The 72,089-nt window shown below is 38.5% G+C and overlaps 1 protein-coding gene and 1 non-coding gene across 6 annotated transcripts; one reads left to right on the forward strand and one right to left on the reverse strand.

Annotated features, from left to right (window-relative positions):
• Nucleotides 1–9,311: 9,311 nt before the first annotated feature.
• VGLL3 (vestigial like family member 3) lies at nucleotides 9,312–57,414 on the reverse strand. 5 transcript variants are annotated; one of them, XM_066241026.1, is made up of 5 exons: nucleotides 57,282–57,414; nucleotides 41,889–42,006; nucleotides 32,168–32,714; nucleotides 24,140–24,276; nucleotides 9,312–10,945 (listed from the first exon to the last, which is right to left on the reverse strand). In XM_066241026.1, exons 1-5 carry the CDS (start codon nucleotides 57,405–57,407, stop codon nucleotides 10,902–10,904), a joined length of 972 nt encoding a protein of 323 aa, XP_066097123.1. In that variant the 5' UTR covers nucleotides 57,408–57,414; the 3' UTR covers nucleotides 9,312–10,901. The 5 variants fall into 5 exon arrangements, with proteins under 5 accessions (XP_066097123.1, XP_066097119.1, XP_066097118.1 ...); XM_066241022.1 differs by having other exon boundaries at nucleotides 41,889–42,168; nucleotides 57,282–57,407; XM_066241021.1 differs by having other exon boundaries at nucleotides 41,889–42,171; nucleotides 57,282–57,407.
• Nucleotides 24,835–24,910, forward strand: TRNAV-AAC (transfer RNA valine (anticodon AAC)). Its single transcript has one exon. It is a non-coding gene; the product is annotated as a tRNA-Val (tRNA).
• Nucleotides 57,415–72,089: the final 14,675 nt, after the last annotated feature.

The following is a 72,089-nucleotide window of genomic DNA, read 5'->3' on the forward strand; positions in this document are numbered from 1 at the left end:
GGCTAAGAAGATTAAAATCAAATCTTGCAGCATCTTAGCTTTTTGACAGAGACATGGTAACATACTGTATGGTTGTTGTTTTTTTTTGTTTTTTTTTTTTTTCTTTTTTTTACAGAGACAGAGTCAGAGAGAGGGATAGATAGACAGGGACAGACAGACAGGAACGAAGAGAGATGAGAGGCATCAATCATCAGTTTTTTGTTGCGAGACCTTAATTGTTCATTGATTGCTTTCTCATATGTGCCTTGACCGCGGGCCTTCAGCAGACCAAGTAACCCCTTGCTTGAGCCAGCAACTTTGGGTCCAAGCTGGTTAGCTTTTGCTCAAACCAGATGAGCCCGCGCTCAAGCTGGCGACCTCGAGGTCTCGAACCTGGGTCCTCTAGCATCCCAGCCCGATGCTCTATTCACTGCGCCACCACGTGGTCAGGCGAAAGATACTGTATTATTTTAAATGATTTCTTCTATCATTTTTCATCTTTCTCCAACACACATTCACAGTGTGTAAAATGAATATACTTTATATACATTATATATGATCTTGATTATAAAAATTGATTAGAATTAAAATGTAATCTTGATGTTTTTTTGCAGATAAAAACAAGGATTTATCACTAAAGATAATAGAAAGTTGACATTTTCAGATAAAAAAATAAGATGTCAAATCAAAAAGGTATTAGTTCTTCTAACCCATTAGTCATTATTTTAATGAGATTTGAAGTTGACCCAAGTAGAAGAATAAACATGATCCTTTAGATCAGAATATGTGGGATGAGTTTATTCTGTATCCACAAATTACAAAGAATATCTGCATCTGCAAAATATTCCATAGCTCGATTTGGCTCATATCAGCCACATTACTCCTGCTCATTCTTCTTTTATTCCGGTTGGCTAAGAAAGTATTAAAATACGTTCACAGAAAATACATTCAGATGAACAATAGCAAAAATTTTGTGGGGGCAGTGAAGTGTTCTAAAATTCTTTTTTTTTTTTTTTTTTTTTGTTAAATCTGTGTTTGAATCTTGACTCTGTGATTTGTAGATTAATGCCCTTGAGCAAGTGTCTAACTGATGATTTCCTCAATTTCTTAAATTACTAAAAAAAGAAAAGAGATTAATTTGAAAAACAATAGTATTTACTTAATGGTAACTGATTTATATATTTTAATTTCTCATAACAACTTTATGAAGTAGTTACTTTTCATATCCTCATTTCACAGGTGAACACACTGAGATTTTAATAGGTTAAGGAAATCATCCAAGGGAATCCAGGTTCTAAGTAGCATTGTAAAACTTGAATCTTCTTTTCTTGTCTTTTTTGTTGCTGCTAACAACCTCTCAAACAATGTTATCTATATATTTCTATTTGTAACATTTGCTTAACCCTCTGAGTAGTACGAACGTTCAAGTACATCCTCGTGACCCCTGACCATCCAGAGTATGGTTGTACATGTATGATGGCAACATTAAAAAAAAGGCAAATGTATGTTCTTCTTGTTTCCATAAATTGATTATCCAACAAACATGGTTTTAAGTTAATAAAACTATAACTGGAACTAATTTAATTTTTTGAGGAAAAACCTCACTCCCTGGGATCAGCAAGCATGAAAAAAACTCACTACTCAAAGGATTATGTTCATTGAATGTTTATAGTATATAGGACACTTTGAATAAATGTCAGCCCCTGTCTCTTTGTAACAATATAGTATAGTTTTCTCAAAGTAGTTTATCATTTCATTTGATATTTATCTGACAGGTATAGAAGCGGAGGAAATACTGAAACTGTATCAACACATTACCAGGGGAACTGGGCTGAAGACCCAGGGGTTTCTCTCTTCACATTTGCTACCTTCTCCTCTACAAACCTGTCAACATCCCGCAAGAAGAGACTTTCATTTTTCTCTTGGGTCCTCCCTTCCTTTTTGGCTCCAGGCAGAAAGGCATGTGTTTATTTTCATAAATGGCTAAGTGTCTTGATGTTACAGAACCTGATAACACACTTCAAATGCTTGCTCTGTGATCTTTGGGATCATCATGGCAGAAGGCCACACTCCGCTAGACTGTGGCTCCCTTGCAATGACAAGCCTTAATGGAATCTGGCCTGCAGAGTGTCAGAACACGTGCAAGCAAGTTCCCCGAAGAAGAGACTTCACGTGGTGTGACTCCAACATTCCTTCAAGACACCGCCCACCTTTTCCAGCGGGAATCTACTGAAATGATTCTCTTGAAGAAGGCAGTGTGGATGTTGGGGGAAGCGTGTGAAGTATGTGCTTTTGGAGGACATTGTGGATGGGGGAGTGGGTGGAGACGCAGGGGGTGAATGACAAGCGAGAATGGAAAAAATAACCACTACTGCCACCAAAATATTCTGCTCAAGGATGAGGGAGTACACCCTACAGCCGTTAGTGCTGCTCAGCATATTTTGCATATTTACGTATACCAAGTATTTCCAAACAGCCTTGTGTTTGTTTTAAAATCCCACACAGAGATGTCTGGTAAAGCCGTTCCAATGGAAAGCTTATTTTCTTGGTGATGTTTGCAAAGCTGTTTTAAAATTTTGTATATACATCATAAGTGGAGCAGAAGCATCCTTCACTAACCACATCACAGAGAAATCTGGATTAGTCCATCTATCCGCCAGACAACATTCAGAGAGAGCAAAATACCCATGTTCTAAGGCAAAGATGACACTTGGTTGGTTGAAGCCAATTTTTTACATTGGGATTTTTGGCTCCATACAAAATGAAACAGAGATAGTCATCCAGTGGTCCTTGATTAGTCCTGAAGCCATCAAAGTATGATTTTCTTAGTTGCTGTTGATTCCCATCTTTGATTTATAAGTTTTTTTTTGGCTTGTCTTGGTAAGAAAAAATTGTAACACTGGATAGATTTTTTTTTTTATATAGCCTTTTTCTTTTGGAAACATAAAACACCACAAAACCACACATAGCCCATTTGTAAAAGATTAGGAAACTTCCAGCAGAAGGAATGGGGTTGTTTAAAGTTATATTTTCCTTTTAGCAAGATCCACAAGAAAAGGATAGAGTGTCGTGCTTAAAGGGGAACAGATTTTTGTATTTTTTGGCAAGATCTTAAATCCTCTGTTGCTATATTTGGCTCCCTGCAAAGAGTCTCTTGTACAAGTGCAAAGCAAAGATCAATGCTGGTGTTCTTCATTCAGCCACGGCCAAACTTGGTATGGAAAGTGAAGCAGTTGTGCTTGAGTGTTGTTTTTAAGAGCGTCTAGCTCATTTATTGATCAACAGCATTTTAAGAGTATATGTACTTACTTTACACATTAAATGTATCAAAACATGTTTGCTTCCCATAACAATTTTTCCACTGCTTAACTGATAACAGATGCAATGATTCAATCGAGACAGAAATGCAAAAGCTTTACCACGTCAGTGTGGTCATATATATATAGATAGTTAGTCAATTGTGTATAAGCAAGTCAAATGAGATGCTTGGAGACTTAGAACATCACAGGACGGGCATATGTTCCCAAAAAAGGAAGCAAAAACAATTAAATGGTAGTGATTGTCCCCAAAGAAAACACACTTCAGCGAGGAAGAATCTGTACCAGATGTCCTGCTCTCCACCCCCCTGAGTGCCTGTCTGAAATAAATACCGCATAACCCTTTGGATCCCAAGACACTATAATAACCATGTGAAATGTTTAATGGGGTCACAGGAATTTCCTTCATACGCAATGATTTAAGTGAAGATGAATCTTACACAAATGACCATTGCAAACATGGAACAAACCTTGCTAGTTCCAGTGATACAGTAAATTCACCCAGATTGTAAGGCTGATAAAAAAGAAAAAAAATGGAAATATAATAGTAATTGTGGTAGGTAGATTGGCACCCTCAAAATGTTCACATCTTAATTCTCAGAACCTGTGAATATGTTGCCTAACATTTAAGGACTTCGCAGATATAATTAAGGACTTTGAGATGGGGAGATTATCCAGGTAAAGCCAATTACAATGTAATTACAAAGGTCCTTAAATACGTGAAAGGGAGGTAAAAGGGGGTCAGAGCAATGCTATGTGAGAAGGACTTGATCAGATATTTCAGGCATTAGAGATGGAGGGAGAGGCCCTACTAACCAAGGACTCTAAATTCTGAAAATGGCACAAAAACAGATTCTCTCTTGGAGTTCCAGAAGAATGCAGCTGACACTTTGATTTTAGCCCATTGAGATCAGAACCAAATGTCTGACCTATGAAGCCATAAGATAATAAATTTATGTTGTTTTAAGCCATTGAATTTGTGGTAATTCTTTACAGCACCCATAGAAAGCTTTTAACAATAGTCTAGTCTAAATATATGGACACTGTTCAAAAACCGGTGCAAAATTATTTCACCTGGAATGCCGGAGGGTCTACTGATTTAAATACTGATTTTCAGACTTTGTACTTTCACATTAAAAACTCATTTAATAAAAAAATAAAAAAAACCTATGGTAGGGAAACTCGAGCTTCCTTTTAAAATAAGGTCTTGGACTTCTTTCTAGGTGCATTTCTTCACTGTCAATAAATTGTTCGGAAAGTGTTGTTTCCTTGTCCAAACTACTTATAGCAAGTTATGTATCAACAAATGTAAAACACAAAGCAAAACAAAACACCAAAATATACCTCTCCCAAAGAGTTGACTGATAACGTAGAAGCATTGTATTACAAATTCATTAGCTTCCCACTGTTATGCAATATAGCCCATTTCTTTTGTTCTTCTATTATTATCACTTGCTTTAGATCTCATTTCTCAGTGTAACATATATTCCTTGGCTCTAAAAATTAACTTCATGAAAAAGAAAACTATGATGTTTAATTTTCAAAGATATTCATATTGTTTAATTAAATAGAAAAAACAGAGAGCTTTAGGTAATTATCAAGAAATGCAGACAAAACCAAAATGCTATATCAAATATAAACATTAAGTTCACATTAAATTTATTGAACAAATTGAAGATGACATCTGTTTTTGTTACAGTCCTCCATTATATTATATCATCAACATAGTTATGAGACCTGCATCCGAAAAGTAAATAGAAATATGAAAATGTCTTTCCCCAACCCCAAGAAAAACAGAAAAAAATATATGATTTTATAATTAACCTTAAAGCCAATAGTTTCATGAATTATGTGTTTTTGTTGTAAATTAAGAATATAACATAGCTAAGATTAATTAATTTGTCTTTCTGGAAATGTAAATTTAAGATAGCATAAAACTTTCATAAAACCAACAAATCTGAAATTTCACTGTATTTCAAGGTTGTAAGATATTTCTATCATTGTTTTTCAGTTTACTTAATCAAATGACAAATAGAAGTTTAACATAATATATATTTTTTATAAAAGTATATCTTCTTTTTTTGGATTTATATGATGAAAACAAATTGAATCTATGTCTTCTTTTTAATGATACAAAGAATTCATGTGTAAACCATTCCCTATACTATATGTCCAGAGGGGGAAAAATGTGTGGAATAGTATTTTTAAATCAGATATACTATCCAAGATTGTAAATATCTTAAGAAATTAAATCAAGTATGTAAATAATCATTATTATTTTTCCTTAGCCATAGCTTAGGAAAAAAGATGTACATCTGTATTAGTATAAAGAGATGCCATTTAAAAGTTCACATCTTATGCATATACAAAAAAAAATTAATTAAAGTACCTTGTATACTAAAAGAATTACACTTAGATCAAAATTAAATTGTCCAGAAATTATTCCAAAGGAAGCTAATTGGTGGTGACCTGTCCTTTCCTAGAAAGTATCATTGTACTTATACAACAGAATTGGCAAATTATACTTATTATTTCTCACCATTTTAAAAGGGGGTTCAAATAAATCTATTGGACTAAATCCGCTTGCAATCTCAAAGAGCTGGTTTGATCAATTATTTGAAATCAGAAAAATAGTTCTCACAAAAACAGAAACAAAAAAATGCACAAAGACAATAAAAGAAATAAGAAAATCAAGCTCTTTTAATAATAATGACTATTTCTGTACTTTGGAAAGGTGTATAGGCAATATTCCCAGAGAACACTGAAAGAAAGAAAAAAAAAACTACAGAAAATTTCTGAAAGTCAGTTTGCAATATCCATGACCAAGTTAGGAAAGTAATTAACATTTTTAAGCCATTGAGACTGTGATTTGCAGGCCCCACCCACACCCCAGTCTCCAGTCATCCCCTTTTGGGTAGTTTACCTATTCATCCTCAACATACAGTATTGAACTAGAACTTTAACCTGTTTTTTTCTAAAAACAACTTTAATAATAGCTTTAATGCTTTAATATTAGTTTAAAGGGCTCTTGGGTCATAATTTTAGGAAATAAATTTTAATTTCTCTCTCAAACAAGCCTTAGATTTTTCTAAAAGATTGTGTCCTCTATCCTGGATGAAAGAATAAAACAAAACTGCATCCTCGGGGTCCTGCATATTAAAATTGGCAGGCTGATTGCAATCCTGGTCTCAAACAATTTCTGCTTTCTGCTGTCCTTCTGTCTGTTGTGAAGGTGATCAATCACAGGAATTCTAACTGCCATCAATACCCCTCTGTAACTGCAATAGTTCAACTGAACTCTTTCCATGTTCAATAACTGACACAGTGTCCACATCTGCTTCTAATAAAATTGTTTCTTTTTTTCTCAAGCAGAGTAAATCTGCTGACTGAAATCGTAAAGGGTTCTGTTTTTTCTTTTTTTTTTATCCCCTTTACATGCGGATGATTTTTTTTCCACTATATTTTGCATTTTTTCTTCCAAGGCAAAAAGAAAAAAAAACTGAATAACTTCAAAAGTAATGTTTTTGCTCCAGGTGCTAAAGAAGCCCAAAACATAACTGAAAAATACAAACTTTGGTGACTTAATGGACCTGTTGCTTTCACTTTGGAAAAAAAAATAATCCTAGGGCCCTGGATAAATAAAGTTTTAGAATATGTATGAAAACTCAATGTTGAACCTATGTACCAGTAATAGGTTATTCTCCTTCATAAATGGCACACGAAAATATTGAGATAATTAAAAATTCACATTTTATCTTCAATACTTTGTAGAAGGCAAAGATTCTCTCACAATAATGTGTCATGGAAAAGCACAGTCATGTATCTACTGCTGCAGAAATGGGCATGGAAAGTAAAGAGGGACATTAGGGGGCTCAGCTTTATGACCTACTTCCTCAACTGATATACATTTGTGGCAGCTGTCATTTATTAAACATCGACTGTGAGTTGATGATTGAATAGATATATATCCAACCTTCACAGCCTTCCAGTAGGAATTATTACCCCACTTTACTCATGAAATAAATAAATGAAACCCCACGTCACACATATCTAATTGTGGCCATGCCACAATTCCGAGAATGACCCAATACCCAACTCTTGGCCATTAATTCATTCTACCTCTCTATTCATCCCCCCCGTCATAATTCTAACATAAATATTTTCTTTTTCCACCACTAATTCCACTGCTCTGTTGAGTTAATTCAGCAAAGATTATCTAACAAAGGAACACTCAGTAGGAAACAGAATGGGGTTTCTTAAAATATAGTTTCTGATTGCTCCTTTAAATTACAAATGTAACATTAAACCAGATGTTAAGTGTAAAAATTGGATTGATTCTGTCATATATTCTACAGGTTTTAGAGTAGAAATGGACAAATACTACTTGCAATAATGAATAGCAGTTCCTCAATGGTATATTTTATAATGCCTAGAATTTTTTTTTGATGTTTCATATAAAGAAATTAATTCTTCAATTATTTGTCATTCACTAGTTCTCAGTTGAAAAAATCAAAGCAATCCTGGGCGTTTTTGCTTAAAATAATATTGTAAGAAATTTTAAGAGGAATGAGAGAGAAGAAAGAATAGAGGGGGTGAGGAGTGAATAGTTAACCTTCTTAAGAAGAAATATTGATTTTTAGACATGTTTAGAACTTTTTAAAAATAAACCAGGAGAGACCCATAACCTGTTAAGTTTGAATTTCTCACTGTTGTCTTGTTCCTTAGCTCCTGAGATGTTGGGTCGAAGCATAGATTAGATGTCAAATAAGTCAGATAGTTTTCTAGGATCTAGTTCACAGATCTTTGGAAAGCTTGAATCATTTAAAGAATTGTCTAAGATAGAATGTTTCCACACAAAATTGAGGAAAGAAGTGGTAACCTTCACTAGAGCAATTTGGAAGACGCTAAGTTCAACGGTATCATTTTAATATGAAAAACAAAACAAAACAAAACAAACCAGACCCAGAGTGTGATAGTTAAAATAAAGAAAGTTCAGAATCTTATGCTAAATTACAACTCATCTTCTTTTATAACTTCTGCTGATAGTAATACTACAAACATGCCAAGGGGATGCCGGACAGTTACAGACATACACTCATTCACTTGTTACTTAGATTTGATCTACTCCTTGTACATTCAAGGATTCAACCCTTGCTATGCCAACAAAACTTAGGCCTGTTCTCACTTACAAAGCTTTCCTGTGTACAGCAGAATTTAGTTTCCCAACTCCTCTTGAGCCTCCAGAACCAAGGAATATTCCATCCTATGGTTGTCAGGAATGGCAAAGAACTCTCAATTCAGGGTGAAGCTATAGAATCATCTGCACTCTCTCCTTCAATTCAGTTCAGTGGATAATAAGACAAAGAACAAAGAGTAAAGAGTTTTCTTCTATTAATTAGGAAAATCCAGTTGAATGACCTAAATGAGTCAGAGTACAATACCCTTCTCAGAAAAATTGCAAAATTCAATAGGTCCTAAGGGAAGAAAAGTAAAAAATCCCCAGCAACTCATCCCACAGGTACTACCAAATACTTGTCATTGAAAACTTGGAGGACACAGGATGAAACAAATTTTATAAATTCATTCAACTCTGTGCTCCACAGATTCGGACAAATTATAAACAACTGTAATAAATCAAATTGTAAATCAAAATGTAGATAATTTAACCAAACCAGGTTCTAGAAATCTAAATTCATGTCATGAGTAAGTGGAAGATACCTTAAGTTTGGACCTCACATTAGGTAAAAACGTGCATATCATGCTAAGGAGAACCTAATTAATAAGAAGCAATGTATGGAATGATAAGAATACAACATGACGGTATAGATTTATAACTCATGAGGTGCATCGGGAAGGAAAACTAGTACACAAAATACAGCTAAGGAAAATATCTGAAAATCATCTGTAAGAACTCTGCCTAGCTAAGCAGAGGTTGTGTTGTTCTTATAGCTAAAATGTTCATATATATATAATATACAAGGTTTAAGATGAAAAGTGGTATTTTGCTACACACTGTATTTCACATGGGAGAGAACAGGAATGGGAAAATTTGAGAAATCTATTTCCTGACCAAAAGTTCTTTAGAGCATTAACTTTTCAAAATGACCCATCTTTAAAAAGAGTTGGAAAGAAAGAACGGACTTTGCATTAAAAGTCTGTAGAATATTATTAACTGCTACTTCATAATCTTTTCCTAGCAGGGTTTTAATGATCATTCCAACTTCCCTTATTTAGATTCTGAGGGCCACATCAACTTGAATCTGGGGTTTCAAATAATATATTTCAAATAACATATTGTCAACTTATTAACCCAATTTCAGTAATTGTGGTATAAATTCAAACCAAAGTTTTATTTTGCTCTACATTTTTTCTTATGAAGAATTAAATCACCTAAAACCGGATTTAAACAACAACAACAAAAACCTTGCAAAAAATCTATGTTAAAATATTCCATATACAATATATTAGTTTTCAATTCACAATGACAGGCAACATTATTAGAAACAGTCACTGAATTAAAGGCTTTGTAATGTGTCTAGTACCTTCCCGAGTATTACTCCTTCAATCTATCTCCAGGAAAAAAAAAAATCTACTTAAAATATGACCTTAAAAATTGCCATGAATGAATAATTAGGAACAAGAAAAATAAGTCACTGGCACTCAAAGGTAGCATGGTTCAATGTATTTTCTTCCCCAGTAGTTGGGTATACACTCTGGTTCCATTTATTAAAGTCAGATGGACTATAAAGAGAACTGCACACTCTATGCAAACTCTTCATCTGATCTCAAGTTTATGCAAACTTTTTAAATCAACCTGTAAGCACTCTTTTGGCGAAATCAAAATAATGAAATATTTTTTTTTCTTTAGTGTAGTCATTGAAACACTTCCTTTCAAGTTATACATATAATCCAAAGTTAAGTAAGCTGGCATGGAGTTAAATCTTCACTGTGATTTAATGTAATACAATACTATGGTGGCATAGCTATGGTGCTACTTTTGTAAAAAGGCAGAGATTTTCAAACACTTGAGGTAAACCTAGAAAGCCCAGAGCATATCACAGACATCTTAAAGATAAGCATTTTAAACATTTTCACCAGTGCTTCTCTGAGAGCAAGTTCTTTAAACAGAACTTAACAATTTTTACAATATTTAAAAAAAATACATCCCTCAAAAATAGCCCATCAATGCTAAATCAAACTTTCTGTATTTCTACAAAAATAGATGCACATAGAGCTATAAAATTGTATTCCTGAAAGAATGAGCATATTCATTTGTGGTTCATCTTTTCCTGACAAGATGGCTGGTTAAAATAAAAAATCAAAATAAAACAAACTTAAACTATGTATTGATAAAAGCAAGACAAAAAGAGAGAGTTGCACAGTTGGCAAAGGCTCAGATGAGGGGAAAAACAAACAAAAAAATCTTCAATGTCTAGGACCCACTCTGCTTTCTCAAGGAAAGGCTCCTCCAAACCAAAGTCAGCTGGCTGACACTTCTCCTTCCATGTCTATTTTGTCCCATTGCAGAATGGAAAGTCCAGGTAGCATCTTTCCCAGTGGGTGCGCAGATTCACGCTCCAATCCGACTTACTAATACTGTGTGTTTCAGTACCATGGTGATTCTTTGCTCTTGTCTTGGTGCTGTAGACCTAGGAAAAGTGACAAGGAGAGAAACAAAAAGCATTAACATGCATAACACTCAAAAAATGGGCATCATCTACAATGCTTTGAATACAGAAACCAAAAAGGCAACTGACGCTACTCTGAAGTATAACCTAAGGAATACCTGATCTTGAAGAAAATTTTGTGCTTGAGCTCTTAATTTTCAAAATGTCAACCAACAGGTGACACACACGCTAGATGAGGGTAGTGCTGTTTGTACAGTGGAAATTCTTTACTGTGGTTTTTATTTCCTTGGAGCATGAGTGAATAAAAAATTAAAAAATAGAAAAATTAATAAAATAAAATAAAACAAACCATTTTATTTCTAATTTCAAAAGGAGTGGATATTGAGGGAATACAATGCAACTAATCTTTGGGGCATTTAGGCTGAATTGTAGTTAATTCTTTTCAGTAACAAAAATGATACTATTTGGACTACAGTAGTGAATAAATTCTAGTGTATTTTGAAATGTATTCCACCGTGGAATTGTTATAAATTATGATGAGCAATTAGACATGATTAAAAAATGAATCTAGTGTCAGTAAAATATAGTTGGTTCAGAGTTAAGAGTACAAACTTATGAATTTACTTATTTCTTTTCACATCTTCCTCCAGAAAATATTTAAGATAGCTTACAAATATCCAAACTTCATAACAAGAAAATGAAATTTACAGGTAAAATTAAAAGAATAGTAAACAAAGGAAAATATGTATGGACTCTAATTCATAGCTAAAATGGTTAGGAAGTTTATCAAAGAGTAAACAAAACAGAAAATGTGACTGATTCGGCACTCATGTAGTCAATTGACTAATTTCTGATATAGACAATTAGCATAGCATAGCAAGCTCCTTACACCCGCTTGAAGTCACTTTCTTCAGTTTCTTTTTTGTTTTGTTTTGTTTGGTTTGGTTTGGTTTTTTGTCCAGAAGCACAGTTGTTTGGAAGAGTAAAAATTCAGAATAAGGGTTGCTCTTAATTTGTTTAAAACCAAATACCAAAACATGAAGGTAAGGCTATTAAATAAGTGGGTATATACAAAGCCTGACTCCTATTGTGTCCATCCTTGATCTAAAGCTGTTTAAGTCTGGGCTGGATGTCAGAAATAGAACAGTTAAATGAGCCAGTACTGTTTTCAACTGTACTTGTTACTAAAACAGCTGCAGTGATTTCATTTCTTGTCTTTCCAACTTGTCAAAGAATTTTAGAAAACAATGGGTATCAGTACAAAACAGACAGAATTAGTCAGTCGTTGATGGGAGACATTAAGATAATTTTTAAAAGTCTACTAAAGGAAAGGAGAACAAATGAGACAAAGAAACTCACAGAACTATAAGTCACTATCTGTGTTCTTTAGCATTAGCATCTTGGGAGAAAGAAACACTTCCTGAGGAAATATTAGTTCCACCTTAATATTTTTTCTTATGTGTACTAGTCTTATATTTAGATAGAGTAATTTTTTTTCTCTACATTTCAAATAAAGAGGAGGACCATAAAGAGGACAAAAGAGGGGGAGAAAAAAATAAGTTAAGGAATTTGGGGGTATATCAATTCATTCTAAGTTTTCTTTACTCATTTACAAAAGATTGTGCAGTTAGAATAATTTACAATCTACCATAATCGCTGTTGGGTGACTCTTATAATCTAAACCACCTTAACTGACAATCTGCTGACTGCATAAATATTTTTTTCATTATTAAAACGTCTCATCTTCTATATGACTCAGTATTTCCACACTTGAAGACTCCATCAATCTATAGAATGTCAGCACTGCAAGTCATGAATAGTGTTGGAATCATCAAGTGGTTTGAGTCTTTTTTTCCCTCTTAAATAAAGGCAATCCCTAGTTAGCTTTTCAAAGACATATGACTCCTTTAAAACCATGTTAGCCTTTTTCTGTAGACAAGAATTGAATTACTTAACATAGCCCTGAATTTTCCAATCAGAATAACAGAAGGTATTCTCTCATTATAACTTCATTTTATCTCTCTCTCTCTTTTTTAGTTTTCAAGTTTTTGCATTACTATAAAAAAATTCAATTCTATTCATCTGTGATTTGAAATGTATTAAATATCTAATGACGTCCTGTGTTTCAGCTTCTTGGTGAAGACACATAAGTCAAACCTTTGCTTTAATTACCAGGTATTCATACCTGTAAATTTTAAAACCAACATAAGTGAAGTACAAGAAAATGAACAATGACAAACAGACCCTACTACTAAGTTGCAACAGAGAAGCAGGGTTATCATTTTTCCTGCTATACAATCGGTGAGGGTAGATTAGGATATTAAGCCACCCGTATATTTAGTTTTCCCAGTAAGAGTTAAAGAGAACAAAATCATTAATCCATGAACTTTATGTGGTCTGCGGATATCATTAACACATGGTCCTTATGTGATCTACATATATCCAGGATTTCCCTAAATTTTCTTACCAGAACACAAAATGCCTCGCTATCATTTTGTTTCTATTCAGGCTTTTTGCTTTTTCATTTCCTTAACTTAACCCTATATAAAATAAGTTTATAACATATACTGAAAACTCCCCACTGGTTGTCTGAAATCACCCATATTTATCTTCTCGGTGTTTTTAACCCAGATTGGCTTAGCCATTTAATCAATAAGATTGTCAGTAGATAGGAAAATAGACATCATAAAAATTATGTTAATGAGCATATCCTTAAGACTAAATATAGCAGGCACTGTGTTAAGTGCTTTATATGAAATATCTCATTAAATGCCACCCACTGTGCTATATCATATCCACTTTACAAGTGGAAAAAAGTGAAACTAAGAAACGTTAGGCAACTATAAAACAGTAGAGCTAGGATTGCAAATCAGGTAGTCTGATGTCAGAGTCAATAGTCTTAACCGCACTGTATATGGCCTCTCTTATATGGGCTATACAGGCTATAGGCTGTGACACTAACCTATACTTCCCTAACTCCCCAAGTCAAAATTCTTTCATAAAATCAATTTAAGGAAATGTTAATGCATTTTTATATTCTTTTTTGATTGTTTAGAAACACTTCAATTTAACAGAACTGATATCAGAATTAACATAGTATCTGTCTTAGTGATCTTTTTAACTACACATCTGCAATGTTTTTCTTAAGACATAGCAAATGATTACACAGTAGTTCAGATGAAGACTACATACATTAGCTATACAAGAGGATATGTCATACTAACTGAAATGTTTTTTGAAATATCAATATAACCATTCTCCCCTTCCCTAAACTTCACCAGTGTGAACACTGAAGACATAAGGTAGACATTTGGCCTATGTGGTGGTTGTGGAAAATAGACTTGAAAACAAACACATCACATTGTTGGCTTTGGAGCTTTTAGAGTCTGGGATTCAGTTAGGAGAAAAAAACATAAAAAGAAATGTCATCCCAGAAACCCAGTTCTTCACTTCTATCACCACTATCATCTGACCACCAAAAGGAAAAGGAAAAAGAAATATCCAGACCCAGGAAGAACACAGAGGAAGTATAAACATAGAAAAGAAATTTAAGATAATTACGTGTGAGAGAGAAGTCTTGGGCAAGGAAGATCATAATATGATCTCCCTTAAAATGTGAAGAATCTGTTTAACAAGGCACCATAAATCATTTTCTAGCTGAGATTTTTAGGAGACATTAACTTCACAACCTCAACTTTTGCAAAAGATTCTGGGAATAAGGAAGTAGAAATAACAACAGGGTGTGTCCAGGCATGCAAAGCTTTGAGAATTCCATCTCTGTTGGTCCTAAATTTTCCATGAGCTCTCTGAGAATAATACAAACATTAGCTCAGAAAGAATTCTAGTTGAGCCCACTAGCATGTTCCAAAGCTATGATCTGGGTACCCTATGGCAGAAGAAATGGCATGGACCACACCACCTGAGCATCTTGAAGGATCACAAACACCAAGAAGCTGAACTCAGATTAAACAGGTTATTATGGGAGTGGGCACAAAACAGAGAATACACAGAGAGGCAGAACAGGGGAGGGAATATGCTTGGATACAAGACCAAGAATACCTCTTAACTGACAATCTTTGTAATATGACTAACCTTAACAGAGACACAATCCCAGGGAGAAAGTAAGGAAAGAATCTGAGAAGAGGTTTTATCTCTAAATAGGAAACTGTTTTAAACTAAACTCAATGGGATATCATTGGGTTGAACCAAGAATACTCAGAATTGATGTGATTAAGTTTTCTGCTATTGAGTAGAAATAAAAAATTTGGTTACTTAAAAAGCTCTACTCTGGCACACTTGAGTTTTAAAGACTGTCTAATAATTACATCCCCTGGAAAATCACACCCTACTTCTAATTCCTTTGACATAATCACTTGACAACACCATTGACTATAGCTCTTAAGTAAGTTGAATATGTTTCCAATTAATTTTATTGCTGGGGATAAAAAAGGTAATGTGGTCAACATACACTTCATAATATGTTGTATATATGAAGAGAAGACAAAGAGAAACATCAAACTTGAAAGTGGGGATAGAATATTTTATTTCATAGATAATAAGAATCTAGAAATCCTTTTGAATCAGAATGCTTACTATTAGACAATAAGCTGGTAGTTTATTCTTACATTAAAAAATAAATCCTTATTTTATTTCTGCTTTAATAAAGACATGTCATATTCATCATAAATATAAATATAAATATAAATATAAATATAGACAACACTGTATTGGATGCTCTATCAAAATATCTAACCTTCACCAACAACCTGACCTCTAACGTTGACACAGTGAGAGATGATCACAAAAGTGATGGCAGAGACAGTCATCTTATCTTCTCCCACTTTATAAAATTATCACTGGTAATGACCATACAACTGCATTTGTTTGTCTGAGTCCTGGGACAATCCGTTTAGTGCTAGTTAAGAATTTCTAAGTAAGATCTACATGGAAGTAGCACCTTAACACAAATATAGAGAAAAAAATATAAGAGCAAGAGTGACCCAATTTGGGAAGTAGGATTTCATTTTAGGTACATATCAAGATGAATCATGTTTAACCACCATGAAGAACCCCCATTATTCTTTTTTAAAATATACATATTTTTTAAATTTCAAAACATCTTAGGTTTCTTGTTTAAAAATCGAGTCATGGAGTATTTATAAAGTAAGATTTCTACAGAATATCCCATCATCAAACAATTTGCTCTGTGCACTCAATGTACACACATACTCACACGACTATTTATACTGTGCTTGCAATGTGCTTATTTCACAAGAGATATTATCTTGAAGAACCATTCCACATCACTATATATAGATAAACCCTTCGGAAGGCCTGCACAGTATCCATTGTACCCTATACTGTAAACTACACAATTCTCTATAGATCTACCGCATTTGAATACACAAGGACAAATATATAAATATATGTTATTTATGTAAATATTTTAGTAGATAAGATAAATTTCTAAAAAATTAAAACAATGCTTGCTGAGGCTTTGGCTGGTTGACTCAGTGGCTAGAGCATCAGCCCAGCTTGTGGACGATCCGAGTTTGTTCCCTGCTCAGGGCACACATGAGAAGCAACCATCTGTTTCTCTTCCCCCACCTTTTCCCCTTTCTCTCTCCCTTTTCCCTCCTTGCAGCCAGTGGCTTGGTTGGTCCAAGCATTGGATTCACTGGCTTCAGGCACTGAGGACAGCTCTGTTGATTCTAGCATTGGCCCTAGATGGGGATTGCTGGGTGGATTCTGGTCAGGCTAATGTGTGTGGGGGGGAGGGTGTCTCCCTACCGCTCTGCTTTTCACTTAAAAAATACATATATATGCTTTCTAAACCCAAGCACCTATGTATACTTACATTTACATATTTCATTGAGGGTGCTGTTTAAGGAAGTCTCTAGCAATAATCGTAATTTTTACTGTTTAATATTATTAGAAATTAAAAGTACCTAATTGTTTTAATTTGCACTTCTTCCCACTTTACTGAAGCTGAACATTATGTGATTATAGCATTTCTTTCTACATGTTTTACCTTTGGCCCCGTTTCGATGCTTTGAAGAGAGTAATTTCCTCATTGATTTCTAAGTGTTTTGGTATATGAGATATATTATACCAAATATATTAGATATATTAACAATTTTTTTTCCTCATATATTACAAAACTTTGCCAGTTTGATGGGTACAAAGTACCTCTATACTTAGTACTTAAATATCAAACAATAATTCTTTTTAATGTCATTCCGAATAATATGTATTTTTGAACTAGAAAAACAAAAACTTATTATGACAATTGCAATTACCCTTTTATCATTACAACTCTTACACACTAAAACAATAGTAATAGTCTCTTAACTATAATATAACTGTGTAATAATTTATTAGCAGAAGAAGATTTTTCTGTTTATGAAGATGTTTTCCTTAGGGCATATTTAGAATTGACTGAAAATCTTCATATAGCAGTAGTTGTAAACAATGAGATTAAAAAAAAACTATCTGAATTTGTCAAAATATCTTTAAATTCCAATTCAGAAGGGGAGTAGAAACGTAAAACCTGCTGAACCTGACATTACTAGTGGACCGTAATTGACTCAGTTATTGTTAAGAAGCATAGCGCCTGCACACCTAAGGCCAACACTGCAGGTAACAAGCAGTTCAGTGCTAGGTGCTTCCACTGCTCCCGTTTCTCCACTGCCAGGCAGCAAGCCACCTTAGTCTCTCTGTCCTTTCAGAACCCTAGCCCCTCCAAAACCCACAAACGCTCCCATGTAGAGTCTTCAGCCTTTGCCTTTAGCAGCATGCATTCACTTCCTCAGACTTGTGTGTGTCAAAATGCCCTACTGGACAGGAAACTGACAAGTATTTTAAACATCAGGATGTGGAGCTACAAATCTGAATCTGTCATATTAAAACTGACTGTGTGGACAACATAAAATACACATCACCAAGTCAGGTAGTTTTTGATCACAGCGGCAATTTACCATGCTCAAAATGTGAACGTCAGTGTGATAACCTCATGGGTAAAAAAAAAAGAAGCTTGGGATCGGGAGATACAACATGGGATGGAGACACTTCTCCCCAATTCAGTGACCTCGATTTCAAAAGCAGATATAAAGAACCCTTGAAGACAGAGACAAAGGAAAAAGGAAAGATGGAGTGGGGGAGAGTGAAATGGAACACCCTCTGTAATTTCTTCTACAGATTTTCTCCCAGAGCTGGAGAGGAGCAAATCCAAAAAATGCTTGGATCACTTATTGTAACTGAAACCACAAGTTATAGTACTCTCAAGAGATTCTAACTATCCAGACATCTGTTGGATAACAAATGCAGCCAAACATGCATCTTTAAAGAGGTTTCTAGGTTATGCAGTGACAGTTTTATGATCCAGAAAATAGATAATCCAACCAGAGGAAGAGTTAATCTGGATCCATTGCTTTGTCACAGAAACATAATTAGGAATAAAATGATAACACAGGAAACACTGTACCTGGGAGTATGGGTGGTTAAAAAAAAACATGAAAATTTTACAAATTACTTTTAAATCTGCAGAAATAGAAATCTCTTTTTATGCCTATTTGATTTAAGTAATCAACCTTTCCATTAAATCAAAACATATTGGAAATGATCAGGAAAGAATGAGATATATTGTGTATATATCAATTCTGTACTGACATCAGTCATTTTTCACAAGCTTGCTCTCTGACATTTTCCAGAGGAGTCAGTCTAATCCAAGAAAACATAAATAGAACTTCAACGATTATGAGGATGCGAAGCATCATCTGATCCTGCTCAAACAAAGCAGCCATGAAAATAAGTATTATAGCACATGCTTGTGGTTGACAGAAACTATGATGTTAACTCCCCAGTATATCAGGCGGTATTCAAATGAAAAACAGCATATTTTGCCTCTCATCGGTCTCTTGCAAGACGGTTTTTTTTTTGGGGGGGGGTCATCTTTTTGCCAGGGAATTCTGAACATGTTGACCACAGATAATTGTTTGTGAAACTTGATATTGTTGATAAATAAAACAATAAGAGTTAGGCAGCCTGAAAGAGAATAAAGAGAATGTAAATTCCACAGGCCATATAGGATTTTTATATATAAATATAATCTTTGTAGCCTGTTTGAAAGCTAATGTCGAATTGTCTGGGGACAAGTTCTGAAACGGATTTCTTCTTTTGAGCTGTTTCTTTCAGATGTAGCCTTATATGTGATATAAGAAATAGTACATCATCACTGAAAAGCTAATTTGCTGATACAAAGGACACTGACCCCTGGACCAGGCTTTTTAACACTTTGAGTGATTGTCCATTTGGAGTCATGCAAGAATTACCCAGGACTTTTTTCAACCTATACAGCTCCCATCTCAGATGAGCACAGAAGTTTCTCTTGGGAAGACTAGAATTTGAAAAAGTCCCCAAGAGCAATCACAGATAGTTAATGACAGCCCTTTAAGAAATAATCAAAAGATAACAACATTGCCCAATTTTGCTTGCAATTAAAAATAAGTTTCAGAGAACCACCTATAAAAATTTATTTACAAAATTAATACTCATCCCCTGGCCATTTGACTCAGTGGTAGAGTGTCGGCTCATGCGTGGATGCCCCTAGGTTCATTCCTGGTCAGGGCACACAGGAGAACCGACCATCTGCTTCTCCCCCTTTTCTCTCTCTCTTCTCCTCCCACAGCCATGGCTTGATTGGTTTGAGCATATCGGCCTGCGTGCTGAGGATGGCTCTGTCCGGACACCTCAGCCGCTAAAAATAGTTTGGTTGCCAGCAGCCCTAGATGGGCAGAGCATCAACCCTAGGCAGGGTTGCCAGGTAGATCCAGGTTAGGGCACATGAGGGAGTCTGTCTGTCTCTCTCTCTCTCTCCTCTTCTCACTTAAAATAATAACATTAATAATAAAACAATACTCAAATGTTAAATAAATCAGTTTTTAGTTTTTAAAAATTAGTATTTAATGGAGTCTGGATGAGTTTAATTACGTGTATAGTCTAACTTCCCTGGTCCGCACATAAAATTTCATTTGGAATTTCTGAGTAATAAGTACAAACATCTCAGCAATACATAAGTACAGTAGGGTAAGATGTAACTTGTTTTAGTACCCTCTCATTCCACGGGGCAGTGTGTTGTTCTACATAAAAGAAATTATGTTTTAAAATGTCTTGAAGTTGTACATCCGATAATGCTTCAAATGTTCATCTTTATTCTTTATCCCACCTCTCCTATTTGCCCAAACAAGAAAAAACACCCACTTTTCATTGTGTGGCCAACACAGGCAAACACCACTACTAGGAAATTGAATTCCCAACAAATATCACAGCCATTCTTCAAGAACAGAAATTAGTTAAGTTAGATACAGCCAGGAAGTGGCAGAGACGTTTAAAGCTAGCATCTCTGTTATTCATGATGCCACGAGAATCTCCAGTGTGAATTTCTTTTTCTGTTTGAAATGCACCATACTTATAAAGAATAATGAGATCTTTAGTTCTGCATATGTGTCACCATCTAGAAAACACAAGCACGAACCTTAGGTCATTGAAATCTCCCAGTTGTGTCAAAAGAGAACATAGCATTTTCATTTTCATCTGAAGAAGAGGTTCTGAGTCTTATTCAACATAACACAGCTAAGTGGTGACACAGGACCCAGAATCTATTTTTGGGGGGTCCTCTACTTTTCCCACGCACATCTCAGAACACACATTTCTACATCTCTGCAAATTTTCCTATGTTGGCCATCATTTTAATGTGCCCTTAAGTGTTTTGAGGGTGAACATAAATTAGTAATAAAATTAATTTTCTTTTCTCCTTTTTTTCTTTACTTGTTTGTTTCACACACATACATATGCATATACATGCACACATACGATTTTTTTTTGTTCTAAACTCTTCTCCTCTCTTCCTTAAACTCAAATCGGTGATCTCAACACCCGCAGCCCTAAAAGGAAGTACATTTGACCAGCTAGTTTTCTCTTCTTTCATTGAATTACGTGTGCATGCACATACCACAGACACATGTACACACTGGTTTCCTTGCCACCCATTTTAGGCAAGAAATGCACATACATGCTTTTCTGTATCTTTTTTGGTTTTTTAGTCAATGATACCACAGAGGATCCACTCATAGTTCCCCTTCTTCACAGCAGTCACTTGATTCCAGAGTTTGGCTACTGTGAACATTATCACAACCAACAACTTTGTACGTATATCTTTATATGCTGCTGCTTCATTAAAGCGGTAGAGACCCACAAGGCCAAAGTTTATGAGTATTTTAAATTGCAATACATTTTCTAGTTTACTTTTAAAAAAACTTTTAACTCCTTAATTTTCTACCAGCAATGTATGATAAATAGCATTTTTCCTAAAGTATGGTGCATTTTACAGAGGTTCAAACTGACACACACAGACACACACACCTGACTCGTGTGGCCATGCGGTTATTTGTGTTATTAAGCTAAGGCAGGGGTCCCCAAACTTTTTACACAGGGGGCCAGTTCACTGTCCCTCAGACCATTGGAGGGCCAGACTATTAAAAATACTATGAACAAATCCCTATGCACACTGCACAGATCTTATTTTAAAGTAAAAAAAACAAAACGGGAACAAATACAATATTTAAAATAAAGAACAAGTAAATTTAAATCAACCAACTGACCAGTATTTCAATGGGAACTATGCTCCTCTCATTGACCACCAATGAAAGAGGTGCCCCTTCTGGAAGTGCGGCGGGGGCCGGATAAATGGTCTCAGGGGGCCGCATGTGGCCCACAGACCGTAGTTTGGGGACCCCTGAGCTAAGGCATCCTAAACCACGCTGGCTGCTCTCGGAAAGCTCCTGCACTCATCCCGTAGGGCAGGGAGATCTGTGAGGGAAAAGTCCACGCTTCGGGCATTGTGACATATGGCACCGTTCTCTGGACGGAGGCCCAGAAGAGCGCCTGGACAGGATCGGCAGGGCTCTGGGACAGCAGTGGAATTTCATTAAGGTCCTGCAGGATCCAGCCGCGGATGCTCAGCACTCTGACAGCAGGGCTCTGGAATGCGCTTCTCCCTCTGATTCACCATCCGGGTCCTTTCCATGCAGAGCTCACTCTCTGGCTGGGATCTCCCGGCACTGTGCATGCACCTCAGAGATGGTTCCCATTACCCTTCTGGTCATGAAACTGTCATTCTGGACAGGCGCCCTGTACAACTAATGCCATTCAAGAGTGCATAAATATTTTAACACCCCTTTGGTGGGGAGGGGGTCTCTCTGTGAAAAATAAACTTATGACATAAACCATTTAAAAAGAAAATGTTTTGCAGGCAGGGTGAAGCAATTGGTTGTTAATTGCTAGAGTCCTGATTGTTACCAAATCATTATGAACTTTAAAAAAAAAATCCAGGGAAAGTATTAATTCATAAACATTCTGCCTAATGTTTTGTTAACCAGCAACTGTTGCCCTGTGACATTTTAACTCTCCAGATTCAGATCATGCCCTCAAGGTAAGAATCCAGAAATCTATAAACCTTCATTGAACAGCACAACTGCCGCTGAGAAACTGGAATGCAGGCTTCTGCAAAATGCTATTTTTGATGTGTTGACTCGCTGAAATGAAATGACTGGAAGTCAATGTCTAAGCCTATTCTATCTTAGAGCACCCCTAAAATTTTCTTCATTTCCTTATCATTTTTAATAATCACTAGTAATGTTAAGATAGATTCCAATAAATCACTAACCCTATAACCTTCAGAACTGCAACAACTAATACATATGTTCGGTGAGGCAATGTGTAAGGAGGGGAACTTCTTTAGCTGGTCACCTTCAATGGAGGTTATTTTGATGTCCTCTCTTCTCTAGAGTGAAAAATACCTTAGTACTTTATATTTTATATAAATCATATTATCCTGTTAATTATTCCTGTGACTCTCTGATGATTTCTTTCCAAATTTACAATCTCAATCTCTCTCTCTCTCTCTCTCTCTCCCTCTCTCATTGTAAAATCTGGAATGGGAGCATTATGATCTGAGGTAAACATTCAAATATCTTAGGTTGGTCACTTTTGGTTTCTTTTAGTACTTATTTTTCAAATGTATATGCTCAGAGACAGAAATAATTTATTGGATATTTAGCTCCATGATTTTAATTCCATTAATATACTCAAAGACATTTAAAAATTAGTAACACCTTAAAACGGGCTGTTAAAATAGTTTGGCATGGTTATTCTGAGAACTTTTATGCAATCACAATGTTTCTGTCCAGGCTTCCAGCACCAGACCGTCAACAAGGAGGCATGGGGCTTGCGATGTGATCTAGCAAGACGGCAGACACACAGGATGGATGAAAAAGCAAGTTGCAATTTGATGACCATCCCTCTTTCCTAGAGAGAAACTTCCTCTTCATTTGCTGCTCTGATGCATAGCTATTTTTATCCTGCTTTTTTTTTATTTCCTATGTTTGATGAAACAAAGATATATATGTCTCTACTAACAAATAGAAATGGGAACATCTGTATAATGTTGAACAAGACTGAACACCAGTATCTCAACTGAAATAGTTTAATTGGCCTATTTTAAAGTGAACGCTATGTAACAATTTGGGGCAATAATAATTCCACCTTAAATCTCATTAAAATAGTTATAATTTGTAAGTGAGGGTGCTTTCACAAAACATTCAGATTAAAAAATTCAGATTAAGCCAGAATATTTCAATGTAGTTTACAGGCCTTATTCCATGAAGAATTCAGAAAACCATTTAAAGTGACTTAGCTAATTATGACATATATTATCAGACACAAAGTGTCTATGGGAAGTGTAAATAAGGAAATTTGTGTACTCCAAACTTCCCTATTGGTACCCAGTGCTCCTTATCTAATATCAGATTTTAAGTCCTTAGAATTTTCTTTCAAGTTTCTTATCAAAATCATTCTATTCACAGATTTATCAAACCCATTTGTGAAAGTCTCTTCAGAAATAATTTATTTTATGCCTCAACTCGTGAGAGAATACTAGAAACATAGCTTCCTGTACTTACAGAAAATTTCACAATCTGCATTTAGTAAGTAATCTGTAGATCTAGTAACTACTGTAGTTTTGTTACACTTTGCTGAGCAAGAATAAATGTCCCATCCTATGATACATAATCACCTGGGGCAGAATCATCAGTCATTGAATCTCTTATTTCTGTAAATGTATAGCTAATATTTACATGACAAATTTTTTGATGGCCTGACCTGTGGTGGCGCAGTGGATAAAGTGTCGACCTGGAAATGCTGAGGTCGCCAGTTCGAAACCCTGGGCTTGCCTGGTCAAGGCACATATGGGAGTTGATGCTTCCAGCTCCTCCCTCCCTTCTCTCTCTCTGTCTGTCCTCTCTCTCTGTCTCTCTCTCTCTCTGTCTCTCCCTCTCCTCTCTAAAAAATGAATAAATAAATAAAAAATAAAATAAAATAAAATAAAAAATTTTTTTGAGAAGCCAAAGGATACATCAATATGTTAATTCCTTTTACCTCCAGATTTCCTGAACCTGTGTTATACTAAAAAATGTTATTTGGGGGGAAGGAGGGAGTAATTTTAGCTTACCTAAATATATCTTATAAAAAAGAATATGTGTACCTCAATTCTAAACTGTTTATATGAAGTAATTGTGACATTCCACAAAGTAAAAAAATAATTTTATAATAAATTTGTAGCTAAAATAACATGAGGGATTCTAACAAAAATAAATCTGTGGATCTAGAGATGAAAATAATCTCAAACCATGAGCAGCTTGTGTTTATAAAGAAGAAGTCATACCATAAAACATGACTGATTTTCCTTTTGGTAGATTTAAATACAGTGGATGAAGTAGAACTTATAAATAAAGTCAACTCTGTATTTCAATAAAAAGACCTCATTAACAAATTTTTACTTGAAAAATTAATTCACGGCCTTGGCCAGTTGGCTCAGTGGTAGAGCATCAGCCCAACATGTAGAAGTCCTGGGTTCAATTCCCAACCAGGGCACACAAGAGAAGCGCCCATCTGCTTCTCCACCCTTCCCCCTCTACCTTCTCTCTATCTCTCTCTTCCCCTCCCGCAGCCAAGACTCCACTGGAGTAAAGTTGGCCCGGGTGATGAGGATGGCTCCATGTCCTCTGCCTCAGGCACTAGAATGGCTCCAGTTGTAACAGAGAAACACCCAAGATGGGCAGAGCATCGGCCCCTACTGGGCATGCTGGGTGGATCCCGGTCGGATGCATATGGGAGTCTGTCTCTCTGCCCCCCCCCCACTTCTCACTTCAGAAAAATACAAAAAAAATTAATTCAAACTGGATGAGATATGGAAAGTTGTGTGTCTTATTTTAGGTAAATTATTGTCAATAACAAGAAATAAGAATGTGAGCATTTCAGTAAAATTCATGGTATCGTTATGGCAACTAAAAAAGAAATAGGTCAGAATTTACTTAATGTCATCACAAAAAAATATCTGAGCAGAATATATAGAGACGTATTCTTGCATTCATATATGATATCTAATAACATATTATCAAAATCATAAATATATTCATGTTTAACTCTTGTCAACACACAAAGGGGCCAATACTCTGAGCCTACTGAAGTTAGTCCTTCATCTCCTGGACCCACCCTTCGTCTAGGTATTAATGCTTGGCCCCATCTACCCTTCTTAACGTACTACAGAGCAGTTTAATGCAAAGTAAAAGTCATCAATAAAAGTTTAAAACCATGGCTTTTATTATGGGTAAATAAACAAGCTAAAAAACATTTTCCAAAGAGCATTCCTTGAAAAGATAATCAGTATGTTAAACAAAATGTGCCCATAAGAAAATCAGAGTGGAAAAAAATCTCTTATTAAAATTCAATATATTTCTTTCCTAAAGAATGTATAATAACTTTTTACATGATGAAGTAAATTGTGATCTCAAAGGCAGGCATATAGTCAGGCAATGTTAACTAATTAATTTCACCTCAGACCTCTTTTTTTTTTTCCCATTAAGTCCTTATTACTTGCTGAAATCACTGTTCCCACAAAACCCAGTTTTGAGACTGTTAAGCAGAATGAAGAAAGCCTAATGTGAGGTTTGTGATAACAGTGTTTTGGTAAAGGTGGGTATTTTCACGAGGAGGGTGGACACAGATGCCTTAGGATCATGTCAATAGGTATGCAGTATCTATTTTAAAAAGGGAGCAATAAACAAAAGCAAATCAGGCATGACAGAAGAGAGAGCCAGGACACCGGTGATGCAAGTGAGGCCCCCTGGGTGCAAAATCTAAGGAGGTCTGTGTAGATGGGACCCTGAGAATGAGAATGTCTTCAGATTTTATGCCTGAATCACCTCACTCCTCTCACCCCATCTTGGAACCTTCAGAAAAAAATGGACTGTTTCACTTCCTTTTAGTGCCAGAATTTTGCCTACAAAATCTCAGAACTCTATTACTATATGGTGTAATCATTTTTAGTTAATTACCAATATAACAAATGCCTTTTGAAAAAATGTCAAGAAATAATAGAAGTTTATAAAATAAAAAGCGACACTCTCTCAACCCCACAGTTCTACTCTTACATATATACCCAAGAGAACTGAAAACAAAACTTGTACATGAGGGTTCATTGCAGTATTACTCTTACTGGCCAAAAACAGAAAGAAACCAATTTAAAAATAAACAAAACGTGGTATGTCTATCCACACAATGGCAAAGTATCCACCCTCATTAAGAAGTAAAGTTCTAATACGTGCTTCATGGATGAATCTTAACAACAGGCTGCTAAGTGAGTGAAGGAAGACACAAAAGGCCACATACTGTATCATTCTATTTATATGTACTGTCCAAAAAAGGAAAATGCATACAAGCAGAAAGTAGATTAGTGTTTGCCAGGGCACACGGGGTGGGCAGAGGGGAAATTGGGAGTGACTTCTAAGAGATAAGGAATTTCTTGTTGAGCTGATAGAAATGTTCTGGAATTAGATAGTGTGGATGGTTGCACAACATTGTGAACATACTAAAAACCAAGGAATTATACATTTTAGAACAGTGTAGCATATGACATAATATAATCTCAATAATGATTTAAAAGCTACAAAAGCGAGGATCTGTTCACCTTCCCCTGTATAGCTAGCAGGTATAGAATACCTATCAGGTGCAGAGAACATTGGCAAATGTTTTTGCTTCATTAAGAAATGTGCCCCAAACCCTACAGCAAGTGAGTGACAGAGGTGAGCCTATAAAATCAGACAGTCTTCCTTCAAAGCTCAAGGTGCCCACTAATTACTAATGAGTAATAATCATTAAAAGTAGAGGGGGTATATAATTCTAGATAATTGTCACTGAGGAAGTTCAGGTGCATAAATGTGTGTGTGCTTACGTGGAGAGATGAAAACTAAACACATGGGACTCTATGAGGGTCAGAAACCTACAGCCTGCGTATCAAATCGGGACTAGTGTCTGTTTATATACAGAGCCCATGAGCTAAGTCTAAAAACATGGGTTTGGTATTTTTAAATAATTGAGACTGCAGGGAATACAAAAGAATAGCATTTTATTACTCATAAAAAGTATATAGAATTAAATTTTCAGTGTCCATCAATAAAGTTTTATTGGAATACAACCATCCTCATGGCAGGGGAAACAGCTATGTTAGGCTTGCTCCCTGGTTTACCGGCTGCAAGCACTTTGCTTAATTAGTGCGTGAACACGTGGCAGCATCACGTGTAGAGTGTATGTAAAGCAATGGGTTCTCGTGCTCAGAGTGGACTGCAGATTGAGGGTTGCCTGCCTGTCACTGGGAGGGGCCATTTTGCTGTATGTTTATCTGAGAAGTAGTTTTCCCCCACCTTGTTTGCTCATCCACCGTTGTAAGACTCTATTAAACGGGAATGGCCCAATGCTTTCTGGATCCACAGTTTCTCTACCATCTGCCTAAATCCAATGTGGACCTGCCTGGCCTCGGCCACCAGCATTACACTCATTTATTTAAGTTTTCTATGTGGCTTCTTCTATACTACAAAAGCAGAGCTGAGTTGTGGTGACAGACAGCAAGACATTACAAAGTATTAAACACTTGTATCAAGCCTTCACAGAAAAATTCTGTTGACTCTTGGATTTTATCATACATGATACTTTAAAACTTTACTTAGAGCCCTGGCTGGTTGGCTCAGTGGTAGAGCATCAGCTTGTCCTGTGAAAGTACCAGTTTCGATTCCAATCTGTGCACACAGGAGAAGCGACCATCAGCTTCTCCATCCCTCTCTTTTCTCTCTCTCTCTCTCTTTCTCTCTCCCCCTCCCTCTCCCCTCCCCCCTCCTCCTCCTCCTGCAGCCATGGCTCAAATTGTTAGAGCAAGTTGGCCACAAGAGCTAAGGATAGTTCCATGGCCTCGCCTCAGGAGCTGAAATAACTCAGTTGCCAAGAAACAAAGCAGGGGCCCAAGATGGGAAGAGCATTGCCCTGTAGGGGGCTTGCTGGGAGGATCCCGGGGATCCTGGTCGGGACACATGCGAGAGTCTGTCTTTCTGTCTCTCCTCCTCTACTTAATTTAAAAAAAAAAACAAAAAACTTTAGTCATTAAGTTTTATATTATTACCTTCAAGATTTCCTACAGACAGCTGCAAAATAAAACTGCACCCAAAGTTATTAAACCTTTCCCCTACTGATGACAATGTCGTATCTTTTATCAAACTGCTCTGAAAATAGTTGCATTAATTTATCTCTTAATGTTTTGAGAAGTTTCACACCCGTCTCGCCCGAATGCAGGCTCTTCCCTCGGTGTCTCAGGCTGAACGCAGCCACCATTTAGGGCTCAGGTCATGGTCATGGTCAGGTCAGCGCTGCATAGACTGGATAAAGGAACCCATCTCATGCTTCCCAACTACCGTATTTCCTTCCTTTGGCCTATTCTACAGAAACTTCTGTTCTTTCATAAGCAGTTAGAAAAGTGGAAGAGGAGCTGTTATTAATGTCTTTGGTCCTCCCGTAGCGGATACTGTGATGGGCACTGATCTCTCCTTATTCTGTGTGGAGACATTCATTCCCCTGCTGTTAGCAGCTCATAACTTTCAGTGGTCTTTTTATTTCGGAATTGCCTTCAGCTGAATAAAGCCATCTTGCCTAACATCACGTCCCTTTTCCAGAGGCAAATCCACCCAATATTCAGTCAGTGCAGGAACATAAAAGCCCACCCACCTCGACTGACAGCAGGACAATTATAAGAGGTCACCTGAGCTCCAGTGCTCCCCGTGGAATCAACTAAGGCTCAGTTAAATAAGCTTAATCACAGTGAGACCTCTTTTTACCCAATTCTTCTCACATCTCAAAGCTGTTATCTCAGAACATTACCTTATGAATTGTCTACAATCAAATCTGCATCTTAGAGTTTGTTTCTCCAGAAAACTGACCCAAAACATTGCCCCCTGACTCTTCCCAAAGGAAGAGAGGTGTAATATTTGATATGATGCCTGAGTTTAGGAGAGGTACACGAGCCCACATGGCTCAGTCCTTTCCTCTCTCTCACTGGGCCAGCGCCCATGCGGGAGACGGCATGCTCCACCTGCTGCTGCTGATTATAATATAAGCATACCAGCATCACACTTCAGACTGTGCTTCTCAGATTTCCTTTCACAGTAACGGTGCTCTAACTTGTGTGACAAGGAAGATGTCTATGGGAACCTTCTCTGAACTCTAAGTTGGATCTAAATTTAGCCCAGGATACTACAAAGTTCAGTTGGAGCAGTAAGCCAAATCTAGGATCTCCAATTTAACCTGATTAACAATTGTGCTAATAATTTGATCTTTATTTCATTGATTCTATTATCTTTTTTTTTCTTGTTTAGATCAAAACTATGGGACAGGGATGAATTATGACCATTATCCAAAACACACAGTGACAGAGTATCATTGCATATGTCCAATAGGTAAATCTTCACTCTTCATTATTCACTATTAATAGTCTAGTTTAACAGTGTAAATTAACAGTCTAATTTACATACGTCCACAGGGAGATGCTGCCCCAGCAATTCCTTAGAGAGAGACAGGCCTTAGTTCCTGTCCTTCTCAACGGAACTTGAGTATTTGCAATGTAGGCAAGCTGTTTTCTAATAGAAAAACTAAAATTGTTTCCTTACTTGGAAATGAATCACAGAAGACCTATTTCAGAATTAAAGAATTCAGAGCAATAACATGTATAAAGTATCTTATGTATAAGTCTTATAGAGTGGGCGCTCGATAATGTTGATTCATAGCTCAGAGAGAACAAAACTATTCTCCTCTCCACTTCCAAAATGTAGGAAGATGGTTTTCATTAAAAAAAATATATTTAAAGCTAAAGTTATAAACATCAGTTAGTTAATGAGGCTCACACCAAAGCTGACAACTACAGAAGTATATAACAGGTAACAAAAGTAGAAACAGAGAGCTCAAAAAAAGCAACCACATCCATTTTCTGTCTATATATTATGGAATGCTCAGAGGGAAGGCTTTGGACCAAATGGTTTTTCCCCCTAAAATTCACAGGTTAAATCCTAATGCCCATGAGGTGGAGACTCTGATAGGTGAGTATGTCATTAGGGCAGAACTCTCATGAACAGAATCAGTGATGTGATGAAAGAGATGCCAGAGACCTTGCTATTCCTTATGCCATTGGGGCAAACACTGAGAAGATAGTGTCTGTGAATCAGAAAGTGAGCCTGCACCAAACACTGAAAGCGCTAGAACCTTGATCTTGGACTTCCCAGCTTCCAAAACTATGAAAACTAAATGTTTGTTGTTTAAGCCACCCAGTGTATGGCATTCTGTCATAGCACCCCAAAGTGACTAAGAAAGGAGGGAACACCTTCTTTGCCTACTAAGGACAGCACTTAACTCTGGCCACACAGGTGCCATGGAAGGGAGATAAGAAAGAGCTTCCAGAATTCGGCTTCCCATGGTGGCAGCTACCAAACGGGGACTGTACTCAGATGTCGCCCCAGGGATCCAACAACTCAAGAGTTGCCTTCATTCCGTTGGTATGTGGCAAGGAAGGAAGGGAAGCCCATGGCGGTTAGCCCCATCCCATTCTCTTCTCTCAGGGAGGGAGGACCAAGTCCCCTGCTGGTGTGTTTAGAAAACCAGTTTGAGCCCAGGGACTCAATAGGAAGCTGAGATGGGTGAGGCCAGGCAATGGCCAACACTGGAAAGCTCAGTGCAGATCCAAGGACCAAGGTAAGACTATCCCACCCATGTCAGCGTGAATGCCGGGCCTTTATGACTCTGTGGGGTCCTCTTCTGTGAGTCAGCACTCAGATGAAGAATCTTGAACGCTAGAGAGAAACTAAGGAAAGACTGAGTCTCTTTCAACTTCTGGAAGGAAAGTTCTAATATGTCGTGAAGCGTTTCAGGAAAAGAACCGGGAACTGGGCGTACAGGTGGGTGACACTGGAACGCAGGAGGCTCTGGGGCTGTAATCACTGACTGGATGAGTATTTTTTTAGCTGCTGATGCCTGTGATTTCATGAGCTCAGAACTATTAATACTACTAATATGACTACTCTGGTCCAACGAACCAAGCTCAAACATTTAGCACCATGACCTTCCGAACTAGTGAATTCCAGAAAGGAGCTGAATGCTCTGGGAATAAATATTTCCCTTACCTTTTTTTATAAATCTGTTGAAAATAAAACTTTATAGTAGTTTTATTAAGTCTGGTATCATTTAAAACAGAGAGGGAGAGAAAGAAAGAGAGAAAGAAGGAAAAGGAGGGAAGAGAAGGGAAATCCTGCTTCTTAAAAATATGTCTCCTAATCGTTTTCAAAGAGTAGACCTGGACTACATTCCAGAAAACAGTTTATTTTATACATCACAAATAAGACCTAACATAAAAGGAAAAAGAACTGAAACATACTATTTATGATTTCTGTCAGGCATTAGAGCACACACACGAGAGAGAGAGAGAGAGAGAGAGAGAGAGAGGAGGGTTCAAGAATATGCTCAGTACCCTTGATACACGTAAGGAACCAGAGATTCCAGTCCAAAGGGACAGTTGACTAGTTTAAGAAACGGGAGGGAAGCCCCAAGACCTTTCTCAGGCTGTGCTCCATGAACTAGTCCTACCAGTTTCCGCAGGAATGCAGGAATGATTGCAAAATCGTTAGGTCCCCTGAACATACTGGCAAAGCTTAACTTGGGCATATAAGAGGAAAACATATTTCAAAGTCCTCAGAACATCCCCCACCTTCAAATGTTTATTTCCTAACTCTTTTTTTTTTCCTCTTTGTGGAAAGGAGGAAATACAGCGGCTCACCTGTGTCAAATCCCACGCTTGGCACTATGTCCACAGTCCCGTGGAAGGCGCCGGCCCACGCTGAGGTAGCAGTGGTGACTGTCGTCGACTCCGTCTTGGTGATGTCACCCTGGGGAGCAGGAATCCTGGCTGCCCGCACCGCCGGCATCAGCAGGGGCCCGTAGGACGCCTCCAGAGCGGAGCCGGCGGAAGATGGGTGGCGGCGGTGGTGGTGGTGGTGGTGGCGGTGGTGCACGTGAGCGTGGGGGTGGTGGTGCCGCAGGTACACGTCGTGCACGTGGCTGTAGGGCGGGCTCACCTGAGATGCCAGAGGGTAGTGCCAGGACTCGGAGCCGGGCGGGGGCGCCGCGGGGCCCGGCTGGTGCAGGCCGTGTCCGGGCCAGGGGCTGGGCTCGGCCGCGGGGAAGGCGCCAGGGGGCGCCGCGACCTGAAAGTCAGGGTGAACTCCCCCCAGACACGGTGCCGGTGGGGGCTGGTAAGAGCTGGTCCAAAAGGAAGTCGGGAAACTACTCCTCGGACTTGCGAGAGCTGAGCTGTCTGAGAAGACAGAAAAAGACATTATTGACGTTAAGATGCAGTTCGGAGACAGACGTTTCGCTGCACGCCCGATACTTGACAGCAGGCTGATCAGTACGCCCTTCTTCTCCCCCCAGAGAGGTGGGGGGAGACGAGGAAAACCTCTGCGCTCCCCTGAGAAGTCAGTGCAGCGCGCACGGTTCAGGTGCTGAAGGCGTCCCCGCCCCGCCCGCGGGCGGGCAGCTGACCCAACCACAGTCCACGCTGCTCAGGCCTGAAAAGCTTCCTTTCCCCGGGTGTCTTGCTGCCATCAAGTCTGAGCAGAGGCCGTCGTAGGTCCCTACCTCGCAGGCAAAGAAAGCTTACACCGCACATGTGGTCCAGGGAGGTTGGAAATGAGGCTGTTCACTAACCTCTTTTAAATGCAAATATAATTTTCACTCAAAGTAAACATTTTAATGCTGAAAGGTACAAATGGAAGTAGGGGTTGCATAGGCATCTCGTTTATGCTCACCAACCTCATTCTCCATCAGGAAGAGCACGCTAAGCTGACTTTTTTCCGTAGTGGTCTGGGAGTCCCTGCACTGACAACACTCACAGTTAACATTTAATAATAGTGACCAAATGCCCAACACCAGGCCAATGGGTGATCTTAATGCAGCCTCACTTGAGCTCTCTGAGGTAGTTATGGTTATTTTGCTATTGTTATTCCCACTTTATCCATGTAGAAATCGAGGCAGGGAAGAAGCCCAAGACTTCACAGCTGGAAAGAAGGAAACTTGAGCTTCCAAGATGAGTAGCCCGCCTCCTGGGTGGCCAGCATTCTTCATCACTGTGCCACAAGAGGGCACAATTGTAACCATGACCTGAACATTAGGATTACGTGAAGATTCTATGGAAATCAAGAGACTCAAGAAGGAGTCATGTTGGAAAAGGTTTCTGGGAAGAGGAAATACTGAAAAATAGAACTTGAACATAAATTAGAAAGAGGGATAACCTTCCCCATCACTTGCAATTTTTCCCACTCAATCCTCATAACATGTTTATAGATAACCGACTATGGACCAGACATAGAGAGGTCCCATATGATCTGACATATGCCACTGTCTGATGGGGGACAGATAAACATACCAACATGTGCCTGGCACACAGGACTGTGTCCTGGCAGGTGCCCTCATGGGGAAAGCCCAGAGAGAAGGCACAGAAGCGGCCTAAGAATGTGACTGCTAAATTGAAAGGAAGAACAAGGCTGGCCTTGCGAAGAAGCAGTGGAGAGTGCTTTAGGCAAATGGAAATGTATGTGAAGGAGGCCAAAAATTACGAATACACACTTAATATAGATAAAAAAGTATTTGAAATATTAAATGAGTTCAGTGGGCAAAAAGGTGGCAAAAGTTTAGACTAGGGTCCAAGGAGGTCAGAGGTGGGTATGGCCTTGCCAACCATGTGCTGACCGTGGGTGCTGTCCTGGGAAGGTCTCAGTGAGCTTTGAAGGGTTCTGACCTAGAAACTGAGATAGTCAGATCTCTATGAAGAAAGATGGATGCCTCCAGTACTAACCCATGGCCATGGTGTGGTGTCACTGAGTGAGCACTGGACTGGGAGTCTAGAAAGCTCAACCAAAGAACCAGCACTTAACTCTGACCCTGTCTCATTTTGTGACTCCAAATGGACCTGTGGCCTCTCTGTGGCTCAGTTTCTTCCAACAAAATTGGAGGCACTTGAACAAAAATTCCAAGTACCTTCTGGCTCCACACTTCTGTCACTTGAAAAAAGTGGTCTGTAAATTATTTCTATCTCTAGGTAAAGAGATAGAAAAATACCTTATTCTAGATAAAGATAAGGTTGCTCAGCACATTAGTTGTCCATGTATACAGTAAGATAGTTTCTTAATACTGGGTTCCACACAGACACAATAGCCTTTCCAGGTCTGCCCACTAAATAAAGAATATGCCAGGAAGTACTCTAAAATACAAGCATTTGGAACTCTGATGTATCCATGTTCTCAATTTCCAGGACAATTTGTTTAACATCAGGGAAAGCTTGTGCAACGTGAGTCAACCAGCACACGTGTCACCTGACTTACACAATTAGGGTATCGCTGTGGTGTTCAAGCATTTCCTTTCTCTAGCTTCCCTAACAGCTGTAGAGCCTCCTTTCCCATTCTCACCCTTCCCCATTCTCTCCCGGTCAGCCCAGAGCTGTCATCATTCACTCCATTCATTCTGTGGACTGACAGCTCCTCACATCTCACATTCAAGTCTCTACCCTATAGAATCTCCGTGGATCTCAAAACCCTTGCGGAAATCTAGGAAGTGATCATCTTCTAAAGGCAAAGAATGAAAGTATAAATCATTCTTCAAGTGTTCAAACAGTCCTGGCAAACTTTTCATTGAATACATTTATTTGTTTTGTCATAATCACAACACATCAGAAAACAGCACTGAAAATGAAACTTACTGGCACTGTAACAAATACGTTTTATTTAAGAATGCTCTCCCTTTGACATACAAAAAAAAATTGCTGCTAATGATGAGAGAAAACTGTGCAAGCTGTGAGAAGAAAATTCAATTTGCCTTAAATGATGGCCACCACAGAATATTTCTGTCACACCCACAATGGAAGTTGTTGATGTGTAAAGTGTATAGCCCATACAAGCCGTTTACAGAGGCTCTTTAGAGCAAATAATGCAGCCCTGCACCACCAAGCTGCTACATTGCTCTCACAGGTCCAATCTTTGCTACCAAACCCTTCATTCTACTTGTAACTTTCACCCCCAGTGGGGTCAGATCCTATTATAGAAACTGTGGGACCCAACCCACAGGTGTGTGCCAGAGATCCCCTTATTAAAATCCACCATTAAAATATCAAAAGCACTGAGAGTACATATTTCTCTGGATGCTTTCCTTTTATTTCTTTTCATTTATAGGTACATGGACCCAATTTTATTTTACAGATGCTTAAGCCTTTTGGACAGACATGTACAATGTGAATAATGAATAAATTCCTTACAAAAAAAACCCTTGTCTTATTTATGAATTATTGTAATGTGATTAGTGAACACATTATCATTGAAAGTGAAGCTCTATTTTTAAAAATGCACTTGATAAAGTCTGGACAAAGCTTTAACATGCCCCCAGGGAAAAATAAAATTAGAAGCAACTTAGTGTTTTCCCAGTTGGTATGTCTCCTGAGATTAATACAGACTTCGCAGAGATCCATGCAGACCTTTCAAAAACAATGTTACATTTTACAAGTAAATGAAATGATGTTGAATAGAAAGTATATTTATAGACAAGTTTAAACTTCAAAAACACTATTTGGTATCCTGATAAGAGAAAATCTTGATACTAAGAAACAGATGATATGCCTTTTTCCATGCTTGGGAATCAGTGTCCTTATTTCATTTGTATGTAAATTTTTTTCATTATATGACTCTTTGCTTAGGAGAACTTAATCACAGCCACATTTGTTGGAAGGAAAAGCTTATGAGAAATTGTGCACGAGCTATTTCCATGCAATATTACTTTTCAGGTTAGTGGGGGCAATTCAGAACTGTATACTGTTAACATTCCGGGTGACTGTGGGATCAGGTAGCTGGATGAGGTTAACACTGACAGTCCGACATGTACAAAGTATCTATACTTTAATTCAATTTGCATTTCGGCTTAAAAATATTATACACATATCCTTATTTCTAAACAACAACAAAATGACCAAATTGATGTATTGTCTATTATAACTCACCCAAAGCATACCCAGTGATTTCCCTGGGTAATTTATACCGGAAATATACCTCAGAGATAAAGAAGACTTTAACTTGGACCATCAAGTGGCTCTTTCAATTCTTAATAGCTGGAGTACCTTTTACATAAATTCTTTAACGTCTCTTAGGGCAAACAATTTGATCAAGAGAAAATTCAACATCTATTAAAAAACACATTGTACTACTTAATATTGAAAATAAGTATATTAAAAGGATAACAAGACACTAAAATGTTACAGAACCAGGATCTTAAATTATCTTAAAAATCTCTGGAAAACACATCCTTAGAATAACATTTACCTTTTTTTTATTCATCTCAGTGAAAACTGTGCTACTGCATTTTTAACCTGAAGAGTCCACACTATAATTCCTATCTTCTTCTGCTTCTCATGAAAATAAGTTGTTGGGTCAGAGGTCAAAGGATATGTATTCTAAAGCTTTCTGTCGCTCAGGAATTAGATGTTAGCATTCTGTGAAAAGATTGCTTTCCATTACTTTGTCCTAGAGCCGCTCAAAATGGGCGTTGTGGCTGTAAAATGAGAGATTCCAGGGGTGATACCCACATTCCTCGGAGGCAGGACCGTGAGGGGCGTCAGACCTCACCGTCTTCCCACGTGCCTGCTCTAAACTTCCCAGCAGCGCCCGTCCCTGCAGCACCTCCTGGAGCTGCTCGCAGTTCATCTGCCTCCTTCCCAGTCTCAGCCGGTTCAGAAACCGGCCCTCCTTTTCCATTCGCCCTTTGCTCTTTTAGGAGAGCACTCATTTTCAGAGGTCTTTTCTACCAGAATGAGTTGCTCCAAGCACACGCTACTGAATCAATCAAGCAGCAAGTATTTTGCCACTACCAGAAGGAAAAGTGTCAATAAGTTTTTATAGCAGGGCTATATCATGCTACGGCTCATCCTCATTACTCCCCTTTCCTATACATGCACGCATGCGCACACCCTCTGTAATGGTCCTGGGACACTGAGATCAATGCAGAAACATATCTGGGGGTTGAGGTTCTATTTGGATGGGGATAAAAGGACAATCAGATTCATTAGGTTTTCTTAACTGAGAAGCCCTATTCAATTCCTGCAAGAATATATTGTGAAATAATAGGGAATTGATGGTATATTGTGCCAAAGTACAAATATTTACTGCCAATTGTTTATCTAACAGCTGCAAACACCTAAAGAGGACTTTCCTCACACTATCAAGATACACACTCAAAGTAAGACCATTATTCCATCATTAGCCGAAACTCTATTCTTCTCTAAAGGTTTATATTTAACCTGTATAAACATATACAGGTTAAATATATTATGCAATCAAATATATTATGCAATCAAACATAATTCAGTTTTAAATTCCTTTGTAGCACTGTAGCACTTGTGTAGCACTGTAAACTTCCATGCCATCAATTAGACCCTTTAATTTAATACAGCTGGTCAGCAGCTCCTGCGGACTCCTTCCTGTCAATAGCCCTGAGGACCTACTATGTCCAAGAAACTGTGTTTCTGCCAGAAATACAAACTTCCAAAACACAATGTTTCTTTATAAAGATTCAAGGCTGATTGATGCAAAAGAAAAAGAGATGGCCCTGGCTGGTTGGCTCTATGCCTAACGTGTGGATGTCCCGGATTCACTTACCGGTCAGGGCACATAGGAGAAGCAACCATCTACTTCTCCACCCCTCCTCCTCTCTCTTCTCACTCTCTATCTCCCCCATCCCCTCTGGCAGCCATGGCTCGATTGGAGCAAGTTAGCTCCAGGTGCTGAGGATGGCTCCATGGCCTTGCCTCAGGCATTAAAATAGCTCAGTTGCCAAGCAACAGAGCATATCCCTAGATAGGTAGAGCATTGCTCCATAGGGGGCTTGCCAGGTGGATCCCAGTAAGGGGCACATGCAAGAGTCTGTCTCTCTGCCTCCCTGCTTCTCCCTTAAGAAAAAAAATTTTTTTAAAAAGAGAGAGAGAGAGAAAAGGCATCTGACCTTGATCTAGCACCTTGCATCAAGCCCTATGCCAGATTCTTCATATACATTATTAAAAAATCTTTATTATAACCTTAGGAAATGGGTATCCATAAACACATATTATGGACTTGAAATTGAGCCCAGAGAGATGTTAAGTAATTAATGCCAAGTCACATTGCAACCAGACAGTAATAAGGCCCAAAATTAAACCCCAAATAAACAGAATCCAACGATTACATTATCCAAACCTATATTGCTTTGGCAATGAATACAAAACTCCCAATAACTCTCTTTGCTATATATGGGAATCTCAATTTATAATGCCTCTCTTTAAGATATTAATTTCTAAATCTTTATGAATCTATAAATTATATTCAAGTTATATATATATACTTATCTAAAACTGATTCACAACTAGAAACAACTATGACAAAGTTTTATTCACAAAGTCAAAGGGAATAATACATTTGAAGTCAGAGAACTTTACAGAGAAAAGATTTCAACTATCACTTAATTCAACCTCTTTATTTTACAAATAAGAAAACTGGAATCAATGATTTTATATAAGTTATTGCTAATAAATTCTCCATTACCGACTTTTGTGTTTTCTAATCTGGGGTACATGGTATGAACTTGGTTTTTATAAGCCAGTTACTTAATTATTCAATTTGTATTTATTGCATATCTTCCATATAAAAGTGCATTATCCCAAGTATACGGAAAGATGGAAATAGAAGAGCACACTGTGTTTGCCTTGGCTACTCTGATAAACTAAAGGGACATAAAATACTCTAAAAATTCTTGTTTCTACCTTGTATTCTTCATTTCAGTCCAAACTCACTAGCATTTTTACTTTGCATCAAACACTGCAAACTCAGTCTTTACTCAGGGTCTTTGCAGTGAATGCTCTCTCTGACCTGAATCATCTTCCCCTAGATATTCATGTCGTGAGGAACACTCTTTTTTCCTTCAGGCCTGCACTCAAATGAAATGGTCTCAGAGACAGCATCGATTATTACCCTAAGTAAAATGGTCCCTTGCATTTCACTATACATTTATTACTTGCCTCTTCCATTAAAACAGTCCGGGAGTGTAGAGCCTTTGAGACTTGTTTACTGATACATTCTCACTACCTAGAACATAGCAAGACCTTGATAAATATGTGCTGTGTAAGTCATGAATAAAAGAGGAGCTAGATTTGAAGCCCAGATTTCAGATCATGCTAAGAAAATTGTAACAATAGTTACTAAATCATTACCATTATCTACCATTTCTATACCAAAATTTGGCATCTGTCCAAAAGGCTTCTTTATTGAAGCATGCAGATTCTAGTAAAAACAATGAACTGTAAAGTTTTTGCATAGACACAACACTTCACTTAAAACTATTCTGGTTATGCCTGACCAGGCGGTGGTGCAGTGGATAAAGCATCAGACTGGGATGCGGAGAACCCAGGTTCGAGACCCCGAGGTCCCCATCTTAAACGCAGGCTCATCTGGCTTGAGCAAAAAGCTCACCGGCTTGGACCCAAGGTCGCTGGGTTGAGCAAGGGGTTACTCGGTCTGCTGAAGGCCCACGGTCAAGGCACATATGAGAAAGCAATCAATGAACAACTAAGGTGTCAAAATGAAAAACTGATGATTGATGCTTCTCATCTCTCTCTGTTCCTGTCTGTCTGTCCCTATCTATCCCTCTCTCTGACTCTATCTCTGTCCCTGTATAAAAAAAAAAAAGTAAAACTATTCTGGTTATGATACTAGACAATCACTCCTACTTCCAGCTGTAATTTTGGTCCCTTGTTTCTACATTCCAGGTTAAATAATTATTAATGCCTATGTGAGTGTGATAAGAGATGGCCATTGTTTTATTAACTTCCTAGCACAAATTTTTCTGACAGGATTTATTATTTATATATCAAACTATTTGTTAAAGATAGCTAACTCACTGAAGTTTTCTTTTTACCCTCCACAAGTTATTCAACGTATTCACCACGTGCTACCAAATAGGATATTTGTTGATTACATAAACTCTTAGGTTTCCTAGGACTAAGTTTTCAGTTCTGTGGGAAGCGTGTAATATGTATTAACCAGACGACAAGGTATGATTTCCCTTCCACCTCTGTCAGGGTCTTGGTCACTTGTGTTTGTATTCTACCTTCCCATTATAATCACTGCTTATCTTATTATTCTTCATATTTAGGGGGAAAAAAAAAGAAGAAGAAGAAACGGAGGGAGGGAAGGAGGAAGGGAGGGAAAGACAAGCATCATATCTACAGACCAGGCCCAGAAATTTCATATGGCCAGAACCTATTCTACAACGGAGCAGAACCAATCCTCTGATGTTGAGAAGGAACCAACCACCCTTCATGTCTCACCTGCCCCCAACCACAGGTAGCCTACCACAGGTGACCAGCCTTTCTTCATCATCGGATCATGTGGGGCAGTTGTTAAAGTTTGATTTCCAGACCCTTCCTTTAGAGACACCGATTCAATAGGTCTGAGTAAAAGGTCTGCAATCTGTGTTTTAATAGCACGGGATCAACGACTATCAAATTTGAGCCTGCATCTGAATTAGTGGGAGCGCTGGTTAAAACACATCTTTCTCTACCCCTGAGTTTCTGGTTTAGTAGGTCTGGGGTGTGACCCAAGAATCTGTTTCTCGTCCTGGAAACCACATTTTGAGAACCATTTTACTGGATGCTTCAAATAATCTGGTGAGTTCAAAAAAAAAAATGACCCTAACACATTTCTCGAAAACTATCATTGAAGTGATGTGTATATATCTTTTCTCTAACCTTGTCTTTGTCCCAATTAAGAGGTCACATAACGATTTTCAGAAGTCTAGTCATACCTCTGTGACCTCTATATAGAAGAAAATAAAGAAGAGGATGCTCAATCTACTGTTTCACTTCACCGAGGTAAAAACAGTAGTCTAAACCCATGTATATACATACAGTCAATAATATCTCGATTGTATGGGACAAAGAGTTAAGACCACAACAAAGCAAGATGGAGAAAGCTATCAAGAGAACATAGAAGGCTTTCAAAGTCTGTATTCCTGGGTCAGACTCAGATCTCTGCTATGTCACCACGTAGCACCTTGTGGAATGAGCAAAAGCTAATTTTTAAAAGCCGATCCAGGCACGCCTATTATTTAGACATCCAAATTGGGCCATCGGGGCTTAAGGAATGGAGCCTCGCAGCTAGATCCTGCCACTATAAACTCCAGCCGGTTGCATCACTACTTTCCATGAGGAATTTAAGGGGTGTGACTGCATCTTTTCCAACCCTGCATTCCACATGTGACAAAACCGATCCAGCTGTTTGTCTAAAAGAAATTCTTTGCTGTCCTTAAAAATTAAAAAAGCAAGTGGATATCCGTCCTTCAGAGGCAAGTCTCCAGCTGGAACCTGGTACAGGCAGTTGCGAAACAGAGACAGGGCCCTGGAGAGCATCTGCTTTTACATTCTTACCTCGCCATAGGGGGGTTAGCCCCATCTTGCTTTTTGAAATGGCAGATTCTGGATGGAGCATGCTGGCTTGGCCCAAAGCTCTTGAGAAGTGTTCATCCACTACTGACCCAATGTCTCCCTGGAAATAAGTGAAAAGGACACAGCGAGAGTTAAGGTACTCCATCTCGGCAGGCTGGTCTTTCTCCTCCTCCTCCTCATCCTCCTCCTCCTCCTCCTCCTCTTGTTTGCTGGGAAGGGTGACTTCCAGAGAGTCCTGCATCTTGCTGTATACCGCTAACTTCTTCTGGGATGGAATAAACAAAACACAGTATCAAAGACAAGTTTGTAAAAAAAAGCATGAACTAGTTAACTTTTCAATTTTAAAAATAAGTCTAAATATTAACATATGTTCTCACATTGATCCTTCTTCATCTGCTTTATGCCAGCTTTTTCCCTCCCCAAACCAGCCTCTCCTTTCCATCCTCAAAAAAATAAATTATATTCCAAATTTAGAGAAAAAAAAATTAAAGTCCTTTATCAGCTTTCATATTTCCAATGTATAAACGCTTTTTGGTAAGAGATAGCAGAGCAGAATGACTTTAAAAAAAAGTGAGAGATTTTCATTTTTCTTCATTTTTTATTTTAAGCATTTAATGTGCAGTAAATGGTAGTTTGGGACAGGGAGAAATGGGGACAGGAAGCCTAAGGGTCTGAGGGTCGGGTGGAGAAGGAAAGAGCTTTTCATAAATGAAGTAAACTAAAATAAAAACAGGAATGTAGCATCTTATAAGAGGATTTGGCAGATGTGCCCAACTCATTTCTCAAAAATCAAACCAAAATGACAAAATAAATCTGTGTGAAGATCCATTTTGCATGGAACATATTTTTCAGATGTTCCATTTACCACCATTATTATAGAGAGGGGAAAAAAATCTTGTTGTGGCTTACAGAAAATAATACAAAATACTAGCAATGGTGAGTATGGCTTTCAAATAAAGATGAGAAAGTTTTGGTGATTTTAAAATATTTTTAAACATATGATAATAATAATAATAATTAATATATGATGCCAGACACTTATAAAACTTAATATTTATTAATTACCTCCACTTGACCCTTACAGTTCTATAACATGGTTATTGTTACAATCCACATCTTAAAGCTGAAGCAACTAAGGCACACTGAAGTGAATAATCTTGCCAACACTCACAGAGAATGTAAGTAGTGGAGCCAGAATGCGTAATACAAAGTATGCAGGTGTACATGTGTGTGTGCGTGTATGCGATGGAGGAGAGCACTATCTAGAAAAGGGCTATCTAGTGTGGGGATAAAAATTGCCAGAATGATAGCTTTTATATTGTTTTTCTGGCTAGTAAATTTTTAGTTCTTATTTTTTTATTCTTGCTTTTTAGCATGTCCATACATTTTTTATTGAGCACATATTACATTTATTATCAACAATTTCCATGTGAAATAGATGTAAGACATAATGCTAAAGATGATACAATTCATCATCCTGTTGACAAAATTAGCTTTGTATCATCAGTATACCAGTAAAACCTGATCCTCTGTTTTACCCAGTTTTTAATTTTAGTAAAACATGCACACTGGAAAATGAACGTGAATAGAAAAAACAAATCGTTCTAGAATACTCAGTCAACACATAATTTTGAAAAGGTTATCAAAACACATAACCCAGCCTTTTATGTTTCTAAGGTAATTACTAGCTTCAAAATCTATAACCCCAAATTATAAATGCATCATTCAATGAATTAAACACTTTCTCTTAGCAATGAATATGTTGTTCTTGTGTGAGGTGAGTCCTAAAATGTTCCAGGTATAATATGAGCTGGTGGTCATTATTTAGGGGCTGCTATTTGTAAATATGTGTATTGCTCTTTTATTTAAAATGTGTGCCAATATATCATCACTTGTTGATAAATAGATAACAGCATGTATATGTCTTGCTGATGACTAGGTGATTGTAATGACTGGTTATATTTCTTACAGTCTGCTTTGCAAAGCCTTGAACATGTTTATATTTAACTGCAAAAGTAAAAACACCACAGTAACAGAAATGATGGGATTGATCTAAATGACCTCTAAAGTTACTCCTAGCTTTAAATTCTATTATAAAGTTAAATGAGTATTACAATTTGTTAGTCAAATCACGGTACTGTTCTCGGGGCTCATCAGGAAAAAAGACAGAAGACCCAAATAAATAAAATCAAAATGGAGAAGGAGAAGTTACAACTGACACCAAAGAAATACAAATAATTATAAAAAAAAATAGTCTAAAAAACTATCTGCCAACAAATTGGACAACCTGGATGAAATGGATAAATTCCTAAAAACATGCTATCTTCCAAAACTAAATTGTGAAGAATCAGAAAATCTGAAGAGACAGATTACAACTAGGGAGATTGAAGCAGTGATCAAAAAACTCCCAACAAACAAAAGTCTTGGACCAGATGACTTCAAGGGTGAATTTTACCAAACATTAAAGAAGAACTAATGCCTATCCTTCTCAAACTATCCCAAAAACTTCAAGAGAAGAGAAGACTCCCAAGCTCATTTTATGAGGCCAGGGTTATTGTAACTCCAAAACCAAATAGAGACTCTACAAGGAAAGAAGATTGTAGCCCAATATCCCTGATAAACATAGATGTTAAAATGCTCGATAACATGTTAGCAAACCAGATCAAGCAATACAATCAAAAGATCATACACCGTGATCAAATGGGATTTATTCTGCAGATGCAAAGTTGGTACAATATCTTCAATTCAATAAATGTGATACACCACATACACAAAATGAAGGATAAAAACCACATGATCATATCAATAGTTGCAGAAAAAAACATTTGATAAAATTCAGCCACCCATTTATGATAAAAACTCTCAGCAAAGTGGGAACAAACACACAGCGAACACCATACTCAATGAGCAGAAACTACAAACATTTTCCTTAAGATCGAGAACAAGACAGAGATGTCTGTTTTTACCAGTCTTACTCAACATAGTAGTGGAAGTCCTAGCAACAGCAATCAAACAAGAAGAAATAAAAGGCATTCAAGTGGAAAGGAAGAAGTAAAATTGTCATTATTTGCATATGACATGATACTGTATATGGATAACTCTAAAGATGACACCAAAAAACTATTATAACTAATAACTGAATTCAGTCAAGTAGACGGATACAAAATAAATATATCAGTAACATTTTTATACACCCATAATAAACTATCAGAAAAGGAAACTAGGAAAACAATCCTATTCATAATAGCTTCAAAAAGAAAAAAAAATACTTAGAAATAAATTGAACCAAGAATGTAAAAAACTGTACTCAGCAAATTATAAGACACTAAAGAAAGAAACTGAGAAAGATGCAAATAAGAAGAAGCATACACTGTGATTATGGATAGGAAGAATTAACATCACTAAAAAGTCTGTACTACCCAAAGCAATCTATAGATTCAATGCAATTCCTATCAAGATACCAATGGAGTTCACAGAACTAGAACAATTATTTCAAAAATACATATGAAAACACAAAAGGCCCTGAATAGCAACAACAACCTTGAGAAAAAAGAACAAAGTTCAACAATGGTGTTGGGAATAATAGACAGATACCTACAAAAACATGAAACCAGACCAACTTCTTACACCATACACCATTACACTCCTGGGAATATATCTGTAGAAACTAGAAAACTAATTTGAAAGACTATATGCACCCAACGTTCACTGAAGAATTATTTACACTGGACAAGATTTGGAAGTAGCCCAAGTAGCCACCAGTTCATGAGTGGCTAAGAAAAGCTGTGCTACATTTGCACAGAGGAATACTACTTGGCAGTAATAAAGCAAGAAATCTTATCCTTTGCCACATAATGAATGGACATGGAGATCATTATGCTAAGTGAAATAAGCCAGTCAGAGAAAGACAAGTACCACGTGATTTCACTTTTATGTAGAATCGAATGATTATGATGATCTAACAAGCAAAATAGAGACAGAGAGAATCATAGAGAGAGGGCAGGCTGACAGCTGTCGGGAGAGGGGTGGTGAGGGAATGATGGAGGGATTAAACGAAGAAAAAAAAAGAAAAAACTTATGGTTAAAAAGGGAGCTCTGTTTTTATATAGGAATAAATTAAAACCTATCTACAGAGTATCTGCAGTGTCCACAAGAGTTCATTATTACTTAAGAAACTGATTTCATTTTTATGTTAATGTACAAGTCAGCATCAGTTTGTGAGAACTGAGTTTTGTAGTTATTGTTTCATTTGTTCAATTTCAACATTTATTTTTTAAATAAAAAAGCCCTTGCTGTATTAATTATCCAATGAAAAGCTGTTTTATTTTATTCCAGTTAATAATCATTAGATGAAATATAACTAATTAAGCTTTTATATATGTAAACTAAAAATTTTTGTATAAATGTAGACAGTATTATGACCTACCCCAATAATAAAATATTTAATTTTTAAATTGATGGCAGTTGAATTTATCTATAGTTTTCTATCTACTTAAGATTACACAATTTTCTGAATGCAAAACAATTGTTATTCTCTTTAAACCATTGTTGAATGGCTAGATTCAAATAAAATAATCTAAAAATTGTATATTTTTCAATATAAAATGGAGGAAAATTGAGCAAAATCTGCTATTGTATCATAATACCTTTTATTAATCTATTTACAAAAAATCATTCTTTTCTTGATAGATTTAATGATTCTGTATATTCTTTATATTTTAGGTACATGTATCATGTCTGTTTATACACATATAAATTTATATAAATATGTAGTAATAGAGTATTCCTTTTGATATGCAAACTCCTATGATTCTATAAAAATATATTGGCTCTTATATTTCAGTAAAAATTTTTGGATTATAAAATATACTTTTTTTTTTGCTTTCTCAATTCTTTAAGGCAGGTCTACATAATTAAATAAATTTTCTTGGAAACTACCAAACAAAAAAATGATTAAGGAGCCTATAATACATCTTCCAACAGGCAGGAAAAAAGGGAATACTTGTCATTCATTTCCTCCTGTGCTTTTTTCAGGTCAGTTGGGTTAATTTTCACAAATTATAGTGAATCAATTTAAATATTTACATTCACAATACATACACACCACACACATGCACACACACAGTTAAAGCCTCACCATCAACATCAATGTTTTAAAGGGAGAATTCTGAAGCATCCTAAGGGCCTGCTAGCTATGCAAAATGCTAACATTTAATTTGTATACATTTTTCAAACACTGAGTGGGAGCACAAAGAAAACAGAAGAAGGAATTAAAACAGTAACTGATTCATATACTGACATTCACAACATCCTAATACTCTCTCCGTAGACTGAAGCCTCAACTACTTCTCGTGACCTGTGCTTTAGTGACTATAAATCAGTTCTTTGCCTTTTGTTAAACTATAAATGTTTCTCATGTGGGCTTTTCTGTATTACTTAGTGTTTGCTCCCTGGAATAAAACTTTACTGGTGTTATCTTCTCTCTTGAGAACAACGTAGAAAATTCAAAACGAATAAATCTCAAATCATCTAAACCTAGATTTCCCGAATCAACATCAAAAGGCCAAATCTAGCTCACACTTTTCTCAAAAGGCACTCCTCATTTCCCTCAAAATTCAACTCTTTCAGAAATGTTCATGCTTTTCTCAGGGGGACCCTGAAGAATTTTTAACAAAACTAAAGGAGCCATCCAAAGAATCTTCAAAAACTACAAGTTGGTTATTTAATGCCCATTAACTGACTCATCCCCATCTCTCGGAGTAATGACAATTGTTGTCCAGGTAAAATGACACTCAAGTTAAGTGAAACAATGAGCAAGTGAACAGCCAACAAGTGCAAACTGGCTCAGGAAGAGGCTCAAGGAGCGGGGAGAGGCGGCCTGGGCAGTGCAAACCATACCCAGCACCTCGCAGCAGCCTGCCATCAGGGCAACAGAAACAAACTCGCCCAGGAATGTGCAGGGGAAAGGGTTTGTCTGACAAGAGAAAGACTTCCATGTCAGGAGCCAAATACCACTAACTCCCCAAGGCTTAACTCTACGAAATGCCAAATGATTACTGTGCATGTGTGGAAACTTTTTCCTAAGGAAACTGAAGTATTTTAACGAATCACTGGATATTTGGAAACAGCTTTATGACTTTTTTTTTTCCTACTGCCTGTCTTCTCTAAACGCAACATTTCTTTTTTATGTTCAAAACATGCTTGGAGTTGAGAAGGGTAGCCTATAATATTAGCCAGGAGTCACTGTTTCCAAATGGTAAAGTCAATAAAGTAATACGTTGCTCTTTGATCATATTTTTTTTCTAAATTCACACCAATAACAGATTTTAAAAATATATCTCAGAGATACTTGAAATGTTGATCCTTAACCTATTTGGTTACGGATGGATGGGGCAGGAGAAAGAAGTTAGGTCACAAATTTATTATATATATATTATATATATATAATATATTATATATATATAATTGTTTTCCTAAGTGAGAAGCAGGGGGAGATTGTGGGGGGTGGAGAGGCAGACAGACAGACTCCTGCATGTGCCAAAAGGTGATTCACCTGGCATGCCCACCAGGCGGTGATGCTCAGCCCCTCTGGGGCGTTGCTCCACTGCAATCAAAGCCATTCTAGTGCCTGAGGTGGTGGCCATGAAGCCTTCCTCACTTCCCAGGCCAACTCTGCTCCAATGGAGCCTTGGCTGTGGGAAGGGAAGAGAAAGACAGAGAGAAAGAAGAGGGAGAAGGGTAGAGAAGCAGATGGATGCTTCTCCTGTGTGCCCTGGCTGTGAATCAAACCTGGGACTTTCACAGGCCGGGCCAAGGCTCTACCACTGAGCAAACTGGCCAGGGCCTAAATTTGTTTTGTTCTTAACAGTTGGAAGGACAAATTAAAAATAATATTAACATTATCTCTTTTTTAGCACACTTGCCCTCAATGATTCTAGTCACTATCAAAAATCGAACCCATCTCTTCCAAAATGAAAATTTTCCTGTTTTGAGGATGTTCAAAAAAATATGCCACAGGCTTAGAGAGAATTTCAAAATTTTCATTCCCAAAACATTTAAATCAACGATCACAAAAGAACAGTCTGTGTTCTCTCTCAAACTGACTACTACAAATGAAACAACTGTTCTGATGTGTAAATTTCTAGTATGTTTATATAAACCTATGACAAGACTTAGAGTACAATTTCATTTTCTAAAACTTTGTTATTCATTGAATTGTCAATTAATTCCTATTTTGCGTCAGTAATTATGCAGTGACTGTGAGCCACGAAGGTGAAAGTCAGCCTGTCTCTATACATTGGGAAGACATTGTAGTAAGGGCAATAGAAAATAAAGGAAATCTTGTGATTATCCATAGGCCTAATTTGTGTTATTTTTCCAAGTAGCTAATATTCAGAAATTTAAAAGTAAGAAAAGTGAGAAGGTTAGTTACTACATTAACTAAATTACTAATTATTTTCTTGTTTCTAAGGAAACTTAGATGGGAAAGGAGAAAAATAGAATGGAGTGAGAGAGATTATTGAGCTGAAACTAGTCTGAGAAACCCTCTGGCCCTCCGCTTCCTCTTCCGAAAATGAGGAATTCTGACTTGACTATATTAGAGCCCAGTTCCAATTCTATATCCTAATAAGCAACATGCTGGAGCTCTCGAAAAATTCACACTTAATTTTGTTTCTTCCATTGGCTGCCTCATCTGATTTTGCAGGACACTAGCCAAAATACCCCTACAGACCACTGAAGACTAATGCATTTCCAGAAATGGGTAATCTGACCCAATTTCTAGGAATTAGTTTCGGTCAGTCTTCTATCTGTCTTCAGAGTAACGAGAAAGAATGCATCCTGTGAGGCCCCCCACTAAATCCCACATGGACAGGTGTTTTGGCATACTAAAACAATGTACTTTTTAAAGCAAAAGACACCTGTTTGTTTTAGGTCATTCTTTTCTCCCTCTCTCCCTATATTAAAGTATGAGATAAGGGAAAAATAGTTTAGTTACCCCGGTTCAGACAACATTTGTAAATTACTGGCATAAGTCCGGTATCCACTAAACTACCTATCAATACGGTATTTCTGACTTGTTTCTAGCAGCAGATGTTTGGGTCTAAGGGTTCAAGGCACTTTGAGGATCTTCCTAAATGAAAGTTAAAGCAGGAGGTCAGCTGCATAACGATATGCTTTTTGGAAGATTCAAGGCACAGTTTGGCCTGAAATTATTTCATTCACTTGTCTCTGCCAGAGACTGATATTCAATTCAACTATTAGAGAACTTTGTGTCTTTCATTTTTCTCTTTAAAGTTTATTATTTTCAACCGCAGTTTGCACTCAATAGTATTCCATACCAGTTTAGACGTCCAGCAACATGGTCAGGAAACCATACATTCTATAGAAAGCTGCCCTCTCCTGCCCCAAGCGCCACCAGGCCCCATAACCAGTTATCTCAACACTGACCATATTGTCCAGGCTGCAACCTGAATATATGTGGTTATTCTGCGGCGACTAATTAGTACTGCTTCATCCCCTCAATTTTCTCACTCAGCCCCTTAACTCCCTCCCCTCTGGCAGGTGTCAGCCTGCTCTCTGTATCTTTCAGTCTGTTACTATTTTGTTTATTTTGTTCACTATATTCCACATATAAGTGAAATCCTATGGTATTTGTCTTTCTCTGACCGACTTATGTCACTTAGCATCATATGCTCTAGATGAGGGGTCCCCAAACTACGGCCCGCGGGCCGCATGCGGCCCCCTGAGGCCATTTATCCGGCCCCCACCACACTTACGGAAGGGGCACCTCTTTCATTGGTGGTCAGTGAGAGGAGCATAGTTCCCATTGAAATACTGGTCAGTTTGTTGATTTAAATTTACTTGTTCTTTATTTAAAATATTGTATTTGTTCCCATTCTGTTTTTTTACTTTAAAATAAGATATGTGCAGTGTGCATAGGGATTTGTTCATAGTTTTCTTTATAGTCCGGCCCTCCAACGGTCTGAGGAACAGTGAACTGGCCCCCTGTGTAAAAAGTTTGGGGACTCCTGCTCTAGATCCACCCATACTGTCACTGAGGTAAGATTTCCTTAGCAACCCCTTGTGTAAACATAGCAGAGATCTTTTAACCACTCATCTACCAATGGGCACCTGGGCTCCTTCCTAATCTTTACTATTGTAAGTAACGCTGCAATGAACATAGGGGTGCATGGATTCTTTAAAATCAGTGTTTTGGAGGCCTGACCAGGCGGTGGCACAGTGGATAGAGCGTCGGACTGGGATGCGGAGGATCTAGGTTCGAGATCCTGAGGTCACCAGCTTGAGCGCGGGCTCCTCTGGTTTGAGCAAAGCTCACCAGCTTGGACTCAAGGTCGCTGGCTCAAGCAAGGGGTTACTCGGTCTGCTGAAGGCCCGCGGTCAAGGCACATATGAGAAAGCAATCAATGAACAACTAAGGTGTTGCAACAAAAAATTAATGATTGATGCTTCTCATCTCTCTCCGTTCTTGTTTGTCTGTCCCTGTCTATCCCTCTCTCTGATTCTGTCTCTGTCTCTGAAATAAATAAATAAATAAATAAATAAATAAATAAATAAATTTCTTTACACAAATTTTTGCCTGACCAGGCGGTGGCACAGTGGATAGAGTGTCGGGCTGGGATGCAGAGGATCCAGGTTCGAGACCCCGAGGTCGCCAGCTTAAGCACGGGCTCATCTGGTTTAGGCAAAGCTCACTAGCTTGGACCCAAGGTCACTGGCTCGAGCAAAGGGTTATTCAGTCTGCTGAAGGCCCACGGTCAAGGCACATATGAGAGAGCAATCAATGAACAACTAAGATGTCACAATGAAAAACGATGATTGATGCTTCTCATCTCTCTCCGTTCCTGTCTGTTCTCTGTCTGTCCCTATCTATTCCTGTCTGTCTGTCCCTATCTATCCCTCTCTAAATTTAAAAAAAATCTTAAAAAAAATTTTCTGCTTTAGGATCTGCCCTAAGCATCGTGAGAATTAACATTTTTAGTCTCATTGAAAATTCCCTTTCTAGAGAAAGACAAAAGATAGAAATATACGTATTTCCTAATCGAGTCAGCTTAGCAGCTCTTCTGTAACAGCCTAAAGAATCAGTGCACAGGATAATTCTACCTTCTGAAGACACTCACTTTCTTTGGTATGGGACATGTCCTTGCCATTCCCAAACTTTGTGATCTGTGGGACTTAGTAAGTGCTAGGTAAAGTAAAGCTTCCTCGCATTTATCCAAAACACCCTTCCTTTAAATATCCAAAGAGTGTCACCTTGTCCTGGCATCTGGTTTCCTAGTGAACATATCTTAACTACACATGATTTTATAGATTCCAAGACTGCCTGTACCGTAATCTCCACTCTGGTTGAATGCCAGAGACAATAGTTCAGTTTAGTTATTTTAAAGTTTAATTTTCTTCTCTAGCTTTGAATCTTCTGGCTGGAAAGTTCTTGGGAGCATAAAACTGCAGAGAAACTATAAGCTTCTAAATCTCTGAGTCAAGTTAATTTGTGTAGTATGGAATTATAGGGGCTCTTCTTTCTCAAAGAAGCCCTGTATGAATTCTTTTAAACCCATTTGCATTCTTGTTTAAAGTTGCAAAAGAAATTAGATCCGCCACCTTAAATAAGTTGACAGTGGATCAAAAACTACCTCAGATCTAATTGTATTCTTTCCTCTTAATGAATCTGAGCTTACGTGGAAATAGCAATGATCTATGAGGCACTTAAAGCTGACAGTTAATACCACTTTCTGCCTACTATTTTAAATAAATAAATGGTCATTTGCTAAGTGGACATTCTACCTCATCAACAAAAGATGCAACACGGAAAGCAAAAGTCATTAACATAATACAAAATGCTTGCAAAAGGCCTTTGGAATGCCTAAACTAAAAAAGTACACTACCAAGGACTTGGAAAGAATTTCAAGCTCCAAGGCCAAAGAATCTACTGCATATTAATCTTCTTTATCAAAAAGTTGATTTGGAGCACTAAAGACAAGATTAAGCTTCTTGTGAAATGGGGAAAAAATCTTGGGAGACTGCATAGCATGGTGGAAAGAGGCCCCATTGGGGAGCAGGGAATTCTGATTGTTCTAAATTTGTCGCCAATGAGCTTTGAGATATTTAGCAGGGCATCTCAGTCCTATGACTACCTATATTCTCATTTGTAAAAGGAGGGCTTGAGGCATGTTCTTCTAGTTTGATTGTCCTGAAAAACAGAAATTTAGAGAGTTTTTATGGACTGACTGAGGTGGCAGAATGCAGAGAAAGAGTTTGAAAAAACTCCTTACAAACTTATTACTGGAGCTCTGCTTCCCAAGGACATTGAATTCTTTCAAGTGAAAGAATGCAGGCAGCAACTGTCACCCTGGAAGAGGACAGAGTAAATGTGCTCTGATTTATATAAAGCCCAATGTATGATTGTTAAAAATTCCTTTGCCCAGTGAGAAAACTAGTGAATTGTTCTCAGCTTCCACTACCCCATCGACGAACTCTCCAATTCTGAAAGCTTTGCTTTAAGCATCTTCTTGATGCCAACATTATGAACGCAGGGAGCAGGGCGGGGTTAGAGAACAACAAACTGTCTGCATTTCAGATGAGGAATCCACTGAGCATGAAGAGAATCATTTCCTCAATTTTTCCTGACACATATTTTGAATGTGTTTTTTTTCTTGGTTCTTACTGTCACTGTTAGAATGCAAGTGCATTCCTTTCTACACACGTTCTGCAGTGTCATCATGCCTTCAGAGCATGTGCTGAGAGACTCAGTCAAGAGTTCTCCTGAGATATTAGGGGCTGATGTATTAAGTCTTTAAAAAATGGGTGAGCCCAGGGAGCAAGAGGCTTAGCATCCCTGAGCAAATCCGGACTCTGTAGAGCACACTGGGAGATTCTTGCACAGCCACGCAGCCTCTGGGAATTCACACCAGGGCCTACAAAACTTACTCTTCAGACATATTTACATATTGCTTTGATTCATTTAGCCTACTGTATGTCTGAATAACACACTGCAGTTCATCCGGATTTAAAGGCAGTTAGCTATGGCTTTCAGATACTAACCTATTACCCATCTACCATGTACATGTTCAATAAAAAAAGTAGCTTAAAATTTCAAGTGTGCATTTGTGCTGTTAGAAAAAAAAAGCTGAAAGTACAAATGTCTGGAGTATAAAGTTCTGTTGTTTTCAAAAAGAATTTTCAACTATATGATCATATATTAAGAAGGAAATATATACCTATGTTTAAAATCCATCATAATGAACCATTTTAAAACATATACTTCGGATCTACACAGATTTGAGCGAGAATAAATCAGCGCAAAGACACGCTGCAATTAAATACAAAAGTGATATAAAACTTTAATGCTCTGTTTTCTAATATTTTATAACTGGACCACTAAGCATTCTTTATAATTCTATCCTTTTTTTTCTGCTTTTTTTTCCTTTTTTTCTCCTCAACAGTTCAAATGCAGTAGAAGTTGTAACCCTAATTATTTGTCTCCCAGGCAAGATGCTATTAAAGGTCACTTCCCATGTACGGAGAAAACAATCTTCATGGATAATAATGATAAAACCTTATGGAATGCAAAAACAACCAAAATATGTATTCTCAGATGACTCCATTAGGGCCAAGTCAGTGTTAGTCCCACTTCACCCACGCACCACACAGTCTAAAAATGCTGTCAGCCTGATAAGAATTTCCTGATTTACTCTTTTTTTCCAATAGAAAATATAGGTCATCAAAATAAACTCCCGACAGTAAAAGAACAATAGTTATATTATCAAGTCTTTTTTTTAATGTGTTAGCCAGTTATAGGCAAGTAGTTTCTTAATTGGATTTAAAAAAAAAAAATTTCTAACAAGCCATTTTCGTAAAAGTAACATGAAAATTTCCACGCATATCTCTCAACTAAGTTATTTAGGTCAAGTCAGCCTCACTGCTACTCAAACAAGATCTACAGAATTCCACGGTATAGTGCAAGCTGATTATTACTTTACTAATATGTGCCACTCGTCAATGTTGACAAGTCAGGTAACAGAAGAAGCTCCTTCTTCAGTTTGTTGATGGTCTTAGCAAAAGAAAGAAATTTGCGGACTGAGTCTCAGGGCTATTGCAAATGTTAGGTAAAGGATGGGGGGGGGGGATAAACTCACAAAACAGTGTTCAGCTGATGTGTTGTAGAATTACGCACCTTAACGTTGTATGAATTTGTTAACCAGTGCCACTGCAATGAATTTTAATAAGGAAAAAAAGATTGGAGCTATGTCTTATTGAAAACTAAATGTTATGACTTGTCATTTTAATTTTTCTGATACTGAATTTTATTATTTCCTAGCTCAAGAAAGTATGACAGTTCTAATCCCCAATCGCAGACTCATATTTTCATGGAATTCTTTTCACAACTCTAGAAAATAAAATCTTATTCACAGCACCTACTGGCTCAAGTTATTTTGAAGGGGAAAAAAAATGCCTTCCCAACTGTTTAGTAAAGTTTGAGCCTGTTGCACATCCACATTCCAGTTGATAATTGGAGGCCTCTCCAGTCTCTGGGATGGAAGAAAGGACGGGAGGAAAGGGTGGCTCATCTGGGACGGTGTTTATAAAACACATCAACTCATTTGCAGCCCTTCTTTGCCTCACTTGCCTAACTTGTACTAAATAGTTTTCTCCATTATTTATATATTTCCTATTCAGAGCCAAAGAAAAACAAACAACATAACCAAAACGTTTTAATCTGTCACCCTTGACCACAAACTGCAAAATGTTTTCCCATTCTCCTCTACAAAAGTAATCTCTGAAACGCTGAACCTGCTGAATATTAAATAATAATAATGATAGTAAAAAAAAAAGTGAGGTTCTCTCTCCTCTTGTCCTAGTTGGTCCATGTGGACCTCATACTGTGAGACAGATCAATCCGAGGTGGGTTCCCTTATGAATCAGATGGATTTCACAGTCCCTAAATTCTAAACTTAAGCTCTGATTTCTTTCCAAAGAGGAGCAGTGCAAATCTAGGACAGATTAATTAAAAAGCCAAACTTCTTAAAAACTATCACAAAACATAGAGTTTCTAGGGAAGGATATATATGATATATATATATATATGATATATATATATATATCATATATATATGGCAATAAGTTCAATGAGTTGTAATTTTCTAACCATATCTAGGTCCCTGATAAATGTCTTCATTAGTGTAATTTTTAAGTCTCACTAAATCAATCCACCCTCAAGGCCTGGGTCTGAGTAACCTCTTTTGGTATATCGCAGCGCCACATACTCACACGGGCTTTATAAAGCACTAACTAAGCCTTGACACACACTCTGCTGGTGTCCAGAGAGGAATGCCCAGCCCAGGGGTACCTACTGCCAGATTTCCCAGAATCTTCCTCTCCCTTCTGAAGAAACTGTACCATCTCCCTGGTTCCAAAGCCCCTTTAATCAGCAGCATTTTCCATCACTGTGGGCATGGTGGAGAACCAGTGACTCAAGGTTACCTCTCAGCCAGAAGGGGACACACACACGTACGCACACAACATACTTCCAACAAACTGAACTGTAACACTTCTGTGCTACGGTGGAATTAAAGGTAAATGAGAACGAGAGTGGGGTGAGGATGAAGAAGGTAAAAGGTGGTCAAATATACGGCGACAGGAGAAGACTAGACTTTGGGTGGTGAGCACACAATGTAACAGACAGAAGATGTATTATAGAATTGTACACCTGAAATATCTGTTATTAACCAATGGTTTAGTTTTTTAAAAAGTGAACGAGGAAGTTAGGGATCAATCCCTGTCCTCTAAAGTCGCAGTCAGAAGAAGACACACTCTGCAAGAAGTTCTAGCAATGTTTGATGGATATTACACTAGACCCACGTTCCACCATAAAAATCCCCAAAAGGCCACTGCCTGAGCTCACTGCTGTCCGGGTAGTCAGTGACACATTTCGTCCGCTTAATCAAGAAAACCCTGCAACACTCTACCTTCCCAAAAGAAACAAAATGTTCGGTTTAAGGGAAGTTTACTCACATAGTCCTAAGACAGATGCCCTTGGTGAGCTCCAGAGAACTGAGCGCTAAGAGCTAGGTGGCTGTGACGGCAGCCTCTGAGTTCCGGTGCTGAGCACACTCAGGGGAGCCCCAGCCAGGTGATCCCTCACTTCGAGTCCCCACCAGTCCGCCCGGCCGCCGGTCCCTTCCTAACGCCTCTCCTCCTGTCCTCTGATGTCTCTCTGCTCAAGGGCGCTTCCACGGGTCCCGGAGCATCCTCAGCGCCACGCGTCCCGGCGGGACGTGGCCGGAGCCCCAGACCGATACTCGCGGTGCCCCTGTCCCCCGCCCCCGCCCCCGGCCGGCTGCCCGGCCGGTGACTCACCTGCTGGCCAGGTTGGGGCGCCGGGTGGTAGTAGGCTGTAGGGCAGGTCGCAGCTGCCACGGGGTTGGGCAGATACTGGGGCGCTCCATACGGCTGGGGGTGATACATCACCTCCGCACAACTCATGGCAGCCGGGGCAGCGGCGGCCCCCGAGCTGCCGCCGCGGTTCTGCGCGCTCGCGCGACCGGCGCCGCCGCCGCCGCCGCAGCTGCCGCCTGTGTCGCTGCTCCAGTGGCTACTGCGGCGAAGGCGGGTCCTCGGCGGCCGCGGGCTCCGTGCGGGGCGCGGGCGCGGGCGGGGCTGGCAATCCGCGGGAGCCCGTGCGCGGGCACCTTCATCTTCAGCCCCGCCGGGGGTCCCCTGGCCCGCGCTTATCTGGCGGCTGGGGACGGCAGCGGCCCGCCGCGCGCCGGGGGCATGACAGCGCCGGGCCGGGGAGCAGCGGCAGGCGCAGCGGAGCCCTGGCCGGGGCCGGCGGCGCCGCTTCGCAGGCACACGCTGCGCGCCCGGGGCTCGCCCTATCACAGGCGCTGCGGGCCGGGCGCGGACTGGGCGGCGGGGGCAGAGGGAGGGGTCGGCCGGGGCGGAGGGGAGCGCTTCGCCTCCCGGGCGGTGACGCGCAGCGCGCCCGAGTTCCTCCAAGTCCGTCCGCGGCGGGCGGGTCACCCGGCAGGGGGGACCCCGGGCAGGGCCGGCCGCGGATTGGCGCGAAGTTGGAAGCCCTCTCCGCCTCCCAGCCGTGGGACGGTGGTGGGAGGGGAATGGTATGCGAGAGGCTCCGCGCCCTCCGCGCCCTCCGCGCGCCGCGGGCTTCCACCCTGCCCCTGTCACCTGGCTGCCGGGGCGAGGGCTTCCCAGCCCCAAGGAGCTTTCACAGGGGACAACGCAGAGGCCGGGGCCAAAAGACAGCTGAGGGTTCAAAGAGCTAAAACACAGCAAGCTCAAAATAAACTGGGATCGCCCGGACATTAACTACAACCATACGTGGAAGTTAACTGTACTGCAAGTGCGCGCATGCCAGGAATGCAGCAGTTTTCAACAAGTAATCTCCGTTTTACGTTTACACCTTCATGGTATGACATTCTTGCGGGACGTCAACCTTTTCTGGCTTTTCCAGCTTGGTTTCCATAGAGCAGTGTACAGTAACAATCCAGGAAACCCATTCAGCCTCTAGTTCAAGGTGTATCTATTTGCAAGTGGCTTATCACCTCCAAAATGAAAAAAGAAAATCTATTGTAGGAATTGCTATACAATCAGATAAAACAGAAAAGAATTATGCTTGTTTTATAAATAAGTAAACTCTAGCTCTTCTAAATATGTAGACATGTATTTGACAAATATATTTCTCCCCTTATGTATAGCTGTGGTCGCTTATGACCAAAGAAGTTCTTATTTTCACAGTGACTATCCTTGGTCAGAGGAAAAGTCCATCCGGATGTCAAATGAAATGATGTTGTTGTGATTGAATTGTGCCCTCCCACCCCACCCCCCCAAAAAAAGTCGGTATGTTGAATCCCTAACTCCCATGTAATTATTTAGAGACAGGACTGGTAAGGAGAGAATTAAGGTTAAATGAGATCATAGGGTGGAGTCTGGATCTAGAACTTGTGTCCTTATGGAAAAAACACACAAACACCAGTGATCTCTCTCTGTGCCGGAACAGGGGAAGGGTCTTGTAAAGACCCAGTGAAAATGCCCAGATTACCAGCCAGGAAGAGAGGTCTCACCAGAAATTAATCCTGAGATCACCTTGATCTTGGACTCCTGGCCTCTAAAACTCTGAGACTCTAAGTCCACGCCTCGCAGTCTTGGTATTTGTTATGGCAGTCCTATCAGACTAATGCAGATATATAGTACCAACATATACTATAAATTTTTACATAAATGTGCACATATAACAATGCAGACACATCCGTACATAAATACAAATACACTTGAATATATACAAACTCACACACTTAAACTCACAAACTAGAATCATTGGAAAGGAACTCTGCATAACACCTCTTATTCACTCAGCCATTCTTTCATGCATTGAATACTAAACTATTTTTATTAAGGGATTAAACGTGTTGGACTTCCAATGTGTCTGTTGTAGTGGAGCAGTATTCATATCAATAAGATATATAAGAATTTCTTTAAAATGTTTATTACCGTTCCCAAATTAACGTTCCCTGTTTACACCCCCTTCCAGTGTTTCGGATTCATTACTCAGCTCCCCTCTTCATGGTTCCCCATAGACAGCCCATAGGAACTTCAGTCGTAACAGCACTAATATGTTCCTCATATCCCCAAACGGATCCTCTTCTTTTAACCTGCATCTCGGGGATTGAAACTTCCACCCACTGCTTCTGAGCTAGAATCCTGGGAACCATCCAACACGCCTTCTTGCTTCTCACAGTCCACACGTCCGACGTTAGAGTCCATTTGATCCCAATTTCTACGTTCCTCCTGACTTCCTGCCCTCATCTCTTTGTCTCCGAGGCTGTAACTCTCTACTGCACCCAGTCTGTCCCCCAGACTGCTGCAGGAGGGCTCTCCCCGATTCCCAAGCCCCCAGGGTGAACCCTCCTCTCACCCATTCTTCACAGCTTCTCTTCCCATCTTCTGTCCTATACACTGCAAATCCAGCAAATTCATAATGTTTCATCACTCTTTTGACCTTTTTCACAGTAGCTGCCCACAGTCTGCACTCTCATCCTTCAAATTCTGGCCCCTGCTGATGTCAGCATCTCCCGCAACTGTGCATTCAACCATCTGAATGGAGACCTCCCTTTCTAGGTGTCTGCTACTACTGTGTTTTTAGACACACGCCCAGAACGTCTGCACCAATACCGCCCCCAGCCCCCGTTACTTTCACTCGTGAACTCCTTCTCCTTCAAGGGGGTGTCTTCCAAAACGTCTGCTGAAGACCAGCTTTGATTCCCTTAACTCTCAGCAACTCCGGCACCCGGTGAATACTGCTCCACCCCACTAATAATCAACTACCTGACCGGAAATTGCTTCTTTGCTTGTTTCCTCAATACAACCATGATGGCTTGAGAGCCTGCAGGGGCTGTGACTTTCATCTCTGAATATTGACCATGTAATACCTGGTTTTAGTAAACATTCATTGAACAAATAAAGCATAAAAAGGAGAGGAAAAACCCTGGAGGGAACTTACGCTTGTGGAGGATCTGAACACATATGAAATCAGTGAGGGTTCAAACATGGCTTCTGACTCTCTCTCTCTCTCAGGCTTTTCACTGTACGTTAGAATGAGAAGGACCTTGTGATATGAGAAAATTTAGGACCTAAATTGTGAAGTGACTGAATTAGGACACAACGCTAATTTGTGCTGACAGCCCTGCCTCAAAAACCAGACCTCCTATTTTAAGCAATTAACAATTTCCACTTTAACTTAATATACCTGGTGTTGGCTATTTTTTGGTATAATTATGTGTTCAATATTTCCCTTTTCCACTAGTCCATTTATATCTTGTACAGCTAACATTTAGAAGCTATTTCATATTGCTTCTCTGCCTTTTTGGCTACAATCAAGTGTAGAAGATATTCCGTATGTATGTGTTGACTTAGACAATAAGCCAGAACTAGATCCAATGTGTCCATACCCCCAATTTCTGCACCTTCCTTGCACCTTGCATGGCCTCTACTAGGCTGCCAAATTTTTATTATATGACAAGGATATAGTTCTTATATATCATAACTTGCAAACTCAAAAGTCTGGAGATATTATTCGGCAAAATCTTTCTATAATGCAATATCATTGTTTTGATACCTTCCTCATTTCTATATTGTACTGATGGGAGAAAATGAGGGAATAATGACAAATTCTGCCCAAAGTTAAAATTAAAACCTAAAGGAAAGATAGACGGAGTAGAGGGAGAAATTAACCTGTCAAAAGCTAGAATTTGCTAATTAATAAAATGTAAGCTCATTCCTATTAAAGAGAGCTATGTTGGACTTGTGGTAGGAGAACACATGTACCTGACTTCCCCCAGGGGTACGTTTAAGGGTTTTAGAATGAAAAGAATCAAAATGATCATCTAGTCTAAAACATCTTTCAAAGATAAGCAGACTTGCAGTCTGATTTAATGCAGGCAACAGGAGTCAGTACAAAAACCAAAGCCCCAGATCTCTTGAAGACGTGTTCAGTTCTTCTTCTATCACCCCATGATAGACACATAAATAATAAGCACACATGTATATTTACATGCAGACATACATTAAATGTGTGTGTAAGCATATATGTACCTAGTCAGATATATTCATTTAAGCATATCCTTAAAAGAAGAGGTTTTAGATTAGATCATCTTTTGGTCAACTTGGCATTGCAGAAAAGGCGTGGGGGTGGTGGAGATGAATGTAGGCCGATTGCATTGAACAGTAGTGAGTCACCCAGCTCAGAGAATGCAGTCTGACCACTGGTGGACTCATTGTCATGTCTACTTTGTAGAGGTGTCACAATTACCCGGAATAAAATAGTAATGGGATGAAACTTGATCGTTTACACTTCTTCAGCTTCAGGTTGATCACAGTTAACTCTTTGTTCCCCCTCTCCCTCTCACACTCTCCACCTCCTCTGTCTCAGCCCTGACGTGGAGCCCCGTCCTACCAAACTGTGGTCCTCCACCTATGCCATGCTCTCTAAGCCACTGCAGCTTTAAGAAAATACCAAACTGTCCTTAAATGTTTCCAACTGCTCTGAGTTAGGTGTTTACAGTCAGGGAGTATTTGGCCCCACTCACCAAATTTCCCAAAATGCTCCCAAGTTTTTCAGCTGGAAGTAAACATCCCAAACCAGTTTTACTTAGAGGGATAACTTAAAGTGAATTTTCTCAGTATTTCTTGAAATAAGATAAGAAGAAAAAAAGGGAGGCAGCTTTTTTTTTTTTTCCCCCTGAGAACCAAGCTTGTCTTTAACTTGGGTTTCAGTGCAAGAGATCGTATGAGACCAGCACTGCACATGGGCGGATGTATTAACCTACGTATCCAAACCTCCCAAGCCACCAAACAGCTGAATCTTAGCCAGCCCTCCGGCCTAAGCTGAACTCCCTAACAATACAGGTCTAGAAATCTAGAAATCACGCTCTGAGGAAATGGGCTTGGAGCATCTATCTGCACAGGGAATTCCCCAGTATTAAGTACAGTTACATGGGTGCCCTGGGCAGGAAAATGCCATGCCTCCCCAAAATGGTGTCCCACTCTAATCTCTTGAACCTATGAAAATGTTTATTATTTTTTTCTTTTTTTTTTTTTTTTTTCATTTTTCTGAAGCTGGAAACAGGGAGAGACAGTCAGACAGACTCCCGCATGCGCCCGACCGGGATCCACCCGGTACGCCCACCAGGGGCGACGCTCTGCCCACCAGGGGGCGATGCTCTGCCCATCCTGGGCGTCGCCATATTGCGACCAGAGCCACTCTAGCGCCTGGGGCAGAGGCCAAGGAGCCATCCCCAGCGCCCGGGCCATCTTTGCTCCAATGGAGCCTCAGCTGCGGGAGGGGAAGAGAGAGACAGAGAGGAAAGTGCAGCGGAGGGGTGGAGAAGCAAATGGGCGCTTCTCCTGTGTGCCTTGGCCGGGAATCGAACCCGGGTCCTCCGCACGCTAGGCCGACGCTCTACCGCTGAGCCAACCGGCCAGGGCGAAAATGTTTATTTTTACATAGCAAAGGAGAGTTAAAATTACAGATGGAATTAAGGAGTGTATTTAAAATAAAATTATCCTGGTTTATCTCGGTGGGCAGTGTAATCACAAGGGTCCCTTTAGGAAGGAGGCAGGAGACACAAGAGTCAGTGTCATACTGTGGTGAGATGAGGAAGACTCTGAGTCCATGGGTGACTGGCGCTGGAAGACAGCCAGGAGCCAAGGAATAGGGCAGCCTCAAGTCGCTGAAAAGGGTTAGAAAGGGGAGCTCCCCTAGAGCCGCCAGAAGTAACACAGCACTGCCAACACCACTTTCACTTCTGACCTTCAGAAACGCAAGGTTATAAGTTGGCATGTTTTAAGGCACTGAGCTGTGGTGATTTGTTGCAGCAGCAATAGAAAATGAATACAATAATTGAATGAATACAATAATTGAATGCCTCCTTCCTAAAAGGACCCTTGTGATTACACTGCCCACCGAGATAAACCAGGATAATTTTATCTTAAATACACTCTTTAGTAGCCTTAATTCTATCTGTAATTTTAACTCTCCTTTGCTATGTAAAAATAAACATTTTCATAGGTTCCAGAGATTAGAGTGGGACACCATTTTGGGGAGGCATGGTATTTTCCTGCCCAGGGCACCCATGTAACTGTACTTAATACTGGGGAATTCCCTGTGCAGATAGATGCCCCCCCCATTCAATTATTTAGCTAAGCTTGTCCCCCTTTCTCTACAGATTCCTATGAAAGTATTCTAACGCCTAGAGGCCTAGGATAGACTCTGTTTGCCTGACTGCAAGGGGGGAGGTGCCAAGCACACCAATGGAATGGAAGTGAAAATAGAAGGTCCAACTGACATGTAAAGAAATAAAACCTCTTTATTCTTTTGTCCTTCAGAATCACCTGCCTTACAATATGTATATATATGCTTACTCAGGGTACTTACTCATGCCCCGTTGCAACTATTACCTCATGTCTGCTTCACCGTTTCCAAGCTCCTCAAATTCACTTTCTCCACTTTCTTCCCTTCCATGTACCACTCGAGCCTCTTACAGTCAGATTTTTACACCATCACTTCACCAATACTTATTAAGGTCATCGGTAATAAACATATTTACAAGTTTGAAGTTTATTTTTTTAACTTTATCCAAATTGAGCTTCATAATTTTTAACATTATGGATTAGTCCTGCCTTGAAATTTTTTCTTCTCTTGACACCCTTCCATGGCATCTCCCTCTCTTAATCAGTCTCTTTACACTTTTTTTTGATGATTAATCTTTATTTTTTTAACATCGTTAGCTTTATTTTTTTAATAAATTTTTATTAATTTTAATGGGGTGACATCAATAAATCAGGGTACATATGTTCAAAGAAAACATGTCCAGGTTATCTATGTTGCATACCCATCACCCAAAGTCAAATTGTCCTCCATCACCTTCTGTCTAGTTTTATTTGTGCCCCTCCCCCTCTCCCTTCCCCTCTCCCTCCTTCTCCCCCCCCCCCAACCACCACAGTCTCTTTACACTTTGACAATTCTTTCTCAGTTTCCTTTGCCAAATCTTCCTCTACTTAATCTCTAAATATTAAATTTCTTAGTTGTTTAGTCCTGGGCCTTTTCTTATCTTACTCTACCCTCTCACCCTAGAAATCTCATCTATCTTCAACTCACCTCTATATACAAATAACTTACCAAAATTTACCCAATCTTGATAGAGATTTATCATATATGGAATTCTGAAGTTAATAAATAAAACAAAACCATGTATGGTCCAAATTTCTATTGAACATTTCTTTAATGAAGTGAATATATATTATGTATCAAAAGATTTGATACAGATAATTTGGTCTCCAGCTTCAACAATGGAAAGGATATCTTTCTTAGGTTGACCACCAGATGAAATACTAGATCATGTTTAAGAGTTATGTCAATTTTTTGTTGTTTTTGTTTTCTTATTTTTTTTATTTAGAAAATTAAATTTAATAGGGTGACATTGGTCAGTAAGAATACATAAGTTTCAGATAAACATTTCTACAGCATTTGAACTATTAATTGTGCTGTCTGCCCGTTCACCCAAAGTCAAAGTATTTTCCATCACTGTATATTTGTCCTACTTTACTCCCCTCCTTCTCATCCCCTCCCCCTGAAAACCTCTTCAATTTTATCTATGGCTATGAGTCTCAGTTTTATATCTCACCTGTGTGTAAAATTATATAGTTCTTAGCTTTTTCTGATTTACTTATTCACTTAGTATAATGTTCTCAAGGTCCATCCATGTTGTTGTAAGTGGCAATATGTCATCATTTGCTACGACTGAGTAGTATTCCCTTGTATATATGTGCCATATCTTCTTTATCCAATCCTCTATCAAGGGATATTTTGGTTGTTTTCATGTCATGGCCATTGTGAATAATGCTACAATGAACATGGGGATGCATGTGCCTTTGCATGCCAATGTTTTTTACTTTTGGGGTAGATACTCAGTAAAGGGATTATTGGGTCATATGGTATTTCTATTCTTAATTTTTTGAGGAACCACCATTCTCTTCCATAGGGCTGCTACATTCCCAGCAACACTGAATGAGGGTTCCTTTTCTCCACAACCTCTCCAACACTTGTTATTACCAGTCTTGTTGATAACAGCCAATCTAATAGGTATGAGATGGTAATTCATTGTAGTTTTGATTTGCATTTTTCTAATATCATTTCTCTAATTAACATCCTTTCATATACCAGTTGGCCATTTATATGTCTTTTTTTGGGAGAAGTGTCTGATTAGGTCCTCTCCTCATTTTTTTAATTAAATTATTTGTTTTATTGTTGTGAGTTGTTTGGGGTTTTTTTTGTATTTTTTTGAAGTGAAAGGTGGGGAGTGGCAGACAGACTCCCACATGTGCCTGACCGGGATCCACCCGGCACGCCCACCAGGGGGCAATGCTTGAGCCATCTGGGGCATTGCTCCATTGCATCCAGAGCGATTCTAGCACTTGAGGCAGAGGCCAAGGAGCCATCCTCAGCACCCGGGCAAACTTTGCTCCGATGGAGCCTTGGCTGCAGGAGGGGAAGAGAGAGACAGAGAGGAAGGAGAGGGGGAGGGGTGAAGAAGCAGATGGGCGCTTCTCCTGTGTGCCCTGGTGGGAATCAAACCCAGGACTTCCCCACACCGGGCCAATGCTCTACCACTGAGCCAACCATCCAGAGCCTTGTTGTGAGTTCTTTATATATTCTGGATATTAACCCTTTACCACAGCTGCTATTTGTGAATATCATCTCCCATTTGTTTGGTTGCCCTTTTGTTTTGTTGTCAGTTTCTTTTGCTGTGCAGAAACTTTTTAGTTTGATATTGTCCCATTTGTTTATTTTTGCCTTTACTTTCCTCATTTTTGGGGTCAAATTCATAAAATGTCCTCCATGGCCAACGTCCATAAGCTTATTACTTATGTTTTTTTTTTTATGTGATGTATTGTTTCAATTCTTATATCTATGTCTTTGATCTATTTTTGAATTAATTTTTGTGCATGAAAACAAACTGTAGTCAAGTTTCTTTTTTTGCATATGGCTTTCCAATTTTTCCATTTATTGAAGAGGTTGGGTTTTTTTCTCTATTGTGTGTTTTTGGCTCCTCTGTCAAACATTATTTGTTCACATGGTTTTATTTCTGGGCTCTCAATTTTATTCCATTGGTCTCTGTGTCTCCTATTCTGCCAATACTATGCCGTTTTGATTATTGTGGCTCTGTAGTATAATTTGAAGTCTGGTAGTGTGATACCCTTCATTTTGTTCTTTTTACTTAGGATCATTTTGACTATTCAGGGTTTTATAGGGTTCCATACAGACCTGGTGATTTTTTGGTTCCATTTCTTTAAAAAATAACATTCAGATTTTAATGGGGATTGCATTAAATTTGTATATTGCTTTTGGCAATATGATCGTTTTACCTATGTTGGTTCTTCTGTTTCATGAACATGGAATACTTTTCGATTTCTTTCAATAATACTTTGTAGTTGTCAGTATATAGGTCTTTCATTTTCACATCCTTTGTTAAATTTATTCTTAGCTGTTTTATTTTCTGTTGCGTTGTAAAAAAATTATTTTTTTGAGTTTATTTTCTAAAGTTTTATTGTTGGTATTTAGGAAAACAGTACACTTTTGTATATTGATTTTATGTCCTGCAACTTTACTGTATTTACTTATTGTTTCTAACAGCTTTTGAGTGGAGTCTTTACAGTTTTCTATATACACGATCATGTCATCTACAAAGGATGATATCTTTACTTTTTTTTTTCCAATATGGATGTATTTTATTTCTTTCTCCTTTCTGTTTCCTCTGGCTAAAACGTCCAGAACTATGTTGAATAAGAGTGGAGAGAATAGTCAACCTTGTTTTGTTCCTGATTTTATAAAAAAAAAAACCTTTAGTATTTCACCATTTAGTGTGATATTGGCTGATGGTTTGTTATATGCAGTGTGTCCATAAAGTCATGGTGCACTTTTGACCGGTCACAGGAAAGCAACAAAAGACGATAGAGCCCTGGCTGGATAGTCGATTGGTTAGAGTACCATCTGGAAGCACAAAGGTTGCCAGTTTGATCCCCGGTTGGGGCACATACAGGAGCAGCTTGATGTTCCTGTCTCTCTCTCTCTCTCTCTCTCTCTGTCTCCCTTCCTCTCTCTCTGAAATCAATAAATAAATTTAAAAAAAGACAATAGAAATGTGAAATCTGCACCAAATAAAAGGAAAACTCTCCCAATCTCATACCTATTCAGTGCAGTTCGATGTGGACTCACGCACAGACTTTTTAGGGCTCCTTAGGTAGCTATCCCGTATAGCCTCTACAGACTCATCACTGACTGATGGCCTATCAGAATGGGTTTATCCACCAAACTGCCAGTTTCCTTCAACTGCTTATCCCACTGAGTAATGTTATTCCTATGTGGTGGCGCTTCATAAACGTGCCGATATTCATGTTGCACTTTGGTCACGGATTCGAATTTAGCAAGCCACAGAACACACTGAACTTTCCTCTGTACCATCCACATCTCGACTGTCATGGCCGTGGGCTGCTCCACTGTATACACGATGTTACGTCATCATCTGCGCATGCGCACATGCTGCCACATCATCCTACAGAAACTGGGAGGGTTTTCCTTTTATTTGGTGCAGATTTCACATTTCTATAGTTTTTTGTTGCTTTCTTGTGACCGGTCAAAAGTGCACCATGACTTTACGGACATACTATATAACCTTTATTATGTTGAGGTACTTTCCGTCTATACACATTTTATTTAGTATTTTAAACATCAATTGATGTTATATCTTCTTAAATGCCTTATCTGCATCTATTTATAGAATAATAATTTTTGTCCTTTGTTTTGTTGAGGTGGTGTCTTATGTTGATCAATTTACATGTGTTGAACCATCCTGTGCTTCTGGAATGAATTCTATGTGAAGTATTGATTTTTTAATGTACTGTTGTATTTGATTTGCCAGTATTTTGTTCAGAATTTTTGCATCTGTATTCATTAGAGGAGATACTGGTTTGTAGTTTTATTTTTTTTGTGTGTTGTCCTTGCCATGTTTTGGTATCAGGGTTTTTTTGGCTTCATAAAATGTGTTAGAGATATTGTTGCTTCTTCTGTTTTTTGGAAGGCTTTGAGAAGAATAGGTACCAAATCTTCTTTGAATGTTTTGTAAAATTCACCAGTGTAGCCATCTGGTCCTGGACGTTTATTTTAGGGGAGGTTTCTGATAGTTGTTTCTTTTCCTCCCTGTTTATGGGTCTACTTAGGCTTTCCACTTCTTTGTGATTCAGTCTAGAAGGATTATATAGTTCTAGGAACTTGTTTGTTTCTTATAAATTGTAAAAAATTTGTGGTGTATAATCTTTCACAGTATTCTAGTATGATCATTTATATATCTGTAATGTCTGTGGTAATCTCTCCTTCATTTCAAAAATTTCTTATGCAAGTCATTTTTCTTTTTTTCTTAGTCTAGCAGAGATTTGTCAATTTTTTTTTAATAAATTTTTATTAATGGTAATGGGATGACATTAATAAATCAGGGTACATATATTCAAAGAAAACATGTCTAGGTTATTTTGTCATCAAATTATGTTGCAAACCCCTCGCCCAAAGTCAGATTGTCCTCCGTCACCCTCTATCTAGTTCTCTGTGCCCCTCCCCCTCCCCCTAACTCTCTCCCTCCCTCCCTCCCATGTCCTCCCTCCCCCCGCACCCTTGGTAACCACCACACTCTTGTCCATGTCTCTTAGTCTCATTTTTATGTTCCACCAATGTATGGAATCATGTAGTTCTTGTTTTTTTCTGATTTGCTTATTTCACTCCTTATAATGTTATCAAGATCCCACCATTTTGCTGTAAATGATCTGATGTCATCATTTCTTATGGCTGAGTAGTATTCCATAGTGTATATGTGCCACATCTTCTTTATCCAGTCTTCTATTGAAGGGCTTTTTGGTTGTTTCCATGTCTTGGCCACTGTGAACAGTGCTGCAATGAACATGGGGCTACATGTGTCTTCACGTATCAATGTTTCTGAGGTTTTAGGGTATATACCCAGTAGAGGGATTGCTGGGTCATAAGGTAGTTCTATTTGCAGTTTTTTGAGGAACCACCATACTTTCCTCCATAATGGTTGTACTACTTTACAGTCCCACCAACAGTGAATGAGGGTTCCTTTTTCTCCACAGCCTCTCCAACATTTGCTATTACCCGTCTTGTTGATAATAGCTAATCTAACAGGAGTGAGGTGGTATCTCATTGTAGTTTTGATTTGCATTTCTATAATAACTAATGAAGCTGAGCATCTTTTCATATATCTGTTGGCCATTTGTATCTCTTCCTGGGAGAAGTGTCTGTTCATGTCCTCTTCCCATTTTTTTATTGGATTGTTTGTTTGTTTGTTGTTGAGTTTTATGAGTTCTTTGTAAATTTTGGATATTAGGCCCTTATCTGAGCTGTCGTTTGAAAATATCAGTTCCCATATAGTTGGCTGTCTGTTTATTTTGATATCAGTTTCTCTTGCTGAGCAAAAACTTTTAATTCTGATGTAGTCCCATTCATTTATCTTTGCCTTCACTTCTCTTGCCATTGGAGTCAAGTTCATAAAATGTTCTTTAAAACCCAGGTCCATGATTTTAGTACCTATGTCTTCTTCTATGTACTTTATTGTTTCAGGTCTTATATTTAGGTCTTTGATCCATTTTGAATTAATTTTAGTACACGGAGACAGGCTGTAGTCGAGTTTCATTATTTTGCATGTGGCTTTCCAGTTTTCCCAACACCATTTGTTGAAGAGGCTTTCTTTTCTCCATTTTGTGTTGTTGGTCCCTTTATCAAAGATTATTTGACCATATATATGTGGTTTTATTTCTGGGCTTTCTATTCTGTTCCATTGGTCTGAGTGTCTATTTTTCTGCCAATACCATGCTGTTTTGATTATCGTGGCCCTATAATATAGTTTAAAGTCAGGTATTGTAATGCCCCCAGCTTCATTCTTTTTCCTTAGGATTGTTTTGGCTATTCGGGGTTTTTTATAGTTCCATATAAATCTGATGATTTTTTGTTCCATTTCTTTAAAAAATCTCATAGGGATTTTGATGGGAATTGAATTAAATTTGTATATTGCTTTGGGTAATATGGCCATTTTGATTATATTTATTCTTCCTATCCAAGAACAAGGAATATTTTTCTATCTCATTGTATCTTTTTCGATTTCCCTTAACAATGCTTTGTAATTTTCATTATATAGGTCCTTTACGTTCTTTGTTATGTTTATTCCTAGGTATTTTATTTTTTTTGTTGCAATCGTGAAGGGGATTATTTTTTTGAGTTCGTTTTCTAATATTTCATTGTTGGCATATAGAAAGGCTATGCACTTTTGTATGTTAATTTTGTATCCTGCGACCTTACTGTATTGGTTTATTGTTTCTAATAATCTTTTTGTGGAGTCCTTCGGGTTTTCGATGTATAGGATCATATCATCAGCAAAAAGTGATAGCTTTACTTCTTCTTTTCCGATATGGATGCCTTTTATTTCTTTGTCTTGTCTGATTGCTCTGGCCAGAACTTCTAGCACCACGTTGAATAAGAGTGGAGAGAGTGGACAACCCTGTCTTGTTCCTGATTTAAGGTAGAAAGTCCTCAGTTTTATGCCGTTTAATAGGATGTTGGCTGATGGTTTATCATAGATGGCCTTTATCATGTTGAGATATTTTCCTTCTATACCCATTTTGTTGAGAGTCTTAAACATAAAATTGTGTTGTATTTTATCAAAAGCCTTTTCTGCATCTATTGATAAGATCATGTGGTTTTTGTTCTTTGTTTTGTTGATATGGTGTATTACGTTAACCGTTTTGCGTATGTTGAACCATCCTTGAGATTCTGGGATGAATCCCACTTGATCATGATGTATTATTTTTTTAATATGTTGTTGTATTCGGTTTGCCAGTATTTTGTTTAGTATTTTAGCATCTGTATTCATTAGAGATATTGGTCTGTAGTTTTCTTTCTTTGTGCCATCCTTGCCAGGTTTTGGTATGAGGGTTATGTTGGCCTCATAAAATGTGTTTGGAAGTATTACTTCTTCTTCAATTTTTTGGAAGACTTTGAGTAGAATAGGAACCAAGTCTTCTTTGAATGTTTGATAGAATTCACTAGTATAACCGTCTGGGCCTGGACTTTTATTTTTGGGGAGATTTTTAATAGTTTTTTCTATTTCCTCCCTGCTGATTGGTCTGTTTAGGCTTTCTGCTTCTTCATGACTCAGTCTAGGAAGGTTGTATTGTTCTAGGAATTTATCCATTTCTTCTAGATTGTTGTATTTGGTGGCATATAATTTTTCATAGTATTCTACAATAATTCTTTGTATATCTATGATGTCTGTGGTGATCTCTCCTCTTTCATTTTGGATTTTATTTATTTGAGTCCTGTGTCTTTTTTCCTTGGTGAGTCTTGCCAAGGGTTTGTCAATTTTGTTGATCTTTTCAAAGAACCAGCTCCTTGTTTTATTGATTTTTTCTATAGTTTTTCTGTTCTCTATTTCATTTATTTCTGCTCTGATTTTTATTATCTCCTTTCTTCGGCTGGTTTTGGGTTGTCTTTGTTCTTCTTTTTCTAGTTCCTTAAGGTGTGAAGTTAAG

This window comes from Saccopteryx bilineata, chromosome 8, assembly GCF_036850765.1.
Source record: "Saccopteryx bilineata isolate mSacBil1 chromosome 8, mSacBil1_pri_phased_curated, whole genome shotgun sequence".
NCBI classification, from domain to species: Eukaryota; Metazoa; Chordata; class Mammalia; order Chiroptera; family Emballonuridae; genus Saccopteryx; species Saccopteryx bilineata.

Coding starts and splice junctions, on each gene's coding strand:
- VGLL3 (XM_066241021.1), bottom strand. CDS start 57,407: ATGAGTTGTGCGGAGGTGATGTATCACCCCCAGCCGTATGGAGCGCCC. Junction 42,172..57,281: donor CGCCCCAACCTGGCCAGCAG/GTGAGTCACCGG, acceptor ATTCCATCCCAG/AAGAAGTTAGCGGTATACAG. Junction 24,277..32,167: donor TTTGACACAGGTGAGCCGCT/GTATTTCCTCCT, acceptor ACAGAGAGAGAG/GACAGACAGAGAGAGAGAAG.